This window comes from Chenopodium quinoa, unplaced genomic scaffold (assembly GCF_001683475.1).
Source record: "Chenopodium quinoa cultivar QQ74 unplaced genomic scaffold, ASM168347v1, whole genome shotgun sequence".
Lineage (NCBI taxonomy): Eukaryota > Viridiplantae > Streptophyta > Magnoliopsida > Caryophyllales > Amaranthaceae > Chenopodium > Chenopodium quinoa.
This window is the reverse complement of record NW_018744633.1, coordinates 5,934,374-5,992,782: the sequence shown is the minus strand read 5'-3', so window position 1 is coordinate 5,992,782 and position 58,409 is coordinate 5,934,374. Positions and strand designations below refer to the sequence as shown.

Genomic DNA, 58,409 nt, shown 5'->3' with positions numbered 1-58,409 from the left:
TCGAATCAGTTACTGATGGTTTCAGCAAGAGTAGGATCATAAGCCAAGGAGCATCATCAAGTGTTTGTAAGGGAACTCATTTCCATGAACAAAATGTTACAAAGATTTAATGATGTATTGATAATTTTATATATAGATACTAAATTTCCACAAGACAACAATACTGAAAAATATGGATATATATATACAGATTTCCAAAAAAAAAAAACCAGTTTTCATTATGTCAACATGTCATAATTTCACAAAACAACAGTTGCTAGTAATCATCAATCAATATCAATAATTCAATAATTATATACTAAAAGACACACCATCAATGACACTTGTCATCTCCTGGTGTGTCCTTAGTTTTTTTTTAATTAAAAAAATCTAATTAGGAAACAAATATTTTACATAAATAAAAGAAAATAATTTAATGTATCCTTCCACAAAATATATTATACCTTATTTATTTATTTTTGAGAGAATATATTATACCATATAATTATGTTAAAAAAAAAAAAAATCAAATTCTTACATAATTTGTGACATAAATAGTATTATGTACTACTCTATCATTATTACAACAAAGATATTTTTTATAAGATTTTGGGAAATTCCCATTGGTACACCTGTGGTATTGACTTTTATCAATGGTACACCCGTGTTTTTATTATTTATCAACGGTACACTTGTCGTTTGGACTTTTCTCACTAATACACCTATTCCGTTTGAAAAGTTAAAAAACCGTTAAAAGCTTTTCAGCCACCCTCTCCCCACCCTACTGCCACCCGTCCCCCACCCCTGCTCCCCTTCGCCACCAGTCCCTCCTTCCCCACCCAGCCGGCGGCCAGCGCCCAGAGCCGACGACCCCACCCACACCCCCCTTTCCCCCACCAAGGCAACCCACCACCCTCTTTTTCCCCCTTTTTGTTTCCCGAACCCCATCGCAAAACCACCCCTAAACGTCGTCCTCCCCTCGAAACCGCCCCCCTCCTATTCATCTCCCCCCAGAAACCGCTCCTCCCCCGGAAACCCCCCCTTAATCGACCTCTTAAGGACTCTAACCCCCTAACCTTCCCTTAATTCGTCGGCGGTTTTAGGGTTTCAATTAGGTGGTGGTTTAGGGTTAGGACCCATAGGGGGTCAATTAAGGGAGGGGGAAAGGTGAGGGGAGGTTTCCGGGGGAGGGGGGAGAGGAAGGGGGCGTTTTCGACGGGAGAACGGTGGTTAGGGGTGGTTTTGGGATTGGGGTCGGGAAACGAAAAGGGGGAAATGGAAGGTGGTAGGCTGCCTTAATGGGGGAAAGGAGGGCGTAGGTGGGGTGGTCGGCGCCGGGCGACCCTCTAGGCGTCGGCCGCTGGCTGGGGGGGAGGGGGACCGATGGTGACGGGGAGGAGGGGGTGGCAATGGGGTGGGCAGGGAGGCTGGGTTATTTTATTTTTTTTAAGATTTTAGAATAATTTAGATTTTAAAAAAAAAATAAAAATTTTTTTACGGTTTTTTAACTTTTCAAACGGAATAGGTGTATTAGTGAGAAAAGTCCAAACGACAAGTGTACCGTTGATAAATAATAAAAACACGAGTGTACCATTGATAAAAGTCAATACCACAGGTGTACCAATGGGAATTTCCCTAAGATTTTTGTATTAATTATTTGTGGAAAGCTTGCTAAGAAATATATATAAAAAATAAAAAATAAAAAAATTAAGTCAATTTATTAGTGAAAAAAGTACTGCATAAGTGATAATGAATAATAGTGTGTAAAAAAAATCCATTTGTGGGTAAAACACATATTGTTAAGATATTCATTTGTTTAACAAGAAAAAAATGATATTAATTTGTTAGTGAAATATACTCTATATAAATGAGTTAATATCACAAGTAGGGCTGTGCACAATAGGTTAATCGTACCGTTTAGCCTTAACAGTACGGTTAACCGTTATGTCGGTTACTTAAAATTTCGAATCGTAACGTAGCGGTTAACCGTTCCTTAACGGTACGGTTACAGGTTAACCATTAACCGTTTAATAAATTTTAAACCCTGCATTACTTCCAATAGTTCCAAACATCCAACTCTAATACAAACTTAAAAATAAAGTAATAAACAATAAAATTCATGTTCTAATTAAGATTACAAATCCACAAACCAAATACATTACAAAGTTTTATATTAATTCGTAGCCAATTTCCCCAAATTGATTTGTACACTAATTCAAAAAAAAAAAAATGCATAAATCAAACAGAGAGAAAGAATACCTGATAGATCTGATGTTCTAGTGAGTCAGTGAAGGCTCCGGTGAGTCGGTGAAGGCTCCGGTGAAATCTGAACTCAGTAAGTGAGGTGAAGTGAGGGACTGAAAGAAGTGAAGGGTGGAGGCTAAAGAAGTGAATTGGGAAATAAGAGTTTTTTTAGGGTTACATTATATATTTTCCCTATATAAATTAAAAAATATATATATTTATTTATTTTAACGGGTTAACCGTTTACTAAAACTTCTAACCGTAACCGTAACCGTTAATCGCTATATTTAGCGGTACGGTTAACCGTAACCGTTTAATTTTAACGGTTCGGTAAATTAACCGTTTAAATGAGCCGGTTACACCGGTTAACGGTTCCAGTAAACGGTTACGGTTTTTTTCACACCCCTAATCACAAGAGAGTACTGAACTTTGGCAAATGTATCAGATAAGGTACTAAAGTTTCATTTGTATCACTTTGAGTACTGAAACAGGTAAACTCTCCCTTTTACCTAATATTACCGGTTAACATTGTAAAAAAAATAAAAGAAAACAAAATCTTTTTAATTTCTCTCTCTTTAACCACTTAACATTGTAAATAAAATAGAATAAAATAAATGAAATCTTTTTAATTTCTCTCTCTTCCAACTTCTGGGTTTTCATCTTCATTCATCATCAACTTCAAATCCACTCTCCTTTATATAAAATTAAAAAGTCGGCCTCCCCCACTGTAGAACAACGCCACCCTACTGACCGTGTACACCGCCGCCGCTTCTACTCCTCTCCTCTTTCTAATTATATTTTACGAGTTTTAGGGTTTTGGGCTGATTGGGAATGACTGGGGTGAGTTTCGGTGGTTAGGGTTGGGTTTTGGGTAGATATGGGGTGAAATTTTGGTGGTTATGGTTGGAATTTGAGGTGGGTATGTTTTTTTTTTTTTTTTTGTTTTTGTTTTTGTTTTTGTTTTTGTTTTTGTTTCGTGGTTGTTTTTGTATTTTTAGGAAATAAAGGGGGGGAGATAAAGGGGTCAAGGGTAGGGGAGGGCCGGGGGTTGTACGTAGTTCATGCGGTGAGTGGGGGTGGGGCGGGGTAGGGCTGGTTTGCAATGGGCATATTTTTAGATTTTTTTTTCTTTGTAATCTGGTTTATTTTCAGATCTAATGTTTTATTTTGTGGGTAATTTCTTGTTAATTTTCGAATCTAATGTTTTCAATTTTAGATCATTGTGGGTGGTTGTGAGATTATGAAGTATGGTATTAGGAATGGCTTGTCCATCATTAAAGGACAGAAAGAGAAAGTTGAACGAGTTGGGTTCATGTCCAGGTGTGAGGTTTTTTTATTTTTTATTTTTATTATTATTATTTTCAGAAATAAAAAATTATTTTTTTAAGGAAATTGTATTTAATCGGTTACAATCAGTGGCAAACGGAAAGTTTACCTACAGTCAAGGTTATAGTACTCTATTTGATACAAATGAAAGTTCAGTACCTTAATTGATATATTTGCCAAAGTTTAGTACCTTGTTGTGTATATAACTCCTATATAAATATACATATATGCGTATTTTATATATCTATTTTGCTAATAATAGACTCTTTCATAATAATTTCATTTTACGATGTAGACAATTCATTTTTTATTAAATATTATATTAATTAAATATTAGTTATTTGAAAATAATCGTGCTTGGCACGGAAACCTAACCTAATTGAAAACAAGTCAAACCCAATTAATAACACAATTACAAATAAGAAGTAATCCTTCGTTTCAGTTTTTTTAAAAACAAAAAACCAAAAACAAGAAACAAGAAAAAGGTGTTTTCACTTTTCTGTTGTCAGTTTTCAAAATTAGCATGATTTTAATAAGTTTGACTATTTTTTTTATTCATTACATTACATACTTCCTCCGTTTTTTTATACATTGCACCACTTGCCTTTTAAGGAAGTATCACAAATATTGCACCATTTCTATTTTAGGAAAAGAAATACTTGTGTTCACACTACAAATATCAAATATACCGTTACTTTTCAACACTTAATTTTTTTTATGTATACAATCACATGGGCAATCTTGTATTTTTACCTTTCTCTCTCATCCTTTTTTCCACTACCAAAAATCTTGTGTCAACCTCCTATGGTGCAATAAAAAAAGAACGGAGAAAGTATATCATACACTTTTAAAATACAAAAAATCAAAAAACTGAAAACCGTAACAATGCCAAACGAATCCTGAAGGCCTCAACCCATTGGAATTTAGATTAGATCAAATATAAACCCTATATTGTGAAATTGATATGATGATAACAGCAACAAACAACTTAACTTAGAAGCTGCTTCAATGGGGGATACAAGAATTAGATTCAACCGAGAACGTTGAGTGCGCTTCAATGGAGAATTAGGACTCTAAGAGAGGTAGGAATTTTTTTTGACAATTTTACCCTTACTACATAGGGGGAAATGACCGGTTTACCCTCATATAAACGACATTGCTTAATATGAATGAATTCCTTGATTCAATCAAACACTTGCCATAATTTCAAACTATGAAATCCTTCAAAACCCCCCTCACTTCGCTCTTCTTCTTCTTCCTCCTCTCTTTCTTTCTCATTTTTACCTCTGTTTCCTCCTGGAAAAAGGATGAATTTCGCAATTGCAATCAAACCCCATTTTGCAATCGAGCTCGTTCTCGAAAACCCAATTCCTGTTCTCTAATCGCTGTTGATGTCCAAATTTCTGATGGCGATCTTGTCGCTAAGTTAATCCCTAAAAACCCACCTCTGATTGATCATAATTCCACTGATTCTTCGAATCAGGAAAATGGGGTTGAAGATCTTGTCCAAAACCCCTTGATTTTGAGGTTTTCAGCTTACCAAGATGGGATTTTGAGGGTTAAGATTGATGAAGATCAAACCCTAAACCCTCCCAAGAAGCGTTTTGAAGTTCCGAGTGTGATTGAGAGTGATTTTCTGGAGAAAAAGCTCTGGTTACAGCGGTTTTCTGAGGAGAAGATTGATGGAGATTCTGGGGTTTCTTCAATTGTTGTTTATTTGGCTGATGGATATGAAGCCGTGCTTCGAAGGGACCCGTTCGAGGTCTTTGTGAGAGACAAAAATGGAGGTAACCGTGTCATTTCTATTAATTCGCACGGGTTGTTTGATTTTGAGCAATTGAGGGTGAAAAAAAATGAAGGGGATAATTGGGAAGAGAATTTTAGGAGTCATACTGATACAAGACCTTATGGTCCTCAATCTATTAGTTTTGATGTTTCATTTTATGATGCTGCTTTTGTTTATGGTATTCCTGAACATGCTACTAGTCTTGCACTTAAGCCTACTAGAGGCCCTGGTATTGAATTTTCTGAACCTTATAGGCTTTTCAATTTGGATGTGTTTGAGTATCTTCATGAGTCGCCTTTCGGGTTGTATGGATCGATACCGTTCATGCTTGCTCATGGTAAGGCCCGGGGAACTTCTGGGTTCTTTTGGTTGAATGCTGCTGAAATGCAGATTGATGTTCTTGGGGACGGTTGGGATGCTGGGGAATCCAGGCTTTCGTTGCCCTCGGAGCAGAAGAGGATTGATACATTGTGGATGAGTGAGGCTGGTATTATTGATGCATTTTTCTTTGTGGGTCCTGGGCCAAAGGATGTAGTTAGGCAGTATGTGTCTGTTACGGGGATGCCTGCAATGCCGCAGCATTTTGCTACAGCTTATCACCAATGTAGGTGGAACTATAGGGACGAGGAGGATGTTTATCATGTTGACTCGAAGTTTGATGAGTATGATATTCCGTATGATGTTTTGTGGCTTGATATTGAACATACTGATGGAAAGAAGTACTTTACGTGGGATAGGATGCTTTTCCCAAATCCAGAAGAGATGCAGAACAAGTTGGCTGGCAAGGGGAGGCGTATGGTTACTATTGTTGACCCACACATAAAGCGGGACGAATCCTACCATATTCACAAAGAAGCCTCAGAGAAAGGGCATTATGTTAAGGATGCAACTGGCAAGGATTATGATGGGTGGTGCTGGCCTGGTTCCTCCTCATACCTGGATATGTTGAGTCCTGAGGTTAGGGAATGGTGGGCAGAAAAATTCTCCTACAAGAACTATGTTGGATCTACACCCTCATTATATATTTGGAATGACATGAATGAGCCATCTGTGTTCAATGGACCCGAGGTATCTTTTTGTTTTATTCATCCTCTTACAATCATATACTTTTTCACTTCTTTAACGTGTCGTGTTATTAAGTTTTTTATTCGTGTTATTTGAATCTTGTAGAGGTTTATTTATGATGTTGAGGGGAAATATGAGGATGGGATTGAGGATAGAAATATAGAATATTGTGTGTTTAGATTCCCATGTTTGTTTGATGAGATGGAAATGTGCTGAGAACGGGAATTAAGAAATAAAAATCATGATACTCAACAAATCTTCACTGAATACCATAGGCCATAGCATATGAAATAATGACTCATCATAGAATGATAAGTTTAAGGGAGGGTTTTTATTCTTATACTTTTGAAAAGAAGTAAGGAGGGAGGGTAATAGTATTAGATTATTAATGAAGGGACATGTTGGTAAACCAGCTAAATGCTTCGAAGCTATTTTATGATGAGTCAAAGGAATTAAAATTGTTTTAGTGATTTCCATTTGAGGGATTCTTATGTCTATTTTTTTAATTCAATGATAAAGTTTTCCCCTTTAGCAAATGTTTGTGTTTTTTTAAACCAAAATTGAAACCCTTGTTGTGGTGGAAGTGTGGAACATGACTATGCTAGATTAGGTCAGTTTTTTTAACCCAACTGACCTTTTAACCTGTGTGTGGGTTTTCAGAAGTAGAATTAAGGAAAACAAAAATATGTTTTTCTTAAAAAATAAAGATAAATCATATACTACCCCTAATATTTCTGTTTGTCCCATATGGAATATTTTGCATGAAGAGAAAGAAGCTTTGACTATGATTATTCAGCGATACATGATAGAAGAAAAAACAGTGGGGTTTTATTAGATTGTTTTAGATGTTTAGTTTCACAAAATTAATTTATAATTATAATTACATCTAATTATGTTTCTCAAAGATAGGCATTGAAAACTTGCAAAAAGCCAAGTGGGACAAAATTAAGGAATGGTGGGAGTACTTTTCTTATGAGAATATGAAGAGTTTGGGAGAGGAAGGGGTGAATGTTGATGTATGCTTGTAAAAGATTTTAAGCTATGGGGAATCTTAAAGAAACTTCATTAAATACACTCTCTTTGTGGACAAACAGTACATATATACCTGTATTTTTTTTTTTAAAAAAAGGAATTATAAAAGGAAAGGAATAGTATACACTTGGCGGCTTGGCGCTATTGGTTTGAGTTGTTAGTTATTAGTTATATAGTTATATGTAGATTAGATTACTGGTATTTTGGTAGATATTCCTCTAACTGCCTCTTCCTATTTAAACCTTCATGCAATCACATTTTCATGCTACAATTTGCTGCTTGCATCCTTTTTTTTTTTTTTTTTTTTTTTTTTTTTGAGTTGAAGTTCTATGTGGATCTTGTCATTGTAATTGTAATTATTATCTTGAATTAGGATATGGCCTTTACTTGTTTGATTTCAGCCTTAAATTTACATTCTTGAAAAATTCTTCTTTATTTCTTCTTTGAACAAGAAATCGTACTATTATGGCTTTAAATGAATAATTAATGTTGTTCGTAGAATATGTGACATTATATTTGGATTTGTTTTTCTCCCTCTGGGTATTCCTTTGAGGCAGCATGATGCCATGATATGGTCCCATGTATGATCTTTCATAATAGTTCGGTTGTGGATTTTAATTTTTCATTTTATTTGATGATGAAACAACCAGGTTACAATGCCTAGAGATGCACTGCATGTTGGAGGTGTTGAACACAGGGAGCTACATAATGCATATGGCTATTATTTCCACATGGGCACAGCTGGTGGACTTGTGAAGCGAGGTGAGGGTAAGGATAGACCCTTTGTATTGTCAAGAGCATTCTTTGCTGGCAGTCAAAGATACGGAGCTGTTTGGACTGGAGATAATACAGCTGAATGGGAGCAGCTAAGGGTTTCAGTTCCGATGGTTTTGGCCATGGGACTGACAGGAATAACTTTTTCTGGTAATCTAGGCTCCTTTCATCTCAAAAGTCACATTTTAATCATATACAGTTTCTCTCAGTCAAAACTCTTTTTTTTATAGGTGCTGATATTGGTGGGTTCTTTGGTAACCCTGAACCTGAGTTGCTGGTGCGCTGGTATCAATTGGGTGCTTATTATCCTTTCTTCCGTGGGCATGCCCATCATGACACAAAAAGAAGGGAACCGTGGTTGTTTGGGTAAATATTTTTCTGTTGGGCCCTCAAAGTGTTGTCCCATACTTCATGTTTCATATATAGAGCCCACTATTGTTCAACATGCGATTGTATCATTCTGTCTGGATTACTTTGTAGTAATACGTCTTCATGCCTAAATTGATCACTTTGTTTGTTTGTTGATAAGACCGTATTAAAAAATGATTCTTAGGTTCTATCTTCTACAATATTTCTTTTCTTGTCACATAAAAGTTTGTATAAAATCAGAAAAGTTCAGAGAATATTAAATTTTCAACCTGATAAATGTTGGTTATTTTTAACATGATTATTGTTCAAAAACATATCATTAAATCACATCATTTTGTTGGTTCTTGGTTGCTGTTGTAGTAATCGTATGTTGCTGTCTTCTTCATTCTCCATCTTGATTATTTGATAAATTTTGGTTTCATTCTAAATTATCTTTATTCTTAGGGCGTTCACAGTAAAGGAAAACTAATCTTATTGAAAATTTCATAAACTTGTGTCCTTTGAAACTATTATTAATCGCCTGAATTAGTTAGGATATTATATTTTTGATTTGTTAAATCTTTTCACTTAATTTTTTCATGTTAATGTCATGTTTGTCTGTTTATAATAATTTGGACTTTGGTATACTTACTGTCTTTCAGACTCTCACATTTATGAAATGATGAAGTGATCATATTGTGTTCTTTGATATTTCTATCTGCCAAAGGTCATTACTTTCTTATAAAGTTATGATGCATCAATAGCCTAGGCAGCAGGGTTTTTAAATTTTAACTTTTTTTTAATTTTTTATTTTTAATTTTATATTATATTATATTATATTATATTATATTATATTATATTATATTATATTATATTATATTATATTATATTATATTATATTATATTATATTATATTATATTATATTATATTATATTATATTATATTATATTATATTATATTATATTATATTATATTATATTATATTATATTATATTATATTATATTATATTATATTATATTATATTATATTATATTATATTATATTATATTATATTATATTATATTATATTATATTATATTATATTATATTATATTATATTATATTATATTATATTATATTATATTATATTATATTATATTATATTATATTATATTATATTATATTATATTATATTATATTATATTATATTATATTATATTATATTATATTATATTATATTATATTATATTATATTATATTATATTATATTATATTATATTATATTATATTATATTATATTATATATTATATTATATTATGTGGGTTGTTTGTGAGAGGTGGCTTTGGCTGCCTCTGGCAAGATGTACTTTCACTAGAAAATGGTGGTAGTAGACAGTAATAGCTAGTAGTGATCCGTTAGTGTTGGGGTTGTGGATGGTGTTGTAGCCATAATTGTCAAGAGAGTGTGGGAATATAACTGATTTTACTCATATCCATCCTGTAATGTTTATCAGTCTGATAACACTGTTTATTTAGGGTGAACTAGCAAATGGTTGTTGCATGTTTAAATACACATTTATAATGGGGTAAGGAATCTAGAAGATGCACTGGTTAGGAAGAGTGAAATTCTGGTGTTTATCAAGGGATTCAAGATTCCGATTCCAAACCATCAGGGTTGGAGGGGAAAACCAATCTGAAGATTTTACTGGAGTGTAAATTCTTAATACAAGTATTCTGTTGTTTCGTTTCTCATTCTAACTTTGTTCCATTAATATTGCAAACATCTAGACTTTTACAAACACCCCTTTGACCATCCATTGTGATTATACTACTTTCAAAATATCAGCTTTTTATAATTTATTCTTATGTAATAAATAACATTAATGGTTAAATTGGTGCCTTAGAAAGCATGAAGCTCTACATTTGTATGATAGAGGAAGTATATGAGGAGAGCACATGATTGTTGCTGGCTTAAGTTATAACACGTATATCCTCTGAATGCTAAAGTACTAAGGATTTTTTGCCTTTAATATGAAGGATGTACATGCTTATACTATTTATAGTCTGCTATGGAACTTGGAATAGGACTAACAATACCTTGCTCTTATTATTCCTGTTTATTGAGTACTCAAGAGGAATTTTGAACATTCTATTCGTTAAAATTGTCTGGTAACTTATTGTTGCTTCTTTAAAGTCTCTCTGAGCAAGCCCTTGAAAATTTTCTCTTTATTGCAGAGAGCGTAACACAGAGCGCATGAGGGATGCAATTCGCATTCGTTATATGTTGCTCCCATATTTTTACACATTATTTAGAGAGTCAAACACAACAGGTGCTCCAGTTATGCGTCCTCTGTGGATGGAATTCCCTTCTGATGAAGCTACCTTCAACAATGATGAGGCCTTTATGGTTGGCAACAGTATTTTGGTGCAAGGAGTGTACTCTGAGGTTTGTTTTTGTTACTTCACTATAGTGATCTTCTGTTTTTATTCTTTATCTCCTTTTATGTTTTTGTCTTGTGATTAGTATCATAATGCCTCTTTATGTTATCTAACCAGCAAACTAAGCATGAATCAGTGTATCTTCCTGGAGATCAATACTGGTATGATATGATAACAGGAGCCGCGTACATGGGAGGTGTGATCCATAAATTGGAAGTGTCTGATGATGGTGTTCCAGCTTTCCAAAGAGCAGGTACCATCATCCCCAGGAAGGACCGTTATCGCCGAAGTTCCACGCAGATGGTGAATGATCCATATACATTGGTATGCATCTTGTGCCTAACTTGAATTTCATTCTGAAGTTTTAGGTCTGCTTGTTGGCATCATAGAAGTACCTATCCTTATTTATTCTCTTTTGACATCACTTTGATTATTTCTCTTTCTATTTTGGAATGCTTCAGATAATTCTTGGGTGCTTTTATTTTCTTGTCAGTTAACACATAATTCCAGTGGTTCACTATTGTGTTAATCTGCAACACAGCTGACATAGAAAGGCTTTTCTTGTGCTCCGAAATTGATGTAGCTGTTGGTGGGGTTGTGAGAAGATTTTTTAAATAATAAAATTGGACATGTAGATAATTTATTAAATTTTCATCATGTATCCTTTATTGTTTCAGCATGCAATCATATTGTTGTGCTGTTATTTTTTTCCCCTCTGATTTAGCTTTTAACCATTAACACTCTTTATGTATTTATGTGTTTGGTTGGTGTTTAACTTGGATGTCTTAGCAAAATGGCAAAAATAGATGTGGACGAGTCCATCGTGTCATGCTTGTAATTTTAAAGTCATAGTATTATCTATGTTGATAAAGAAATATAGTATAGTTGAATTTGGTTGGGTTCGTTCGACTAATTTTGGCATTTGAATATTATTGTATTAGTAATGAACATTAAAGTCTAAATGAGGGTCAAATTAACATTGTTATTTGTGGATACTGAGTTGACATTCTGCAAACTATGAATCTACGATCCTTTATTATTTTTTGCAAGCAAGAAACATACTTTTTGTGATGCATCACTTCTTTTCTCCTTACACTTAGAATAGCTAGGAGAAAACTGAGATTACAAGTTGTGTTTTTCTACTGTAACTTATAATTAGATGGTTTTGAATAAAGTCCTTAAATCTCCTGTAAAAAAATATTGGTTGCTATTTATGCTCCTTGTAATATTGTTATCTCTATTTCTGGTACTTGTTTCAGGTAATAGCTCTCAATAGTTCTCAATCAGCTGAAGGAGAACTTTATGTCGACGATGGCAAGAGTTTTGAATTTCAGCGTGGTGCTTATATTCATCGCCGGTTCATTTTTACTGATGGCAAGCTTACTTCTTTAAACTTGGCACCCTCAAGCAATGATGGAAGATTATTTTCAACAGAATGTGTAATTGAAAGGATTATACTTTTGGGGCACAAATCTCAACCAAAAAGTGCCCTCATTGAGCCTTCAAACAAGGAAGCTGAAATCGAGATGGGGCCACTTTGGATTCAACGGTCTCAGTCGACTTCTGTTCTGACAATTCGCAAACCTAATGTGCGTATATCTGATGACTGGACTATACAAATCCTGTGAACTCTTGTGAACCTTCGCGTATGGTGAAGCACCGTCTGGGACTTCACTTGTGATGTAAGCTTGGCTCGTTGTACAAAAGTAGAAAGATTATGAGGCACCATTCTAAAGATTATACAAGTGAGCTACATCTTTTTAGGCTTGACGTGCTGAAACAGTGAAAGAGCCATACCTTTTGGAGCCACGCCGCCAATGGTATGCTTAGTTTAAAACTTCTGTTCTTTACACTTGTAGGACAATTTTGTATTGCAATGGCAAAAGATAACTTATCTGAATATTTGATTCGGTATGTATTGATTAGCTTTGCCATATAAACAGTCATCCATGTCATACCTCATTTTTGAAGTTTGACACAAAATCAAAAGGATTTTACCTTATTTTTCAAGCTTGAAAAGAACTCTGAGTTTCTATCATGGTAATACTAATATCTAAGGTTATACATAGAGCTGTCAAAAGTTGACCCGACCCGAAATACTGACTCAAACCCGACTATTAACCGACCCATCTGAACCCGAAAAAATGGTGACCCAACCTGAAACCAACCCTAGACCCGAGTTGACCCGAGTATGTGACACCTGAACCCGAACATGAACTGACCTGGAGATGACCCGACTCGAATGTAAACCGTAAATTATTGACTAGAACCGAACCCGACTTCAACCGAAATTGACCCAAACCCTTTTTAACCCGTCAAAACCCGAATGTAACCCGACTTGTTACTAACCTGACCTGAACTTAACCTGACCTGTTCTTAACCCGACCCGAATTTAACCCAACTTGTTGCGAACCCGACTCGAAATCAACCCGACTTGTTATTGACCTGACCCAAATTCAACCCGACCCGAATTACCATACCTATTACTAATTCGACCCAAAAATTCAACCCTATCTGTTAGTAACCCGACTCAAAATCAACACGACTTGTTATTATCCCGACCTAAATTCAACCTAAATTGTTCTTGACCCGATTTCAAATCACCTTAAATGCAATTTAGACAACCTTATTATTGTTGATCAAAGCATTTTGTCTAGGGAGACCAAGTCGGTCCACTCCAGCAAAAGATTGGAGCATCATCTTCAAATTTAAGAGTTATATATATATATATATATATATATATATATATATATATATATATATATATATATATATATGGTGAGAATTGATTAGGGGATTTTTATCCGCCAATCGCCGTTTGACAAGTGGACCAACCAGGTTCCGCCATGTGTCCTTCACGTGGGCCAATAGGAGCCTGCCACGTGTCAGTTGCAGATATGTCCTCTACGGACCAGTTGAGACACGCCACGTGTCCACCCATGCCAAATGGGAAAACCGGCCACCAAGGCCCAATCCTGTTTTGAGGCCCAGTCAGCCCTAGGTTTACCCTAAACCTAGAAACTGGCACGCTTCTCGAGACTATAAATACCTCTCTTAATCCTCATTAAGAGGGGGGAGAGACTCGAATAACACACGGATTATACATTAAACACTCTCGCCTAGAGAGACTAAACCACTTTAATTTCCGCACTTATTACTCCTAATACTAGTACTAACTTGACCGTTGGAGGCGGAGCTCCTTCCACAAGGAGTCTTCGTTGTTTTGCAGGTACAGGCGTCCGGTTCCAGTCTTGGTGTTGTAACTCTCCCGCAAGACATCAGAAAACCCCGAAACAAGAATAGGTTCATATGTGAGAATTCATACTTATATGAGAATTGATTTTAAATTTAGAACATGTGAGTAAAAGTTTAGAACATACGAATAAAAATTTAGAACATGTGTCTGAAATTAAAATTTAGAACATCTGAGTAATAATTTAGAACATCTATGTGAGTAATATGTTTAGAACATTTGATTTAAGAATAGAACAAGTGATTAAAATTTATAAAATATGCTTTATGAAATTTTAAACATATGAGTAAAATTTAGAACATCTGATTTAAGATTATGAACATGTGAATAAAAATTTAGAACAAACTGATATAAAATATAGAAAGTGTGAGTAAAAAATTTAGAACATATGAGTAAAAAAAATAGAACATACGCTTTAAAATCTGGAACATATAATTAAAAATCTTAGAACACACATTTTAAAATTTAGAACATATAAGTTAAAATTTTGGAACAAGTTATTTAAAATTTATGATATTAAACTTAACTAATTTATGGTTTAGAACATGTGAGTACTAAATTAGAACATTTGATTTAATTTAGAACACCTAAGGAAAAGTTTAGAACATTAGATTTAAAATTTAGAACATACGACTAAAAATTTAGAACATATAGAGTGTTCTCACATAAGAAAAATTCTCACGAGAGCCTCCTCCTATATATATATATATATATATATATATGTATATATATATATATATATATATATATTTGTTGTATGGTCAAAGGAGATAATTATCTTCCTAAATTATAAACTATAGTTCCTTAGTATCTTGCCATATATATTATAGTCAAAGGAAATAATTAGCTTGATTTAAATGATAATTATCTTTTTATAGTTAGTTGAACCCGAATAAGACCTAACTTGAAAATGACCCGACCTGATTGTAACCTGCAAATTATTGACTTGAACATAACCCGACTTGACTCCGAGAATGACCTGACTTGGAAATGACCCAACCCGATTATAACTCGCAAATTATTGACTTGAACCGAATCCGACTTGAACCTGAGAATGACACGACTTGAAAATGACCCGACCTGATTACAACCCGCAAATTATTGACTTGAATCGAAACTGACTCAAACCCAAGAATGACCCGACCTAATTCTAACCCGCAAATTATTGACTTGAATCGAACCCGACTCGAACCCGAGAATTACCCTAACCAGTTTAACCCGGAAAACCTGAATTAAAACTGACCTATTGTTCACCCGACCCGAATGTAACCCGACCTGTTATTAACCCGACCCAAACCCGATAAGAAGTATGACCGGACGTGACCTGACTCAAGCATGACCCAACCCAAACCTGACCCGCATAGGTTATGGAATTAATCCGAATTGACCTGACCCACTCTTACCGACCTTAACCCGATCCGTTTACCCGAATTGACAACTTTACCCAAAACCTCTAAAATTTCTCAATCGTGGATATTAGCCTTCAATTTTGGTAATTTTTGACTTTTTTTCACCCGAAAATAAAAATTGCCAAAAAGTTTACGATGGTCCCTAATACCCTTCGAGAGTCCAATTGGCCGGGTGGAACCACCTAAATTACCTTTAAACGACCAATTTAACGGTTTACAACTTGCACCGATTTCATTAACTCAAGCTTACAACGAACATTTATGACAACATATAATGATCATATATAGATCCAAACGGCATTATATGACTCCGAGATGTATCCCTTAAAATCTCAATGCTTTTCGACATCGGGCCTCGAAACATTCGAAATTTCTCAAAAACCGTGGATAATGCCTTCAATTTTTGAATTTTTTTGAATTTTTTTTTCTACCGGATATAAAAATTGCCGAAATGTTTACCATGATCCTAAATACACTCCGGGAGTCCAATTGGGTAGGTGGAACCATCCAATTTGCCTTTAAACGACCAATTTCCCGGCTTACAACTTTCACCAATTTCAATAATACAAGCTTACCACGAACATTTATGACAACAAATAATGATCATATATGGTTCCAAACGACATTATATGACCCCTAAATGTATTCGCTAGAATTTCATGACTTTTCGACATCAGGCCTCGAAGACTCCAAAAATTCTCAAAAAGCTTGGAAATAGCCTTCAATTTTTGAATTTTTTCGCTCGAAAATAAAAATTTCCGAAATGTTTACCATGTTCCCTAATACCCTCCCGGAGTCCAATTAGGTGGGTGGAACCATCCAATTTGCCTTTACATGGTGAATTTACTAGTTTACCACTTGCACCGATTTCATTAACTCAAGTCTACCACGAACATTTATGACAACATATAAATATATAATGATCATTTATGGTTTAAAACATTATTATATGACCCCGAGATGTATACCCTAAAATCTCAAAAAAATTTGACACCGGGCCCCGAAACCTCAAAAATTTCTCAAAAAACGTGGACATTAAATTTTAATATTGGAATTTTTTGTCTTTTATACGCCCGAAAATAAAAATTGTCAAAAAGTTTACCATGGTTCCTAATACCCTATGGTAGTCCAATTTGGTAGGTGGAATCATCAAATTTGCATTTAAACGGTCAATTTACCGGTTTACAACTTGCACTTATTTCATTAACTCAAGCCTACCACGAATATTTATGACAACATATAATGGTCATTTATGGTTTCAAACGTCATTATATGACCCCGAGATGTATCTAATAAAATCTCATTTCTTTTCGACACCTGGCCCCGAAACCTTCGAAATTTCTGAAAAAGCGTGGATATTAGCCTTCAATTTAGGATTTTTTAGACTTTTTTAGCCCGGAAATAAAAAATTCTGAAATGTTTACCATGGTCCCTTATACCCTTTGGGGGTCCAATTGGGTGGGTGGAACCATTCAATTTGCCTTTAAACGACCAATTTAATGCCTTACAACTTACACCGATTTCATTAACTCGAGCCTACAACGACCATTTATAACAACAAATAACGATTACATATGGTTTCAAACGACATTATATGACCCCGAAATGTATTCCCCAGAATTTCGAGACTTTTAGACACCGGGCCACGAAGACTCCAAAATTTCTCAAATAGCGTGGATATTAGTCTTTAATTTTTGAATTTTTTTGACTTTTTTCGCCCGTGAATAAAAATTTTCGAAATTTTCACCATGGTCCCTAATATCCTCAGGGAATCCAATTATGTGGGTGGAACCATCCAATTTGCCTTCAAACGGCCTATTTATCGGTTTACAACTTGCACTGATTTCATTAACTCAAGCTTACCACGAACATTTATGACAACATATAATGATCATATATGGTTCCAAACGGCATTATATGACTGTAATCATAAAATTTCAACGCTTTTCGACACCGGGCCTCAAAATCTCCAAAATTTCTCAACAAGTATGGATCTTAAACTTTAATTTTGAAATTTTTTGACTTTTTATTTACTCGAAAATAAAAATTGAAAACCATGGTCCATAATAATCTTCGGGAGGCCAATTGGATGGGTGAACCATCCAATTTGCCTTTAAACGACCAATTTACCGGTTTACATCTTGCACCGATTTCATTAACTCAAGCCTACCGTAAATATTTAAGACAACATATAATGATCATACACGGTTCCAAACGACATTATATGACCCTGAGATGTATTCCCTAAAATCTTAAAGTTTTTCGACACCGTAATCAACCTAAAAAATTTCTCAAAAAACGTGGATATAAAACTTTCAATTTCAGAATTTTTTGAATTTTTTTTTCGTCCGAAAATTAAATAAAAATTGCCGAAATTTTTACCATGGTCCCTTATATCTTCCGGGAGTCCAATTGGGAGAGTATATCCATCCAATTTGCCTTTAAATGGCCAAATTACCTGTTTACAACTTGCACCGATTTCATTAAATCAAGCCTACCACGAACATTTATGACAACATGTAATGATCATAAATATGGTTCCAAATGGCATTATATGACCTCGAGATGTATCCCCTAAAATTTCAATGCTTTTCGACACCGGGTCTCGAAACCTCCAAAATTTCTCAAAAAGCATGGATCTTACCCTTCAATTTTGGAATTTTTGACTTTTTTCGCTCGAAAATAAAAATTGCCGCAATGTTTACCATGATCCCAAATACCCTCCGGGAGTCCAATTGGTTAAGTGGAACCATCCAATTTTCCTTTAAACGGCAAATTTATCGGTTTACAACTTGCACTTATTTCATTAACTCAAGCCTACCACTAGCATCTATGACAACATATAATGAACATATATGGTTCCAAACGTTATTATATGATCCCCCAGATGTATTTCCTAAATTCTCAAGACTTTGCGACATCGGGCCCCGAAACTTCCAAAATTTCTTAAAAAGCGTGGACATTAGCTTTTAATTTTGAAAATTTTCAACTTTTTTTCGCTTGAAAATAAAAATCGCCGAAATATTTACTATAGTTCCTAATACCCTTCGAGAGTCCAATTGGGTGGATATAATCTTCCAATTTAACTTTAAACGACCTATTTACCGGTTTATAACTTGCACCGATTTCATTAACTCAAGCCTACCACGAACATTTATGACAACAAATAATGATCATATATGGGTCCGAATGACATTAAATGACCCTAATATGTATCCCCTAGAATTTCAAGACTTTTCGACACTAGGCCCCGAATCCTCCAAAATTTCTCAAAAAGCATGGATATTAGCCTTTAATTTTAAAATTTTTGACTTTTTTCGCTTGGAAATAAAAATTTCCGAAATGTTTACCATGGTCCCTAATACCATCCGAGAGTCCCATTGGGTGGGTGAAACCATCCAATTTTCCTTTAAACGACCAATTTACCGGTTTACAACTTACACCGATTTCATTAACTCAAGCCTACCAAGAACATTTATGACAACAAATAATTATCATATATGGTTCCAAACAGCATTATGTGACCCCGAGATGTATCCCCTAAAATTTCAATACTTTTCGACACCGGGTTCCGAAACCTCCCAAAATTTCTCAAAAAGCGTGGATATTAGTCTTTAATTTTGGAATTTTTTGATTTTTTTTTCGCCCGGAAATGAAAATTGCCGAAATGTTTACCATGGTTCCTAAAACCCTACAGGAGTCCAATTGGGTTGGTGGAACCATCCTATTTGCCTTTAAACGGCCAATTTAATTACCGGTTTACAACTTGCACGGATTTCATTAACTCAAGCCTACTACGAACATTTACGATAACATATAATGATCATATATGGTTCAAAATGGCATTATATGGCCCCGAGATGTATCTCCTAAAATATTAATACTTTTCTACACTAGGCCCCGAAACCTCCAAAATTTCTCAAAAAGCGTGGATATTAGCCTTTAATTTTGAAATTTTTTGATTTTTTTCGCCCAGAGATAAAAATTGCCGAAATGTTTATCATGGTCCCTTATTCCCTCCGGGAGTCCAATTGTATGGGTGGAACCATCCAATTTGCCTTTAAACAACCAATTTACCGGTTTACAACTTGCATCGGTTTTATTAATTCAAGCCTACCACGAACATTTATGACAACAAATAATGATCATATATGATTCAAAACGGCATTATATGACCCCGAGATGTATCCCACAGGATTTCAATACTTTTCGACACCGGGCCCCGAAACCTCCAAAATTACTCAAAAAGCGTGGATATTAGCCTTCAATATTAGAAATTTTTGACTTTTTTTCTCCCGGAATTGAAAATTGCCGAAATGTTTACCATGGTCCCTTATACCCTCCGGGAGTCCAATTGGGTGTGTGGAACCATTCAATTTGCTTTTAAATGACCAATTTACCGGTTTACAATTTGCACCTATTTACCGGTTTACAACGACCAACCTAATTAACTTGCACCGAACCCGACTTGAACCGAAATTGACCCAAACCCTTTTTAACCCGTCAAAACTTGAATTTAACCCGACTTGTTACTAAACTGACCTGAATTCAACCCGACCCGTTCCTAACCTGACCCGAATTTAACCGAACCTGAAATCAGATCAACCCGACTTGTTATTGACGTGACCCAAATTCAACCCGACTTGTTATTGACCTGACCCAAATTTTACCATACCTATTACTTACCCAACCCAAAAATTCAACACGATCTGTTACTAACCCGACTCGTAATTAACAAGACTTGTTATTGACCCGTCCTAAATTTAACCCAAATTGTTCCTTACCCGATTTCAAATCACCTAAAATGCAATTTAGACCACCTTATTATTATTGATCAAAGTATTTTGTCTTGGGAGACCAAGTCGGTCCAGGCAAGCAAAAGAAAGGAGCATCATCCTCAAATTTAAGAGTTAAATATAATATATATTTGTTGTATGGTCAAAGAAGATAATTATCTTCCTAAATTATATACTATAGTTCCCTAGTATATTGCATATATATTATAGTCAAAGGAAATAATTAGCTTGATAATTTAAAAATGATAATTATCTATTTATAGTTAGTTGAACCAGAATATGACCTGACTTGGAAATGACCCGACCTGATTGTAACCTGTAAATTATTGACTTTAACATAACCGACTTGAATCCGAAAATGACCCGACTTGAAAATGACCCAACCTGATTATAACCCGCAAATTATTGACTTGAACCAAACCTGACTTGAACCCGAGAATGATCCGACTTGAAAATGACCCGACTTGATTATAATCCGCAATTTATTGACTTAAAACGAACCCGAATAAAACCCAAGAATGACTCGACCTGATTCTAACCCGTAAATTATTGACTTGAACCGAACCCGAGAATTACCCTAACCCGTTTTAACCCGTGAAAACCCGATTAATTGTTCACCCGACCCCAATGTAACCCTACCTGTTATTAACCCGACCTAAATCCGACCCAAACCCGATAAGAAGTATAACCCGACTCAAACATGACCCATCCCAAACCCGACCCGCATAGGTTATGGAATTAATTTGAATTGACCCGACCCGAGTTGACCCGACCCACTCTTACCCGACCCAAACCCAACCCGTGTACCCCAATTGACAGCTCTAGTTATATATACTAGATTACCTAAAGGTCATTTGGTTTGGCTCTGGTTATATTTGTATTTCTAATCAAATCTAATCAAAGTTCTATTGTCAATCTTCAAAAAATAAGCAATTGATAATTCTATTTCAAATTAACCTATTTAGTCGGGGCAGTTTAGGGAAGGTGATTTGGATTCGGTCCAAATCAGGTTATCTAAGTTCGAGTTTGAATTACACATTGGTCTAGCCAATTGAACTGTACGAGCTTTCCGAAGCTCTACAAATAATGGTATATCAAATAATTTTTCTACAAATAAATGATAGGTAAGACAAATTCACTTGTTGGCCATATATGTAATTGTAAAGCTCAATCAACAAAATTAGCAAGTTTTTCTGTTTTGGTTACTAAAAATGAATATCTCAAAATTAATGGATCATTCATTGTTGGATATTGGAGACAAAAATTGGTTATAACATAAGCAATATAGCGTATATAATTTGTTATACTTGGTATTTGTCACTTAGACTAGCATATATAGGATTGTATATAAATAGTATTAGTAATTAGTAATAGTAATAGATCCTATAATTGAACATCACTATGATCAAATGAAGACAAAATTATGATGTAAATGTAGAAATAAATTTGTAAGCTAAAAGTATAATTTATTTTCACGTGCTCAAATAATTTAGATTTAGAAATCTTTATCATGACCTAATTTAAAGTTGACTTTCTATTAATAAATTTCCCCCACTAACTATTTTAAGAAGGAAGAGGTGAAGTGGTTATCATTGACTTTAAAATCTTTTCAAGAATAAAGAGTATGTAATTGTTGCGCACTCTGGATAGTTATATCATAAATTATAGCGATTCATGAGACCTTTAGAAGTTAAATAATATTAGGAAAAAATTATTTTCTTATAAATTTTATAACATACTTTATGTTTATTTATTGGAGTTAAAAATAATTTATTGTTAGATTTAGTTTATAATACAACGTATGCGATATCATATGACTATGAGTTACGTTATGTTTAATAGGGTAAAACTTACCTCTTGATTCTACTAATGCATGCATATATATTGACAGAAATGTCGAAGACATATATTTAGTTCTAAATTCAGATTCATTTTTTATACTACAATTAATATTTTATGAGAAATAAATTATTCAGTTCAATTTTTTTTAAAAAAGTTATTTTTCTAAAACATGACATTAAAAAATGTTTATATCTATGTTTTTATATTAAAAAACGTTCCTAAAAATGTTTATATGCCTATGACACCCTTGCCATGCTATCTTCCAACTATGAGCATATTCTAATGAAAAATGTCTATGATGAGATTTGAACTCACAACCACAAAAATTTGCATCAGAAACCTTACCATCATCTATTGATTAATCGTGTTTTTATACTCAACTCATAAATATATACTTTATATATGGATTAGAGATCTAGATCTAAACATTTAATGACTGTAATTTTTTTAAAAAACCAATTCCATTATCTGCTAATGATGCTCATCGATGAGGTAATGCATACAAGAAAAATTAAATATTGTTATAAACTAATTTTAGTTGTTTTATTATTTTGATAATAACTATGTTTTTGTTTTCATTATATTTTAAATTATATATATGAAGGACATTGCATGTTTATATAATTAGTCAATGGTTGTTCCATTAATAATTAATTCAAAGGTTTAATAAAAAACCATTATAAAGAAATAAGGGTATGTTTTCTCCGGCTTAATTTCAGTTCAGTTCAGCTCAGCTCCAATCAGTTTAGTTCCTAATTTCCTTCTCTCATAAACCATTCAGTTTGGTTTAGTTCAGTAAATCACGGCCCGAAATAATGAATAAATAAATAATAAAGCATGAACCTATCTATTTAATTATATGTGTTCAAAGTAACAACCCGATGCATCATCCAGGCCAAACACTAGTTACGTTATTAAATAGTGGATCCATGTGTGACGAAATAGAGCTTTGATTTGAAAGATTATGAAATTGAACTTTCCCTTTGATTATTAGATCGATAATACTTATGTTCCTAAATATATGTCTTGTCACCAACTTATCTTCAACTTATCTTGTTCAATAATACATAATCGTCATGTAATACATCAAACATCAATAAGTCATTGACAAATGTAATTATACATATTTATAGAGAATACCAATGCAAGAACAACAGACTCTTGATATGTGTAAATTAACCTTCAACGACAAATACTTAGCACAAGAAAAACTACTTAATTAATTATTTAAGTTACAATCTATAGGACAAACATGTTCTAAAACTTTCTATTAACATGTATTAATTCTATATCGTTAACATTTTTTAAAGATTTGATGTCACTTTTAATGATCATGAAAATCTACAGAGTTATACAATGTTCCAACTAAACTACTTCGTAGTTAGATTTCGCTTATCTTCTAAACATACCTATACAATTGTACTTATTACGTACCAACTAAGATAGTCAATAGTCGCTCTTATTCTTAAACTAATATGAGTGGATGGTACTCAAGCCGACTAAGAGAGATAGACCCACCCACCAACATTACAAGGAGGAGAAAGGTCACACACCCCTCAAAATTAAACAACCCACTATCAATGGCAGAACGTTAAGTTTATTTTCCAAAATGATGATAGTCCAACAAGTGTCTTGTCATAATAGCCTTTCTAATAAATCCCTACATACTTATTATATTAGCATAGTAATTATGTATAATTAATAAATGGATTAATAGTTTAGACCACTTAATTTAATCCTATGGTAATAGTATTAGTGGGTCATAATCAATAGAAAGATCCATTCAAAGTTCAAAGATACCAAAGGCACTAATATATTGATAAGTGCTTTTTAATAGTTGTCATAACCTATCAATCCCAAAGTCTTTGGCAACAAAGTTGTTAGCTAGAATCAGATCCTATTTGTATTAACAAATTGCTCTCTTTTATGCAATTCAATGGCTATATTATATATTCATGCCCCTTTTTTTTCATCTGCAAAATTCCTTTCTATTTCTGACCTTTCTTTGTGCTATTAGTTCCCTGGACACAACTAGCTTCTCCTTTTCCTTCTGTACAAGCCCAATAAACATTTGTTGTACAATCTTCATACTCTTTAGTCCAAGAAACACCTCAAAATCTTTACAAGCTACGTCATGTCAGTGTCATCAGCCGATATTTGGAAATTCTAAAAATGACTCGATATACATGTCTCAAGTGTGACCTAGAAAACAGTACAATTGTATGTTACCTACCCTCGAATTGGGGATGGATCGAGAAATATCAGTTTGATGGTAATAAAGTCAATATAATTTCGACAATAATTAATAACTTTGATAAGAATACACTTCTTGTTGTCCTCGAAAAAAAAGAATACACTTCTTGTAATAAATGTATCGTACCTTTGTACACCGTATCTACTGATTAGGGTATTTAATTAAAAAGTTATTCAAAAGTTTTCCACGTGGGAGTATAGTTCTTGTCAAGTGGATCAAGAGAGTGTTCACATGAAAGATCGATCCAGATAATATTGGTAAGGATGTTTACGTTCCATAAGCTTCGTTCTAATATGGACGATCTTTATAGATCAGTCTGTATAATAACTCATTCACAATCGTATCTCTCTAAATTAAGAATCATACATAGTCAGTTATGCTAGAATACAAATTTACAAATTACGGAGTACATAATTATTAAACCTTAAATTTCAATCCTAACCCAACCTTGTACTTTATAGCATAAAGGATTGCCAAAAACAATGATATCATATATGGCCAAACATTAGTACAATAAAGCAAGACAATAATGAAACATGTAGACATTATTCAACCATCTTAATGGGCATAATTCTCAAACAAAGGCATATTTGTCACAAAAATCAATTAAAATGTAAAGATACTAATCAACTCAAATAAATTAAATACAATGGTGTAAGGCAGCATTTATTCTCTTACAATAAGGATGGAGGAGAAGCATTCCACGTGAGATTACTAGACAAAAGGGATCATATAGTAGTACTATATTTTATATTGTTGTAATAATTTAAATTTAATATTATTAATATTTTAATAATGTTTTTGTTACATTTATACTCCTTTTGGACCCTATATAAACAACGTAAATCATACACAATATAGTGCAGCAATTGCCCCTCTAAACCCATCTTCACTACATACTCACTTACTCACTCTCTATTTTGTATATATTTATTTTAAGAAATCCTCAATTTTTGAGGAAAGGAGAGAAAGAAAATTCATATAATGACGGTAAGAAATTTATTATAAACATGTATTTCATTTCATTCATAACATAATTATATCTTTTTTAGTTTTACTAGTATGTGTTATGTGTTGATTTAATAAAAGGGAATTTTTTGTTTAAAAAAAATAAAAAAAAGGAAGGAATATTTTTCTTTTTATTTGGAGGAAATAAAGTTATTCAACATTTTTCTAAGTTAATATTTAGGTTTAATTTATGATAAATATGGTTGTTATAATTTTCTAACAAGACATGACTTACTATCTTTTCTAAAAATTGTTGACTAGTATGTATAATCTACATGATGAATATGACATGCATGATAAATTGGTTTATCTTCACGAATAAAGTTTGATCACATGAAATAATTGTGAGAGAAGACTTCTTATGTATGGTTGTTAAAAGCAAAATTCAGAATAATTACATTCTTTGTATTAAGTAGTGAGTAGTTAGAACAAATTCCGAAGTCAATAACAAGTGATACCGTTTTTCATGGTCCCAAATTCTTAACAATCACATTATAATAAAAAGAAGAAAAAAATGAACCCTAATAAAAGATCATCGTCTTTATGATCGTGGTAGTGGTGAAGGGCATAAACTTCGGAATTTTAAAAATGGGTAATTTAGTAAATTCAGTCACCTAACGCCTTTTTTTTGGTGGGGGTGTTTGAACTTTGAAGGGTCAAATAGAGCAATATGAATGAGATTCCTAGCTCTTTCTTGTACTTGAGCAAATCTGAACAACTTATATATATACCCCTTTACCACTTACTCTTTTTGTTCATACAAGTGTTCAACCTTAATAAGTTCCTTATACTATTAGGTTTCCTAGTGTCACATTTTAGGTTTAGGCTTTATGTAAAGTTGCCTAAATATTCTCTTGCAATCCTATAAATTCAGCTTATATAATTCATTTTATATAACCTACCAACCAAAAAAGTGTCATATAATTTTCAAGTTCACCTAGCTAGCTAATTGTTAGCTCAGCTCATCAACAATTACACATTTATTCAACTAAACATTGAATTTTATTTTATTTTCTCATTGACATTATTTCCTTTGCCTTATTTTTTGCTCTTGATTCAAGATGGGTGATGGTGCTGCCAAAATAAACAACCACCATGTCTACGACGTCTCCATAGACGTGCTAGGCCAAAAACCGTCTACATGTTTCGATGATGATGGCCGTCTCAAAAGAACAGGTACATGTCTATATAATACACTACTACAATATCGTGTTAATTATAAACTAACTCTTTATTTCACCTCAAGTATTCGTACCAAAAATTAAACTTTCGAACCTAAATATATCTTTTAAATTTAACACTTAGCTTAAATGAAGGTAACAATCAATTATGTATTAATCTCTAGAATTTTCCCTAGGAAAAAGCTCATCATTTTCATGCACTAAACATAATCTTGATTCTTAACCATTTTTAATTTTTTGTTTTTGTTAGGGACTGTTTGGACCGCTAGTGCACATATTATAACAGCAGTGATAGGTTCAGGGGTGCTCTCCTTAGCATGGGCTATAGCTCAGCTTGGCTGGATCGCCGGTCCGGCCGTGATGTTCTTGTTCTCCTTTGTTATCTACTACACTTCCACTCTTCTAGCCGATTGCTACCGTTCTGGTGACCCAATTTCGGGCAAGAGAAACTATACTTACATGGATGCTGTTAGATCTAACCTTGGTAAATATATTTAACTTTCATATGCAATAGTAAAATCATATATACTACCTCCGTTATTTTTTTAATATTTCTCTGTTGCACATAATAATTAACGGGTCAGAATTAAAATTTATACATACTAACACATGGTTTATCTATGTTTTTTTTTGTAGGAGGTGCACAGGTGAAGTTATGTGGACTAATTCAGTATGTGAACCTTTTCGGCGTTGCAATAGGATACACCATAGCAGCATCTATCAGTATGATGTGAGTTATTATGCATATTTTCATCTTGTACAATATAAAAGTTTGAGACAAGTTAAGTCTGTATACATGAGTACTAATGATTTTATTTGACAGGGCGATAAAACGATCAAACTGCTTCCATGACAGTGGAGGGAAGAACCCATGTCACATGTCGAGCAACCCTTATATGATAGCTTTTGGAATTGCAGAAATCATATTCTCTCAGATTCCTGACTTTGATCAAATTTGGTGGCTCTCAATAGTCGCGGCTGTTATGTCTTTTACTTACTCTGCCATTGGACTTGCTCTAGGAATTGTTCAAGTAGCAGGTTCATATTCCTTACAAAATCTACATTTTAAGCATTTTGGTTAAATTTTTTTGTACAAATTTAACATGTTTTGGTTTATTTTTGGGTGCAGCTAACAAGAGTTTCAAGGGTAGTTTCACTGGAATAAGTGTAGGAACAGTGACCGAAACACAGAAGATATGGAGGAGCTTCCAAGCTCTTGGTGATATCGCCTTTGCTTATTCTTTCTCAATCATTCTTATTGAGATCCAGGTACTAATTTGTGAAAATACTTGACTGTTAACTTGCTAAGGTAGTTAAATTAGTTAAGTTGGTTATTTACGCGATTTTCTGTTGAATTGATCAGGACACTGTGAGATCACCACCAGCAGAATCCAAGACAATGAAGAAAGCCTCATTCATAAGTATCGCGGTAACAACATTATTCTACATGCTCTGTGGATGTATGGGCTATGCCGCGTTTGGTGATCTTGCACCAGGAAATCTCCTTACTGGTTTCGGATTCTACAACCCCTTTTGGCTCCTAGACATCGCGAATGCAGCCATAGTAATCCACTTAGTAGGAGCATACCAAGTCTACTGTCAACCCCTCTTTGCATTCATTGAAAAATGGGCATTCCAAAGATGGCCTGACAGTGATTTCATCACCAAAGATATCAAAATTAGAATTCCGGGTTTAAGGTCTTATTACAGTCTAAACCTCTTTAGGTTGGTGTGGAGAAGTGTATTTGTGGTGTTAACCACGCTTATTTCAATGCTTCTTCCTTTCTTCAACGACATTGTAGGACTACTTGGAGCACTCGGGTTTTGGCCTTTAACCGTGTACTTCCCTATTGAGATGTACATTGCTCAAAAGAAGTTGCCAAAGTGGAGTACTAAATGGGTGTGTCTTCAAATGTTGAGCTTGGCTTGTCTAGTGATCTCGATTGCTGCTGCAGGTGGATCAATTGCCGGTGTTGCCTCTGATCTTAAGGTGTATCGTCCATTCAAAACTAGCTATTGATGCACGCGATAGATTCATTGGATCGACATAGGAGTGTAGTCGAAAGGAATTAAATTTCAATGTCCATGGAGAGTCATATATGTTGTTCATGGGTGGTACAGATGTGTTTTTATTTTTATTTCATTGTTAAGTTAATTAAGTCCTTTGTTTTTCTTTAATCACTTAATGTTGTAACAAAGTTTGCTAGTGTTCCTAAGAAATGAAGGAACCCTAGCTTGTTATGTGTAATTAGTGTTGTACCTTGTAATTAAAGAATTGAGTATCCACTCTATTCTTTTGTCAAATTAATTAGCATTGAATTTCCTTGAATATAATCCTCTTATCTAGTGTATGATGTGCTAATATAATAATCCATGGTGCAAAGTTTAATTTGATTGTGCAAAACATAGTTGTTTAAATTTTAGTTTATATAGATGTTCCTTCTACATATAATTTTGAACAAATTATATATACATTTAACCAATTAATGATGTAATTTAGCCAATTAATAATGAAAAAATACGAGGTTTTGTCGCCCATATATAACTCCATGTGTACAAATTATGATTCAGTATTGTGGGATTTACACTAATCTAAATGTACAAATAAGAATTTTTGAAAAAGAGTTATCTAGACAAGCGCAAAATGTATCTATCATTAGTTATGAGTCTTATGACATCAATTGATATGACTGACAAAAAACATTTGAATAGACATACCTTAGTCATCTATGGATAAACTAGTTGATACAGTTAAATGGATTGATTACTCACAAAATTAATTGGTCGTGGACACAATACAAATTAAACATGAGTAAAATAGCTTTTAGCCTAAACATAATCCAATTCAAATTGACCTAAATCAAAGTAATATATACCTAATGTTGGCTATTTTCTACCTCTATAGAAAATAATCAACTTGAGTACGTAATTTTTATTTATTTTTGGGTTGTATTGTACTAAAATTTATTAATTTATGTTTGTATTAGATATTAGGAATATACATAATATCATCCAAATAGCAAATAGTTTATCTATTCTATGATAATAAGGTTTCCCCAAAAAAAAAAAAAATGATAATTCGAATTTGAAAGAAGAAAGAATAATCACTCAACACCCAATAAAATTTAAAAATATTCTTCTATCTTCTATAGTTCCACTTCATTTACACGCTTTTTGGGTACTCCAAAAGCAAGGTATAGGATTATTAACATCTCGAAATTCCCACTTTAATTTACACAAATACAAAGTAATTACAATATTTTACACACAATTTTGTAATTAAATACTATTGTTAAGCCCTAATATTGTATTTAGCTAATTACAATATTTTACACACAATTTTGTAATTAAATACTATTGTTAAGCCCTAATATTGTATTTAGCTAATAACAATGTTTGTCTACTCTCTTCTTTTAGGTTGTATATAAACCTTGTGAATACAGAAATACAAACCAAGGAAAAATCAATTCATGACAATTATGTACTAGTTATTGTTATGAGTAACTTTCAAAGCTCTTCAATTTGAATTCCTTATGCCTTCAAAGTATCAAATTTCATAGGAAAACGCAAAGTATCAATTTCCATTTTAACATATGATCCTTCACTCTATACACTCACAATGTTATGTCAAAATCAATTTTTTCGAGTGGAAAAATCTCAAAGATACGAAAATTAGTAATAATGTATAAAAGGACAAAGGACTTAACTAGATGTCCTTTGCAATTCTCCTATCAACTGTCTTTAAAACTGATTCCCTTTAACAACAAACAAGTACAAGACCTAATTTTATGATGCATGGAATGAATGCAAAATTGCACACCATCAAATGTGCCCTTTTTCTACTGTATCATATAAAAAGAGTGAAATTCCTTAAAGAGTAACCAATAGTTTTGGAATCTAAATTGAGTGATTACAGAAGTTTACAATCATTATAAACAATATATTATACCATTCCACTGTTTTACTTTTATCTACATCCATCTATTGTGCTTTCATTTCTATAAGCTTTTCAGCGTTTTAAAAGCCATATATACCGGGAACTAACAACTTGCCAATTTTATTTCCAATTTTATTAGCAAATTGAGAAACGTATGTTATATATTCTAAATTCGACTTTCTTTTCAATGGTATCATAACCACTTTCGTAACGTGGTTTTCACTTAAGAAATTGTGGAAAGCGCAACAAGTTACCTTTAAATTATGCATAATCAAGTAAGAAAGTTAAATTAAGCATTTGACATATGCTTCATCATTCGGGTTTTTTTAATTCAAAGATCAATGCATTACAATCAACAATAGAATCATCTCCATAAAAATATGACGCGGCTTATACAAAATGATCTCCAATAAAATTATGTTACAATGATTGGGACAAAACTCATCCCTTACAAGATTTCGATTATCACATATCATCTCATACAAAAGTTTTTTTACCATCTTGTCTCATAAAAAATCATCATCATCAATCATCATACTATCAAAATTCACAATTCTAAACAATCATGAATTGGCATTATCAGTTTTTGAGTAATTACGTATCATCATACATTGAATACTTCATCAACAGATTAGACTATTATGAAACAAAAAGGAGCAAAAAGAATGGATACAATGCAAACGCAGCATCTCAAAACGATGACATTTGCTAATGAATAATATGACAACGATCACATGGGCAGATCACCCAAACAAATGCTATTCTATACCATCTTAGAAAAACTTCAGAACGTGTTCCAACTGTACGATCATCACTTAACAACAAACTCAGGGAGCTGCAGGGCATTGACCATTTTCAAGCATCTCATCGACCACAGAACGAAAACCCAGCTGACCAAACAGCAACTCCGTGCATTTTGACGCAGGAATCATTTTCCAGAATAGCTCAAAACTTGCATAAAGAGTGAAAATATGCAAAGCAAGACACCCTTAATATTCAGAAGGGTGAAACCTCTAATGCTCAAAATAACTCCTCCGAATTGAATTTGTTCCAAGCTTCCTATTTTCATATCATAAACAAGAACTCAGATCACTATAGCATGATCGAAGGAGTAATGAATTACTCCCCTCCAAGCGTCAGTTTAAAAATTCGTTTTAGTGTTTTAGGTTTCACATGCAAACGTTTAATAACTTTTCCAAGTTTACCCTCCTAGTAACCCCTGAAATGTGCATTGTTTCTTTCAACAAAAGCAACTTTGGTCACTTTAGTCCCAAATGCATTCCATACTGAACTCCAAGATTACACTCATTACAAATCAAGAAGAGTATTCAACAGTGTTTAAAAAATGTGGCAAGATAAAATAAAGAATTAAATTATCCCAAGCCAATATTAGGCATGATCCAAATTCACTTCTCAAAAACCCCTATTTTGTTAGAAATTCGTATTTTCCCTTACACAGCATTGCGATGAATGGTGGCCAAGAACCCCCCACCCCCAAACAAAGAAAAAAATCCTCCTTAAAAATTGCAGAATGAAGAGCCTCCGTTGGAGCTATTCTCTGATCTTTTGTTCAGTTGGAGCTCCATTATGATTATTGCTCATTTGAGTAATTTAAAAAAAAAAAATCTTGGGTGTACCAAGAAGTGCGTGATGTAAATTGCAAATGGGAGAAACTCCCTAAGGCATATGACTTTCCTGACTACTACAGAATCATTTCACCATTGAGAAGAAACTTCTCATTCTAAAATTATTTAAAGCTGGGGAAATTAACAAACTTCAATATATTGTCAATCCAATGTCTAAATTTTTTTTAAGGGGGGAAGAAAAATCAGATACCTTTAACAGATCAAACACCTTCTCAGCAACAAATTTCTGCTGTAGAGTGGCACCCTTCTGTTGCACTTTATCAGGATGAATACACAAAGTTGCCTTTCTATAAGCTTTCTTAACTGCCGCGCCAGTAATCAAATCAGTCAAGGAAACAGGTTGCCAGCCACATTCAGGCCAGAGAACCTATTCAAAATTAAGAAAACAGACGGCAATCAGCAGCTATGGTAAAATTCATCAAGCAAATAAAGGCCCAACTATACAAATATGAACACATATACAATTCCCAGACCATATTACATATTTACATTGTCATAACCGCCATCCCCAAATGTTGTGACAAACATAAGGGGTAAAAAAGCATATCCAACCAGTTTAACTCTTGGCTTCTTGAGCTAACACAAGGATGAAGAAATAAAGAAATAGCACAACTGCAAAATTAGTAAGGAAAATAAGGTAGAAGAGATCATCACAATCACCAATTAAAACCAACAGGCTAAAAATGAGCGCAGAAACATGGGGTGTCTACACAATTCCAGAAACAGAAAGTTCTGTGCGCACGACTTTTACTCTCAGAACTACTCTTAACTATAATTTACAATGATCAGGCATTTTGCCTCTTCCATTGGGATAAAATTTAGATCATATTTTCTACGATAAATATTTCTCTTGATGCAATTTTTTTAAAAAGCATAAGCCTATGAATCTCACAAGTAAATACATGAAGTGGTAACATTTTACAAATGAGGCACTACGGATCAGAAAAGTGAAGGTTTATACTCACCTCTATCCTATTTTAATTGCCGCAAACCAACTTGGCACACATTTCAAGAAAAATAACAATAAGAGAGGAAAATGGGCGTAAAATTTTACCTGGGGAGAAAAGGTTAAGTATAAAAAAGTACCAAAAATGTTAATGTTGCAATTAAATTATGACAGAATAAAATAGAAAATGTGGCAATTAATTTAGCATGGAGTAAATCATTTCTATAGAGCGGGGTAACCTGAAACAAATACTTTAATTTAGAAAATCCTTAAGACCAATATATACAATAATACCGCCATGGATCCATAAAATAGAATTAAGTATGAGATTATATCAGCTTGTAAATGATATTAATACCAACAATAAAGCAGTACTGTGTAACAAAAGTACAAATTTTTACATGTATATAAACAATATAGAAAACGAGTTGAAAATTAATATGATCAAGTAGGTAGTAGTCTACAGCCATAGGACTACACACTATATAGAGCTAACAAATCAAGCCCACAAAACAAAAGAGGAGACACATCACACCTAACAGAATTTAACACATCCACACACCAACATAAATGAAGAGGAAAACTGGAGAGAGAGAAATGAATACACGAAGCTTTTTAAAATTAACAAAAAAAGAGCTCCACATTAAAAAATAAACATAATTTTTTTTTTCATTAGTCTAGAGCATTTTTAGTTGACAAAATAATAAAATCATAAGAATTTATACGCACATATTGCATTGTTGACAGGAGAGCACGCAAATTCCCCTCTTTCCCTGCTGCCCAGCGTCGAATCTCAACATCAAGTGTTTCAGAAATCCTCTGCAAACATGTCAAACAAAACCATTCATTCAAATTAATCATTAAGATACAAATCAAGTGATTACACTTCACTTCAGCTACATAGTACACTTATTTTTTTTAATAATAAAAAAATATTATTTAATCAGAAAAGGGTAAAACAGAAGGAGAAAACTTCAAGTTAGAGCTTTTATACTTGGCTTAAACAAAAACACTAGACAAACAACAGATGTATTGATAATTCTTTACGAAGAAAAGTGACTATCTTTAGTGGCTATCCTCATGGAGCACCTTTAAAGCAACTAGTTTTAGAATTCTGAACTTTAATACTATCAATAGCTCAAAAATTCTTGCAGGGAAGAAACCTCAGAAATTTCAATGAAGATTAATCACTTAAAAGCACTCTGCATCAGAATATCAAATAATGAGTAGAGGCCCATTTAGATTCAAGTCCGTGTTTTGGCTCCAACTATTGACCAGCAAATTGGAGAAAGTCCAATCCCCAATTCCCCCCGTGAACCCATATACTTTTTGCTTCATAAATGATGCTCATAAGCTGTCATAGCAACATGTCTTCTGAATTAGGAGGCTTTCCGATGGATTGGAGGCATGGAGGAACTTAGTCACAAAAACCCAAGTGTGGTAAGGTTGAATTGGCAAAGAAAGAAAGTCCTATAGTGTACATGGACTCAAGTAGGTATACAGGGTTTGTTTTGGAAATTCGGCAGCACAGAAATGTATCAAGTTTATGGTACAAGTGGCGGAAAAGTAGCAATTTGACATGAATGCACGATCATATATGGTATGGTTAAGAACTTAAGATAGATGACCTACCTAATCTCCAAAGAGCTTTTTATGTTTTGCATCTTTAAATGGAGCTTTGATGCTTCTTATTTTCCCTTTTAATTGACTAATTACCCCGCAAGGAGGTTATGACAAAAGGATGACATGATGCCCGCACTTGATGACAACAGAGTAACAAATAAAGTTTGTGTTGTAACAGTAAAGGCCCATACTTCTCTACTGAGCCATACTTAGATATAAAGCTCCAAAATATGCCCTTTTAGCTCTATAGCCCAGATGAAGAGGACACCCATTATGACATTTAGAAAAGCAAAATTAGGCAAGCAAGTAGAAGCAACAGTTTGTGAGAGTGACTACATCGCTTCACTTGAAAATAATCTCTGTCCCGGATCCCAGACGAGACATTTTAAACGAAAGCCTCAACCCAATTTGGCCAAGGATACCCATGGTTTAATTAAAAAACAATTTCCAAAAAATGGTTGGTGAATAATATAGTTTGCTAGGAGGGGAACAATACTCCTACTAAAGCATGACAGATGGCTTTGCAGTTTGCAACGAGATGATTTCAAGGACAAAATGAGGATATAAATACTTTAGATGAGAAGAAAATGCAAGGGTTGTGAAGAGGGTATATTAACACATTGTGAACTAGTGTTAGGTATGCTCTGTCAACCATCAGAGTTCATTTAGTTTCAGATAAATTCTCAGATAACTTTGTCCAAAAAAATTAACTGGTATGAAGAAAGGACAGGCTGGAAAGCCAAATTACATAATCTTGTGAGACATGTACAAAGGACAAACTCAAAAAGAGAGTACATATCTGTCTACGTTGAACGTATGCTAATCCCCAAAAACTTAGAATAATATAAAAGAACAAGAACACCTAAAAAGAGCAGTTCAACTTACATTACGCTCAGCTTGTTCCCTTTGAACCTCAAGATCTCTGGCATTTTTCTCAGCCAATGCTTTTGCCTGAAATACAAACATCACCAGTTAAATACATATATATATATAAAGTAAAAAGGATGATCACAAGTGACCACATTAAAAGGCATGCCAGCCAAATTTTTAGCAAAGATACAAAAGAATCCAATATTCAAGCATCTCCACGAACAATATGCTAGGAACTGGGAGCAGAACAGAGCATACACAATCACACACAGAATATTAGGGAGCTCAATTGATATGATGTATTGATCAGAGTAAATAACCAATACAACTCTCCTTCTTTCGAGAGGAAGGATTCTCTCCAACAAACTTCACTCTAAACAATATTCAGCATAATTCTCCTATCACAGTAATCCTATATATAATCAGTTACTAGCATCTTCTACAGCTTAGAGGAATAACAAACTTATTTCTCAAATTTACCACATCACCCCAAACCCACATAATAAATTCATAACAGAATTCCAGCTCAGCATCGAGTAGCTGGAGGATTCCTTTTGGGCCTTCTTCGAGCATATGTGATTAAGGGACTAGTCTGACCTCTTGCACAATATGTAACTCAACATAGTTCCTCATCCTACTCTGATAGAGGAGCCAACATTTTGCTCCCTCAGATGATTTCCTCTAATAGGTGCTATTTTTAAATAGAAGAGTTGTTAACCTATTCAGATAGAAAGGGTTGCATAAATTACTATCATGCCCTTAAGTTTATTATGTACCTAAAATCCACAAAATCAGATCAAAGGTCCGACAACAATGGCAATTATTTGCTCCAGCTACATAGCATCCTTTAAAAGAAAATTGCTAAATTCCAGATGGGAAGAAGCATTACCCTTGCTATTCTACTGGCTATAATCATTCCATTAACACACCAGAAAACTAATACAAATCATCCTTTGTCCTCCGTCCCATGACACAAGTACACTTTTGGCCATCTGAGTGAAGGCTAACTCATCCCAAACAAAGATAAGCCAAAGTGCTAAGAGGAAATCCGTGACTAACCAGCCAGCAAAGAGATGATCAACCACCTACCCCTCTTATAAGCATAAGCTACGCCAGCTGGCTAAACTGTAATTCCTTCGCTTATGTATATCCTCCACAGGGATCATGTCTTTAACCATTGCCAATCAAAATAAACATGCTTTAGAGAAACTTTCACCACAAACATGACAGCTAACCTTCCTTGCATTACTACAGCTTTTCATGATAAGTCTCAAATATAATCACCTTATTTATATATTTCCTAATTATGCTCCATAAAATTAACATCCAGAGATACAATGTAATACATGAACCTGATCAAGCACAGATGTTTAAAAGATATTAATCTTTCAGGCAGCAAATTAAAATTCAGCAACTCATTTCAATGCTTATCATTCAGAAATCATTCCACTCATCACATTAGTCTTCCTATAAATTTAATCATTGACATCCACTCCTTAGGACTTGGGGGAAAAGCCACACCTTCATGACTACACACACCTACACCCACATACATTACAACACAACGTTGGTGGATTGTGGACCATCATTTACAGGCAAATGGGGTAATCTTTATATTGCTATAACTTCTAGTAAGGAATAATATATACTCCCTCCGTCCTTTTATTAAGAGCCTATTTAGGTTTTTTCAAATAAATTAAGAAAGTTGTAGATTCTTAAAACTAATAATTGGATGTACAAGAATGCATGTGAGGATACCAAATGATAGAGAGAAAGAAAAATTGGTTGAGAATTATTTATGAGAGGGAGAGAGAAAGTATTGGAAATTTATGTAAAAAGTACAAAAAAGAACAAGGAAAAAGATGACAAATCATCAACAAGAGAATAATATTGTCAGAAAGTACAACCTTTAAATAGAGATAGGCTCTTAATTTTGGTTACCTTGAAATGGAATACAGGCTCTTAATAAAAGGACGGAGGAAGTATGTTTTAGTAAACCAGCAAACCTAACACTCTTGCTACAGTCATGATTATAAATGAAATGTAATGTTAGGGAAACATAGGAATAAATTCTAAACAATCAACCTATACTCATCTCGAGCCTTGTCCATTTTGGTTTTGCTCTAATGTATGCTCCAACCTTTATATGGCAATTTTTTTTTTTTTTTATAACTTTTTTCACTAATGTCAAAGCCCACAGTCACCAACCAACCTTTTTTTTCTTCACCTCTTAAACCATTAACAAAAAGAGTCCAAAAGGATATACTTCCTCCATTTTCTTTTACTTGCAACACTTCACTAAAAAGGAAATGTCACAATACTTGCAACACACTATAAAAGGAAAGTTACTTTAGGGAAAAACTATACTATTTTCCTTATTTAAAGCACATGGCCCACTAAATTACACTCCTAACAACCACTCATCCCATTTTAAAGTGTATTATATCATGTGAACCCCACATTTCTTAAATACCGTGAAAAAGTGTGTGTTGCATCTAAACGAAAACGGAGGAAGTAATTGATTTCACAAAAAAAAAAAAAAAAAAAAAAAGGAAACTGATGCTTTCTTTGTTCTCTTCACTAGAATGTAAGGTATAGCACGTGAATCTTCTTATCCTTTTCAATTTGCGAGGCAATTCCACAAGACAATGGCTTCTAAATCTAGCAGCAATTCAACCAAAGAGTCTGTCCAAGAAAAGGATTTTCCCAAACGCATCTTACCAGTTCAATTGAAATTTCAGCTTTATACTCACATGGAGCGCTTCTTTTAACTATACTACACTACTCCCCCCACCACCCACCCACCCATCCACTCCTCCAAAATTAGAGATATAAAAATAATAATTAAAAAAAAAAGAGCGGGAGAGCGCTGAATTATCACATTCCACCATCGATGAAACAGAAATTGACTTCAAGTTCTCCATTATTTATGTAGAATCTCCCTGAACGTATATATCACACCATCATATAATGTAGTCAACGGTGTCATCAAAAATTTAGCTTCCTAAGAGATATGCACTAATAATCGATCACATCAACAAGGAGGATGAAAATAACAGAATGTATAACAAAAAGGCACATACAGCACGCTCTTGGGTCCTGTGGTGGCGATCCATTCGGGCTCTCCGCCTATCTTCGGTTTCACCATCAACTTCTTGAAAGTCGCCAGATGATGGGGGGCCTTTTGCAGGAAACAAAGACGAGAGAATCTATAAGTATCTTTGACCAGAGTAAAAGCTAGGAAGAAAATGCAGTGCTAATTGAGGAAATCAAGCATTTACATTTCATTACCTCCAAAAATTGAACTTAAATCATCAACAATATTTGTTGATGAAGATGCTTTTCTCATGTTAGAGGAGGAGTTAACAGACGCTCTGGTTGTTTCAGGTGTAGGTTTAGCCTGGAACTGTGTTTCAAATGGATCCTGGAAATAATATTAAAAGTGTACACAATAAGAAATGCCAATTGAAAGTCAAAATAAAGCCTAGTATAAATTTTAACATACCGATGAAGCAGCCCTGGGCCTTGGTGCACTGCTTGCTCCGCCCATGCTAAAGAAAGATTCAAGGTCATTTTCATTCTTCGATTGGTTTGCCCTTGCCGCACTGGCAGCTCTCTCACGTTCTTTCTCTTTTGCTTCCCTCTCACGTGCTTCTTTCTCCCTGGCTTCAGCTTTTGCCTTTTCCCTTGCATCTGCAGCAGCCTTTTCAGCTCTTTCTTTAGCCCCAGCAGCTGCCCTCTCTCGTGCTTCAGCTTGTGCTCTCTGAACTGCGACCTTTTCAGCACGTTCTCGAGCTTCAGCTTGTGCCCTCTGAACAGCAACCCTTTCAGCCCTGGTACGGGCTTCAACAGCTGCTCTTTCACGTGCCTCTTTGGCAGCCCTTTCCACAGCTTGCCTGCCAAATTCCCTTTCCTTATCAATTCTCCTTTTTTCTCTCTCTTTCTCCTCCCATTCCTTCTCAATTCGCCGCCTCTCCTCTTCCTCCATACGTCTTCTTTCTTCGTCTTCCCTTTCCTTTTGTTGCCGCTCACGCTCTTGTCGTTCTTGATGTTCCCTAAATTCTCTTTCTGGAGTATCATACATAGGATTCTCCTCTTTTTCTACTTGCACGGATTCTCTGTTTTTAGAGACCTTTGAACTTTCCCTTTCCCTTACCCCCCTTGCGTGCCTAAATTTAGCTTCGGCCCTATCCATTGCCTCCTTCATGGCTGCAGCAGATGCCGCAGCAACTGAATTTGAGTCAAAATCTTCACCAGACCGAACATCTGAGCTTGCATGAGTTGCATCTACATCACTAGCATTTCTTCCCATAGCAAAATCCTCAAGTTCATCCATAGGAGATGCAAAAGATCCACTTGCACCAGAAGGAGCTGATTTTGGACTCTGAAAATTAGGCACAGAACCAGGGAAAGATGGATAATCATTAGCTTTCTTGTGTACATTTGAAGCAGGAAAGGAACCAAACTCTCCTCTAGAAAAGCGTGCCGGTCTTGGGGGTGGAGGTCTTGAAGGAGGTGGTGCAGCTGTAGGGTGTGTAAAAAGAGGAACTTCTGATACAGAGAGCCAAATATCATCAGATGGTCCCATGTTCTCCTCAGAATTAGGAGAGGCATGTCCATGGGAGCTGGACTCCCTAAAACTAGCATTGCTATGAGCAGGAGAAGAAGCATTTGGTGCAGTCCTACTATTTTCAGCTGGCACATAAGGCATCTCAAAGACACTTGGTTCTGGAAAATCCTCCACCGACACCTTTTTCTCATAACCTCTTTCAGGACTTCTTACAGATGATTTCTGGTTTGTATCTCCAGTGACTGAACTTTGTTGTCCAGGAACTCTGGCTCGGAATGCCTCCTTTTCTTCCCCATTGATCTCTGCTGAAAATGCAGGTACAGCCTTGCCAAAGCCACCAAGGGGGTCTATATCATCAAATGCTGCCCCGCTAGAATTTTCAGCAGTTTTTTTGCCAGCGTTAAGATTACCCATCTCATCCAAAGGATCGGTAAAAATCCCAGAGGAGGAAGATACAGGAGGAGAAGTTGATTCTAGGACAACAAAAGGATCATCTACTACACTTGAGGTTTTCTTAGTAGTATCCGATGACATCCTATAAAGACAGCAAATAGGTACCACATAAATTCTATTAATATAATCTCGAAAATAAACTTGAACAAAAGATAGATGCAGCACAAGAGTCGGATAGAAAAAGAGGAAAAGAAAAGGAGAACAAAAATAAATACTCGTCACACATCTAAAATGATGTCAAAGAAATAACTTGCTACATTGTCTATTAGTTCTGAAAGTATTATCCTTAACCAAAGTTGTATTACAGCCATACCAAACCAAACAAAAGCCACAATAAAGACAAGAATTTACTGCACGAAACAAATATAGACAACAACCTTTAAAATCCCGAAAATCTGTGCCACACGATCAATCAATCATAGCCTTAATCCCATACCTGGGGTCGGCTACACGATAATTTTGAAATAAAAACAAGATACGTAGACACTGAATAAGAGTTCTTAATAATCTACAAATATGATCCAGAACTTGATAATAAAGATCCCCTTGGTGGCTTCTTTGGCACTGTAAGTTTGTTTACAAAGTTCAAAAACAAAAAAGGTCAGGTCAGAAACAAAAAAGGTCAGGTCAGAAACACACAAACCCACAGAACTGAGCAGTTAACCAAACGATCAAACCTAAAAGTAGTTCCCGACCCTTTTTGCTTACCTTTTAGGTTTCTTTACTCAACTTCCCTCCCTCCTCTCCAAAAGGATTCAATTCCACTCTGCATTTTCTTCTTCATTTAACTTTTCTTCACTTTCTCCTTAATCTTACTCTTATACATAATTTTCCTCCAGATGTTTTCTTTTCTGTACTGTCTTCTTTCTTCTTATCCCCAGTTTTCCATACAGCCTAAAGAAACTAAAAGCATCCAAAAGTGTGAAAAAAAAATAACCAGAACCATACGTTTTCAGCGAATCAATGATCATAATTATTATTAGAAGAAACTGGAACCAAAAGAGGATAAAGATAGACTTGCAATTCTCAGTGTATCTCTACTTCACAAAAATGACGACTTTTTTTCTAACCAAGAGGTCCATGAGATTCTATATCAGCAAACCATCATCACTCCAAATTGTCAAGTGTCAAGCTTCAGATTTACGATAAAAAAAAAAAAAAAAAAAGGAGCGCGTGCCACAAAAATGAACCAAAATATCTACGAAAGGGAATGCTCAATTCATCTCACTGCTTTCAACCTCTTGACCTCCTCTAATCCACCACTCCCATTAAAACTCTTGTCACAATCAACCACATTTGTAGCCAGATAACCAAGTGTACACTAATTCCATATAATTCTTCATCCATCCTTTTTCTTTCCCATACCTTTCAAGCCAGATACTCCCTCTGATCCAAAACATCAATCGTTTTATCCATTTCTTAGTGTTGGCATTAGTACTGTAAAGTGATATTTATAAAACATTGAAACTATAAAGTGACCTATAACTCTATAAGGCTATAACACTATGTTGATATCGTCAAGGGACATCAAATGTGGTAACATAATGAATCATTTTTGGACCAAATGGACTAACATCACCTATATATGACTAACAAGTATCTAAAAGTTCGGCAATACAAGCTCAAAACTACTACGCAGGAAACTAACAATAACAATGTTCATCTACTAACATACATCATTACCAACCAAATTCAAAGTTATGCATCAGCTTGCTCGAATAGCTCCAAATCAATCACGAATTCACAATAAACAAACAAACAAAAAAACAAATAAGCAAAAAGTCAGCATTATACCTGCTCGTTGAAGATGCACTCCCACCACCAAAACCTGGCAACAAATCATCAAAACCAGCATAACCCTTATCAGCCCCCTTCGAATCCGACCCAACCGACCTCGACGATAGCGGTTCCTTCTTCCCCAACCCCCCTAAAAGATCATCAAAGGCATCACCCTTCTTTGTAGAAACAGAAGCAGAAGAAGCCGAAGCAAAGATATTCTCAAACTTAGCCGAGCTCGAATCCTCATCATCGTAAACCGGCTTATCGAAAACGGGCAAAGAAGAGAACTTCGACGCTGTTTCACCACCTCCACCGCCGCCGCCGCCAAAAATCGAATCCAAATTCACCGAATTAGCATTATTAGTAGACTTTGACGAATTGCTTTTAATCCCCCCGGTAGCAAAAACATCATCTAAAATCCCAAAATCATCAGATGAGGTATTTTTCCGATTAGGGCGAAAAAGGGTATCATGATCATCAAACAAAGAAGACGAGGAATTCTTCGAATTGGAGGGATACGACGCCGTTTTTGACCCTCCGATCTCGAAATTAAAAGCAGAATTTGCAGAAGAAGAAGATGAAGAAGAATTAATGCCGGATTTAGCACCCGCCATTGGAGCAGCTTTACCTTGAGGTTTGAACCCATAATCGCTTGATAACAATCCCTGAAAATCATTCATTTCTTCTTTCCTCTCGATCTATCTTCAACTCACCACGATCTGAGGAGAGAGAATGACAGGTGAGGGGAAAATTGGGGAAAAAGTTAGGGTTAGGGAAAAGGGAAAATGGGGTTGAAGAAGATGATCATGGAAAATAATTTTGGGGAAAATTAAAAATTTCCCAGAAATTGGTTATTAGTAGTAGATCTAATCTAATGGAGTTTGAAGGAAGAAATAATGGAGGAATGTAAAAGGAAAAGAAAGAAAAGAAAAAGGTGAGAAAAAAAAAAAAAAAAAAATTGAAGTAGGAAGAAGTAGTAATCTAGTGGGAAAATTTATATTTTGGGAGGAGAGAGAAAATAAGGAAAATTGTATTCATGTATTGTGTACACGACGAGGAGGATCACTAGGATGGCTTGGGGTAAGAACATAGAAGATGGTGAAACTACCATATTTTCTCCATTTTTACCTAAAATAAAAAATAAAGTGTTTGTGTTTGTGAAAATAAGACAAATAACGAAATTACCTTTAGAAAAGTGTCAAAGGAGTTGTGGTTTGGAAGTCGATTGTTTCAATAAATAGTGTTGGTTTCAATTTAGATCTTTTATTTTGAAATAATGATTACGGAGAGCCCTTTCTACTACAAGAGGGAGGCTTGAGGGTGAAAATTAAACCCCCGTCACTCGAGGAGGGGATAATGGAGGGACTAACCATTCATCCACTTCTTGATTTTCAACTGGGTCTGTCCTGAAACTACTTTATATTCTCTAAAAGTATTCTAAAGATGAATCATTTGAGTCCCTCCCTCTCATCTTGTCTCTAATATACATACTTCTTTTAATGTGAGAATCTCGTCTAACGAATAATTAATATACTATTGCATCTTACATTAGTGCATATGTATCTTACATTCATACATACGGAGTAATAAGTAACCAACCATATAAGAACTTAAGAAGTATCATAATGCTTCATAATACTTCAGGTGACACGATGAAAGTGTTGATAGAACACAGGCACATTTTTCCCATTTGCTGGATAAGCATATTTAACTTACATACTTCTTCCTTTTTATTATGGTTTAATTATTTACTAACAATCACTTAAAGAAAATCATTAAGAGAAGATAAACAGACCACTTAATCAAAATGAACTACACATATAATGCTCTTACCTGCATTTAGATTTTTTTGATAAATTGGTCCATTTGCCAACTTTAATTGCTTCCTTAAGGTGTGTTCATAAGGTTATATTGCAAGTGCGAAAATTAAAAAGTATAGGAATTAGGTACAATCCCTTTTTTGATGAATTTCTTGTTGGCCTTCAATTTACAAGGTTAAACCAACATAATTCTCTACAAATTATGGAGTATTATGTTTTAAATATATTATATTCCGATTATAAAGTAGTTGTCTATTCTAACTCATTTTCCTAAAATATTTAAAAATCAAGGTTGACCTAGTGGTTGAAGGTCATCTTTCCACCCTTATCTTGGGGTTCGATCCTCGCCTCAAGAAAGTGGGATGCCTAATTTCCCCTCTGTTTGCAAGGGAATTTTTCTTACCTGAAAAAAAAAAAAAAAAAAAAAAAAAAAAAAAAAAAAAAAAAAAAACCTTGTCTATTCTAACCAATGCATTTTAGAAGGCTTGGGGTGTGGACTGTGCCAATGTGATCAAGCATCATTATCAAAAATTTAAACAAAGTGCAAATAAGACTCAACTGCAACTTTGCAAAATCTTCCCAAATTCTCAAGTGTACTGTTGTACAGCCAAACATTAGCCTCAAAAGAAACAGGGGGATAAGCATTGATAGAGACCAAAACAATGGAGCGTTGATCAAGAGTGGTCGATCAGATACATCCAATGAAGTTTATCTTGAATAACAGACGTATATATACAAAATACACGCAGCTCAGTCCCATGAAGCTTAGAAGAAACTTTGTTCCTGCAAATCTTCCTATATCTCATATTCTCATGCTATTAAGCAGGTCCAGGGCCAACTCGTATCCGCTTTACGTCATTTTCTGGTACACTTGCGTCACCACCATTATCTCTTGAGCCTGCAGTTGAAGCTTGCTCCTGCAGACAGCATGAAATTTGTTTTAATACCTTAGTGCAAATCTATTACATGGATGAGGGACACAGACACTAAAGCTGATCAATGGGCTGGCTCTGATGGTCCAGGCAACTTTATGGGTGTGGTCCAAAACGTCAACCTTAGTCTAACAAACAATTTTTTTACGCAAACCTATAAATCAGGCATCGATCTGGCCCGTGATCAACTCTAACAAATTTGTATTAGAAGGCTTCCACATTTACAGATAAACTTATACTGTACTTGAGGAAGCCATCTAACAGTAAAGCGTGATGTTAGAGTTCTCACTATAGCAAGATCCAAATCCCTGTCACCCTGTATATCTCCAAGAGAAAATAGGGAACCTCATTGAAAATACAAAAGAAATTCTTACATCAGGGACGACAGCATATCTTCCGGATGGTGGAACCAAAATTCTCCCTGTTAGTACAGAGTAGAGGAGTTAATTTCAAGTACCTCACGTAGTACGAATGATTACAAAAGATAACTTGGAAAGAAAAAAACCTGCTGATGGATCTGCATTTGATGCCTCGATCCTTTGACCACCAGACCCTTCCATGCTCAAGGCCTCTATCATCGTTGGAGAATTTCTGCAATTTGTAGGATATAAATCAATGACATTATAGTTTTTCTTTTGAATTTAGTCTTTAGATTGCAGATTGTCAGGTTTTCTTCCCATGCAGAAGATCATATCCAATGAAGTGAGTAGCACTATGAGAACTTCAGAAATTACCAACTCCATTTCAAAACAAAAAGCAATTTAGTGTAATAATTTAACTTTGGATACATGTCAGTCTACATTGTCAATGCAACCTTCTGCTGAAGGGCAGAAGTTAGAAGCGCAGACTGTAAAACACACATTAGTAACTAAAACACTATCAGGCAGAAAGATCATTGCAAGAAAACTGCATACAGCTTCAAAGCATAAACCACATAGTGATGATTATAATGAGTTAAAGTTAAGAAGAAAGGTCAGAAGTCAGAACTCACTACTCGCATACATGCACTGGCTGAAGAACTACCAATGATGCTAAATCATTTAATCATCCAAGATCCTCTCACCAGATTCAGATATAAATTAATTTACTACTGCCACTAGCTTAAATCATTTTTAACAAGACGTCCTTTCTAACCAAATAACTACCCATATTGTACGGTTTATCAACAGCACATCATATCCACCCTACTCAATGAACTTGCACCATAATCTTCATAGGGGTGTGAAACAATAGTATAATACCCTAAGAGGCCCAACCTTGAGAGTGGTAAGGGCAGGCCGCGTGCAATATATACAACAGCAAAGGCCAAAAAAAGTAATAAAGAAAGTAATTAAGGGATTTTTAATCATATCCCAACTTGTTTACATAAAAGAAAACAGAAAATTATATTACCTATCTGCAGAGTCCCCATGCCCAAGCTGACCATTAGTACCTCTTCCCCAAGAAAACACATTGTTCCTCTCTGTAACAGCCAATGTGTGCCTCCATCCACAGCAAATTTGCATTACTTTCTGTGATCATTTCGAAAAACAAACAAGTAGTTAATAATCAGAGTGTTCCTGAGAGGCTAAAAATGAGTTTAACTAATAGCAAATGAAGCAACAAGGATAAGGATTTGCCTGGTCTTGGGGAAACAAAACTTGCACAGGAGAGCAGCGGTCAACATTGTCACCCACACCCACCTGTCCAAACTGCACCATACGAAGCTAAGATTCAGTTCTGATTAAGCAGATGAGACTACAATAATCCTTTAAATACCAATAGAATCAACACATTGGACAACTAAAAAAATAATAATATTAAGAAAAAATCAGAAAATTGTAAAAGACGTGTGTAAAAAACTTTGTCAATTAAGTACACTTATATCAGGCAATTAACATGACTAAGCTGATTTCTTAGTGGGTATCTTTTTTTTTTCTTTTTTTTTTTTGTTTATGTGTTTAGAGAGCTACAAGGACAGGGGGCAAGAATCGATCCCAGGATCACTTGGAACCGGGAGGGAAGCTCTTACCACATGAGCTATCCCTCACTCTATCTTAGTCGGTAATTTACATGAAAGAGATTGGTATCTTAGTGGGTCAATTTTTAATCTACTTAGAGCTTGTTTTCTTCAACATATAACAGAAACTTATTACTTACTTTAGTCAGAATCAAACTAATGGCCAAGTCTCCCCTCCCTCAAAGACTCCTCCAATAACTCTAAATATAAATAAAGGGCTTAGAATAAATAAAAGTCAAAAATGAATTTCAGGCACTAATTTGTTGACCAGTTCAGAAGCAAAAGATATATGGTCTGTGTTTGCAATAAAAACTGTTGCAACAGAAATGACATACAACAAACCAGTTGACCTCTTTAAAATGCCAAATTACACATGAAGGCAACATTATATATATTATATTAATTAATCAATTCTCAATAATAAAGTTCTAACACAGACATTTCAAGTTTAGACATATTCAAATGATAAAGATAATCTATTTTAAAGCTCGGGCAGAATAATGTCAATAGCAGTCAATGAGCTCCTAAATTCAGATTTACACATAAACCATCGCACAAAGATCTACAGCGAAAGGACACTAATGCAACAAGGGATTACAAACCTTATTCCATCCCCATCCATAAAGCTTTCCTTCAGAAGTCACTGCCATGGTATGTCTCCAACCACCTGAGATCTGAATAATCAAGCAAACCCAAAAGATGCATAAGTTGACTTTGAAAAAAAAAAACTATATATCACACAATGCATACTGTAGGCAAAGACGGAGTTAGATCTAAAATGCATCAGTAGAGAGGCATAGCTCATAATGTCTGATGCAAGTTGCCACATTTTCAAGATACAAATAGCTAGACTTTACTCTGGGTCCTTCCCAATACTTCAATCAAGGCACCACTAGATGTAAACATATGACATGAATAAAGAACAAGTATCTTGAATAATATAAGTTAATAAACTCTCTTTGAAATAGCCAGAAAGGCAGAGATGCAATCTCATTACAAAGCAAGATGATAACACATGGATGACTAGAATCTTATGGTTATTGAGTAACAGGTAATCAACAAGTCTCTTGCCAAATGAAAAGAAAAGTGTTTACCATCTACTCTGCAAAACAAGTTGCGACAGCTTCCCAACCACTCAATTCTATTTCATCTTTACTTCTCATCTCATGGTTAAACATATGTTTCAAGTGCTTTTGTGGCACAAGTTTACAGGTAAAGCGGAGATAGTGTAGAGCAATGAACCTATGCATGATTGATCTACAAGTCTACTAGTCAGATACTTTATAAAAAATAAACTCCTTATACAACTATACCAGAACAATATCAGAAGGGGGGGGGTGGAAGAGGATGAGAACAGACTAGAATAGCTGTAAGGAATGATGCCCAGTGTTGTGCATCAACTCTTTAAGCAATTTTTCACATAGCTAACACTCAACCAGTCAGCCTCCGCTCCAAAACACCCAACTCAGGCCCACCCCCTATAAACACAAAAAAATACTAAAGCTAGTAATGAAAATAATGTAAAGCAGTAAATCAATACGTAACCTGAGAAATCATTTGACCACTTAGAGCTTCCAACTTATACGGAGTTAAGTGATCTTCGAAATCTCCATGCCCCAGCTGACCATATTTACTCCATCCGTAAGTATATATACTGCCAGAAGATGTAACAGTTATTGTATGCCTCCATCCGCATGCAACTTGAATCATTTTTATACCCTGCAACGTTAAATGATTTAGGGTGTCAAAGATGGTAATGACAAGAGAAAATATTTAATGTGACAAAAAATTTCAAAACGCCAGCATCGCATAAAAACACAAGGTTATCCCATCAACTGCATAGGAGCAAGTGAGCAACATAGTATCTCTATTCCGTATCAAATAAAGTTAACGTTAAAATTTCATGTTCATTCAAATGAGAAATAAAAACCATCATCCGAAGTTTGAATAACTTAGACCTCGTGTCTTAAACAGACAAGTGCCCTATTAATATATGCAAGAAAATTTCCAAAGTTAAAAAGCTGAAACTGAATACCAAAGGATAAAGATAAAGGCCAATCAGAGACTCCCACCCTCCCATTCTTTTCTGCAACACACTTAGTGCTTGTTTGGTTGACAAAAGAAAACACGGGAATTGGCAGTTCCTATTTCCTAGGAAGTAGAAGAAGATGGTGTTGTTTGGTTGGAAATAAAACTTGGAATTAGAACTTCCCAGGAAGTTCTACTATCCACAAAATAGGAGAGACGCAGACAGAAAAGGCGAGGGCTACCAGCCGCAAGCACAATCTTTTAACAGATCTAGAGAAACATAAAAGAATATTGACAGGCCTATATTATTGGTTCAAGTTTGGTCATGTAGTTAAAAAAAAAAAAAAAAAAAAAAAAAAACACACACACACACACACCCTAGGACCGGAGATATATTTAAGCCAACAAGGTGGCAACTGGCTGGAGGCAACAACTAATGGCAAACAGAGTTAGCCCCACCCATATTAAACTTCTAACCCTTCTTTGGTCATTGATTCATTAAAATGTAATGTATAAACCATTGTTTAACAATCAGGTATGAAAAATAAACTTATGACCTTGCCATCAGTAAGATAGTTATAATGAATCGCTCACTGTTTTTGTTTGACCCTGATAATATGGTCATAACTCATAATGACAAAATTGCATGTCTCTACTCTCTCAAGTCTAAAGTGATCTGCATCATCGGACAGCTATTAAAACCTTCCTAATATTAGATTCTGAAAAAAAAATTCTAAAGATAGTGTTCATCCAGTTGTTAGCAAGTAAATTCAAGAAGAATTTTAATCACCAGACAGCAAATTCAAGATAGAGTTAACATAAGACTTTTGGACAAAGGAAAAAAGGAGCACTCATTAGTTCATTCAAATATGTAGCGCTTGCAAGTCATTGAGAGACAAAAGTAAAGGTCACAAAGTTTTTAGCATACATCAATTGACGAAGATCTCTCGGGAACTAAGCGATCCTTTCTGTCACCTAACCCCAAATTTCCGTATCGACCCCATCCCCAGCCATACACCTCACCAGACTCCGTGACAGCAGCACTATGCTCAGCACCAGCAGCTACCATTTTCACAGGTATTCCCTGGAAATAAATAAAAGCTAAAAAATTCAGAAACAACAAAATAATAATGTATCTACAATTTTTCAAGTCAGAACTCAATTAATCTAAAATGTATCACAGCATGCCCTTCTAATAAATAAAACAGAAGTTCAATATATGAAAGTGCAGTTCATTGGAAAGATTATTTATACCTGGAAAGCTTGAATCTTTTGTGGGATAAGAGAATCCTCAGCAGTTCCAATACCAAGCTGGCCATTTTGGTTCCTTCCCCAACTTCAATTAATAAAAGACACAAGCAGGTGATACATTAGTCAATCACATATCCTTCATTAACAGATTTGCTCATCGGTACAAAATATCCTTAAACTCATTAGATACTAAATGCTCAAACTCGCACAAATCTCTATATATTCAAAAAAGAAAAAGATTAGGACGCCTAGGGGATCCACTATGTTTCATAAGATGTTGTAGCATGGGAATCATCACACATGTATTGAATGAAAATTTACTAAATGCAAATGACACAGCTCACATCTCTGAGTGCGGGTATGTGTGTGAGAGAGCTGCAGTAGTCCTTAGTTTGACAAATCAGCAGAAAATAAGCAACTTGACAACACCACTCTGATTGTAACAAATTATGTATCATAAATGGGAAAGAGCAATAGTTTAGTTCAAGTTTTTCTAGCACCTTGCTAACTCAATGAATTATTATTATGGGTGTGCACGTTCGAATCAAATTTTAATTCATTATGAAAGGATGAGCAAAAAGATATACACAACTAACCTTGCTACCACCCCATCCATAGTGACTGCCAAACAGTGACTGTCTCCACAAGCAATTTGCTTGATCTTTACACCATCTAATGTCTTGATTGGATGAGGAATGAACAGGTCGGTAGAATTTCCATGACCTAATCTTCCAAAATCACCCCTGAAAATATGCATCAATTTAATTCTATTCTTCCAGCAATACTTGAAATTGCAATAGGACCTAGAACCTTAAAATGGCATCAAAAACAAAAACAATATTGAGATGGCATGACCAGTGGGAGAACATACCATCCCCAACTGTAGACTTGCACACGTGGCTCAGAATATGCAAGGGTATGGTCAGCTCCGCAAGTAATGGAATTAACATCATGCCCATCCAATGCGCTTAATTGCACTGGTGAAAATCGATCTTCAGCATCTCCATGGCCTAATTGTCCATCCTCGCCTCTTCCCCAAGAGCAAACCACATTTCCAGCTGAATGTAGTACAAACCAACATACGCCACAAGTCAATAGATAAAAAAAATTCTTTTTTCTTTCTATTTTTTTGTCCTTTGGGGACTTGCTTTGACTGAATGAGGGTAATGCTAAATGCCAAGCACCAAAACTGTGCTGAACTAATACAGTGAACCAAAAGTTTAGAAGCAAACAAAACATGAGTTTATAAGAATACAAGTATGATTTACTTTTGAAAAATTCAAAGCATTAATTTTCCAATTCTTTGATGGTCATTCCTCACTAGTTGAGTTATACATTATTTCATATGAAGGTAACATAAGATGCATGTTTTTGTACAAAACCAAACCCTACTTTCAAGGCAAAGCCACAAAGGTGACTACTTTCCCCTTTCTAACTTCTATAATTTTATTACAATCTCTCAACCAGTAAGAAGTGAGGAAAGCTCAAATATAGGTAATCAAATGTGTCAAAGAGTGTGCCAACTGAAACTGAGTCCAAATTTTGAGGCTTTGAGCACAATTGTAAAGCCTAACCTCCGGTTTAAATAAGGTTGGCAATGAAAAAACAGCATCATATGAGCTCTACATAAGAAATTGATCCAGTCTAGAAAAACTGATAAAAGAGAACATATACAGACTTTAATTATTAACTAATAATTCTAGTTAGTTGAGATGTATTATCAAGAACAAACCAACAAGCATTTAAAACTGTTGGTGATCCTAAATATAAATAGGTTACCTAAACCGGAATAATCGGCACTAAAGATGATCAGACCTTGAAATAGATAAGTTAACAACCCAAACACAACCTCAGACTAGCCTGAGAAGTCTACCATCCACATTATCGAAAAACATCCCAAGTATCTTCATAAAACCCGGAAGAAGGAAAAATCCAGTGTCAATTATCAAAATGACAACAATGTATTAGGAATCTAATTAATCATACCTGAAACTTGAATCAAGGTTTCCTTCTAAATCACAAGATACCCCAACCTATGAAAATGAATCCCTCCAACCCTAAGGACACCCCATGAACCGAACACCGTCACAGGCACCACCACACACCCCCCACCAAGAACCACCTATCCACCATAAATTCCACCACCCCTTACCAAACACCACCTATCCAACACAAATTCCACTTCAACCGTCCAAGGTTCATACATAGCTATTAAAAGTATCCGGGATCAAACACTTGTACACCTGTCGGTGATGTACAATGGACCAATACAAATCTGGTTATGGCTATTCACTATTTTTTTACCAAGTCCTACTAACAATTCAGCAAGTTGCCATCTACTTGAAGTCATGAACCAAATAATTACCAATTTAGAAGAAATTGACCTAAACTAGATACAATTATACAGTATTCGAGTATATTTCAGCAAAGATTATTCCACATATAAAGCAATCAACCATTTTTTTCTATCTATCAACACAATTCTTCTTACAAAAATTAAAACTAAACAATAATCAAACAACCCCAGAAAAAATTAAGCAAAAATAGCAAAACCACAATAAACATAAAATAAAGAATCAGATTATAAAAAATGCAAAACTACCCAAATAAAAAGGGAGTACCCCAAAATTGGAGGGAAGGGTCTTACAAAGAAGAGCAACAGAGTGACTAGCACCAGCAGAAACAAGCAGAATTTGACGGAGTGTTTGAGGGGTAAACCCACTTCTGTCTTCTTTCGCCACCGCAGAAACCACCGCAGTTTGATCTTTCTCAATTGTACCCATTTCTTGATCAAGTTCAAACAATCCAAAACCCCAGAATTAAACCCCAAAAACACATGAAACAAACAAAAACAAACCCAGAAAAATCTTCAAAATTCTGGCAACTATAGAGTGTGAAGTGGAAAGATAGTAAGTGACAAAGACAGAAGAAGGGAAAAGTAAGATCAGTTAAATGGGTATTTATAGTGAAAGAGATACAGCATGTGGCTGGTTTGTGGAGTTCTACTGTTGGTCCGTTCTTCCCGTTTTGATTTTTTTTGCGAGACAATTACCGTTTAACAAGGAAGAACTTTTTAAAGACGGAAATGGAAGCGACAAATGCAGGTGAAATTGAATTGAGATTGTTGCATTCATTGCACAAAGAAAGAGAAAGTTACGGCGAATGGGTGTGGGTATGGTGGTGGCCATTAAAAATTGTGCACCACTCATTTGCTGTGAAATTAAGGGTCTGATTTTATAGTTTACTACTTCACTGTTTGATTTTTCTCACAAAGGGGTGGCAATTCGGGTCAGCAGGTCGGGTTCGGGTCAGATTTCGGGTCGATTTCGGGTTATGCTTAGAAACTATTAAAAATAGTGTAAAACTTAATATTATTACGAAATATGAAATTTGGGTCAAATCGGGTCGAATTCGGGTTGTTCAGGTTCGGTTCGGGTCGGGTTTTCGTGTCGGGTCAGGGTTTGCCAGCCCTTTAACTAATGTGTTGTCAGTTTACTACTGATTCTGAAGCTTTCAACTCGATTGGGTTATAGTCTATCTACCCATTAGCTATTATTACTTCGTAATGGGATTCATTTCGATTCAATTTTGTTGCATTTATGTGATTTAACTAAACAATGTGGAATAGTTATAGAGCAATTGTGCTCCACAAACGAGCTAGCTACATAATGTATAACTAAGCTTTGGATATGTTCTTTTCAATTTGTTTTATGGAGTAGATACTTATTACTTAATAAATTTAAATCAGATCAGATCAGACTATACCAAAAACATTTAGATCAGACCAGAATTGAACTTTTAATTACCATGTACTTATTGCTAAATATCGTTAATTGCATATTATAAAAAATTAGAAAAGTTCATAATGAGACGAATATAACAAGATCCATTTTGATGATGTTTTTCTTTACAGATTAGTATTAAAATGTGGTTAAAGTTTAGTCAAATTATTAAACCAGATCAAATCGGATTAGTTTATAAAAACTCATACGATGCACCCCAAAAGATATTTTTTCTCATTTTATTAAATAAAACAACAAAAGGTTTCGTAATGGTGACTATGGATACGGGTACAGAAACATGCAATATTAGAGCATCCTTAACAATGAACAATTAAAATTATTTGTGTTACTATTTGAATAAAATAATGTTAAAATTTTGAGGAAAAGATGAATAGCTCCATGAACAATTGTGAATGGTTTGGTTTTCCAAACCGTTTGTGAAAATTGTTGTATTACTAATGAATACTTCATCTTTTTTTTTTTTAATTGACATTTTTCTATGATCACGCTTGTCAACCGTATTTTTAACGATTAATATCTCTAATTATCAACCTTGTAAAATTATAAAAAGTGGACATTAATAAAATATACATTAAAACGATTCAAACAGATCCTACTAAATATGTTTTACCGTATTTATAAATCACAAAAGCGAGTCAAAACATGTTGTATAAAAGTCAAACGATGTTAATTAAAAAAAAAACAATAAAATATACAAAGTATGGAGTATTGAGAAAATTAAATTTCTGTACGCAATAATACTCGTAAAAGACAATTATTAGAAACTGAAAATTCAGGCAGCCAGCTGGTAAGCATAGAGTATAATGTATACATGGTTGTTTAAAAGTCAAATCTCAACAGGAAAAAGGTTTATGTGACAATGATCATGTTGAGAACGAATTTAACATTGTTAACTAGGGTTTGCATGCCCAGCATGGCAACATCACCAAGGTAAGTAAGTACTCTCTGTGTTCATAGTATATTATCAATTAACGATAATTTATGATTAAAGTTATTTAATTTTGACCCAACCATTTAACAATGGGGCAAAAAAATTAAGAACGGGGAGTACAATTGTTGGACACGGAGTACAACAAGTAATTGAAAGCCATGTCGATGCCTTATTTTCACGGTCTGGGTGTTATACTCCAACCATTTATTTTTATGTTTTTTTTACGGGTTTAAACTAATTTAGAAATAAAACTTGCTCAATAATCCTTGTCAAATTTTTAAGGTCCTGTTTGATTCACCTTAATTTTGCTGAACTGAAATTATTTTTACTGAACAGAACTTATTTTTACTGAACTGAACTTAATTTTACTGATTTTCTATTATAATTCTTCTTTAAGAAAAATAAATTTTACTGAACTGGATTTATTTTTACTGAACTGAAATTATTTTTACTGAACTGAAATTAATTTTACTGAACTAAAATTATTTTTACTTAATATTATTTTTTTAAGGTGAAGAGAACAGGGCCTGAGTGGAAACCAAGTCTACAATCTTGTCTTCCTTTTGGATCGTTAAGTTAACCTACATTAATATAATTGATTGTACGTACCTACAATCCACATCACAATTTAACAACTAACTATGACCGATACGGGCAAAGATATATAACTTTCTTTACAAAATTCATTTCCATTATCGCCCTTCGTTACCCTTTTCTCCGTACAAATTACACTAAACAATTAATTAAGATATTGATTCATCTATCACCACAATTAAACAAGAGGTAGGATAAGCTATATATATGATAATTCATAATAATAATAATAATAATAACTAGATAAAGCCCGTGCAATGCACAGTTTGTTAGTATTTTTTAAAAAAATATTTTTCATATTTATGCGATTAAAATTGTTATTATATTAGTTTTAAAATATTAGATAAAATTTCTAATCTCAAAAGATAATATTTTGTATTTAATTAATTTTAACTTTAAAATCTCATTAGTCAATTTTGCTTACGTGTCAATTGAATTATTTAATTGTAAAATAAATTAATAATCTCTTATTTAATTGGCTACAACTCAAATTTATAATCCTACATGGCGCACTAAGAAAATTAAATCCTACGTGGCTCTCTAAAATCTCGGGAAAAAACTCCCCTTTGTATATATACTAGTACGTACCCCGGGCGATGCCCCGAGTTCCCTCCGCAATATATATCTTTATGTTTTAAAAATCCTTACATTAATTCGCTACTTATAAAGACGGGTTAAAGTTGTGTTAAAAGTATTTAAAAGTTATAATTATTTATCTTATGCGTGTCACACTAATTCATATTTGTTGTTTACATGACGTGACACTTGGCGAAAAATCAAAATGCCAAGTTTTGTTTTGGTTGATTAAAGTGTATCATAAATAGTTTTGTACAACTTTATAAATTTTATGATATAAATTTAATTTAACATATTTATAAGATATATTTTTAAAGTTACAATCTACTTATTCATATGGAAAATTAAAAGTCCTATTAGAAATAAAACTATAAATAACTTTTTTATCAGAAATAAAACTCTAAATAACTTTTTTTTATCTTAAAAAAATCTATCTTAAATTCTCTTATCTAGCGTTAGAGGTATCATACTAAATCTTATATGTCGCCTATGTGGCATGACACTTGGCGAAAAGTTAAAGCGCCAAATGTCGCTGTCTCGTGAGTTGGCTAAAAGTTTAGCTTTTGTGCCCGTGCGATATCCGGGTTATTTATTAAATTTAAAGATATATTTTAATCTATATGTCAAATTTTAAAACATATCATTGATACAAAATTAGTTAGGAATTGACGTGTTTTTGTGACGATTTAAACTTGTAGACATGTAATGACAAATAATAATAATATTGGTGAAATTTTTTTTTTTTTTGACCTTGTCTGAAATGACTCGTGACCCGACCTGATTGACAGGTCTACACACAGTAATAAAATTATATTAGATTGTGAAGTATATTATTTTAATTGATTAGAATATATTATAAATCATGGATGTGGTACATTTTGAACTAATTCCTTTGCTCCAAAAAAATATTATGATACAAAAAATAAATTTATATGATAATTTATGACAGTAATAATCTATTTTTTTTAATAAAATTATAATTCAATTTGTACATATGAAATATTGGTACTTTATCAAAAATAAAACTCTAAATTAACAATTTTATCCTAAAATTCTATCCAAATTTGATTGAAAATAAAATTCTAAACTATTTTTTTTATCCTACAAATTGAATTCTATATAATTATATCCTACGTGGCACGACACTTGGCGAAAAGTTGGAACGCTAAGTGTCGCTATCTCGTCGCCTGGCTAAAAGTTTAGCTTTATATTTTCTATCCAAATTTGTTTGAAAATAAATTTCTAAACTACCTTTTTTATCCTAGAAATTGAATTCTATATAATTCTATCCTACGTGGCACGACACTTTGCGAAAAGTTGGAACGCCAAGTGTCGTTGTCTCGTCGCCTGGCTAAAAGTTTAGCTTTATATATTAGTTATATGATATGATATTAGATTTGTAATATGATTTGTCGGAGTTATCCAGCTAGGTCCTTCGATCGACCTTCACATGGGCCATTGCATAAAAGTCAAGGACTTTGTAAAATTATCGTATGATATTGCATTTTCACGTTGAAAATTGGTATAGAAAAAACAACCTAACCTTTTTCAGTCACTCATGCATATAATTGCGAACTACAGTAGTACGTACAAGTCACTGCCCTCTTTTTCGATCGTTCTTTTTTTTCTTCTTTTGGTGTTTTTTGTGTGTGAAGTTAAGTAGACTTGCAGCTTCATCAGTAAGCTAAGCAGGAATATTAATTGTGTTATTTCATACGGAGTATGTGATAGATCATAGATGCATCATGCATCAATAATGCATGTAGAGTAATGTTGCAATAAAGGTTTCAAATGTACCATACATGTTAAAGTAATGCATGAGAAATTAATCAATAATTGTTGAAGAATAAAACCTCTCAAGTGTCAGTGTGTCACTACATGTAAGTGTCCCACATTGGTTGAAGAAGAACGAATTAAACACTTTATAAGGCTAA

At 34.3% G+C, this 58,409-nt stretch overlaps 4 protein-coding genes across 5 annotated transcripts; 2 read left to right on the top strand and 2 right to left on the bottom strand.

Annotated features, from left to right (window-relative positions):
• The first annotated feature begins 4,464 nt into the window (after window positions 1-4,464).
• Window positions 4,465-12,984, top strand: LOC110701302 (probable glucan 1,3-alpha-glucosidase). Its single transcript, XM_021878932.1, has 6 exons — window positions 4,465-6,403; window positions 8,083-8,356; window positions 8,437-8,572; window positions 10,771-10,981; window positions 11,092-11,298; window positions 12,234-12,984. Exons 1-6 carry the CDS (start codon window positions 4,763-4,765, stop codon window positions 12,600-12,602), a joined length of 2,838 nt encoding a protein of 945 aa, XP_021734624.1. The 5' UTR covers window positions 4,465-4,762; the 3' UTR covers window positions 12,603-12,984.
• A 12,403-nt stretch (window positions 12,985-25,387) lies between these two features.
• On the top strand, window positions 25,388-29,068 carry LOC110701301 (amino acid permease 4-like). Its single transcript, XM_021878931.1, has 7 exons — window positions 25,388-25,518; window positions 26,598-26,712; window positions 26,968-27,201; window positions 27,354-27,447; window positions 27,541-27,755; window positions 27,847-27,986; window positions 28,081-29,068. The coding sequence occupies exons 1-7, from the start codon at window positions 25,513-25,515 to the stop codon at window positions 28,735-28,737; spliced, it is 1,461 nt and encodes a 486-aa protein (XP_021734623.1). The 5' UTR covers window positions 25,388-25,512; the 3' UTR covers window positions 28,738-29,068.
• Window positions 29,069-31,047: 1,979 nt separating this feature from the next.
• LOC110701300 (auxilin-related protein 2-like) lies at window positions 31,048-43,547 on the bottom strand. Of its 2 annotated transcripts, none has more exons than XM_021878930.1 (8): window positions 42,557-43,547; window positions 39,245-40,844; window positions 39,031-39,145; window positions 38,823-38,920; window positions 35,755-35,820; window positions 33,976-34,065; window positions 32,491-32,667; window positions 31,048-31,713 (listed from the first exon to the last, which is right to left on the bottom strand). In XM_021878930.1, the coding sequence occupies exons 1-8, from the start codon at window positions 43,219-43,221 to the stop codon at window positions 31,675-31,677; spliced, it is 2,850 nt and encodes a 949-aa protein (XP_021734622.1). In that variant the 5' UTR covers window positions 43,222-43,547; the 3' UTR covers window positions 31,048-31,674. The 2 variants fall into 2 exon arrangements, with proteins under 2 accessions (XP_021734622.1, XP_021734621.1); XM_021878929.1 differs by having other exon boundaries at window positions 39,031-39,163; window positions 42,557-43,539.
• Window positions 43,548-44,892: 1,345 nt separating this feature from the next.
• LOC110701299 (ultraviolet-B receptor UVR8-like) lies at window positions 44,893-53,750 on the bottom strand. The gene is made up of 12 exons (XM_021878928.1): window positions 53,219-53,750; window positions 51,443-51,629; window positions 51,168-51,314; window positions 50,575-50,656; window positions 50,249-50,404; window positions 48,838-49,011; window positions 47,895-47,966; window positions 46,913-46,984; window positions 46,686-46,804; window positions 45,799-45,884; window positions 45,668-45,714; window positions 44,893-45,278 (listed from the first exon to the last, which is right to left on the bottom strand). Exons 1-12 carry the CDS (start codon window positions 53,352-53,354, stop codon window positions 45,180-45,182), a joined length of 1,377 nt encoding a protein of 458 aa, XP_021734620.1. The 5' UTR covers window positions 53,355-53,750; the 3' UTR covers window positions 44,893-45,179.
• Between the last annotated feature and the right edge of the window lie 4,659 nt (window positions 53,751-58,409).

Coding starts and splice junctions, on each gene's coding strand:
- LOC110701300 (XM_021878929.1), bottom strand. CDS start 43,221: ATGAATGATTTTCAGGGATTGTTATCAAGCGATTATGGGTTCAAACCT. Junction 32,668..33,975: donor TCCTGTCAACAATGCAATAT/GTGCGTATAAAT, acceptor AATTTTGAATAG/GTTCTCTGGCCTGAATGTGG. Junction 31,714..32,490: donor AGGTGTTTGATCTGTTAAAG/GTATCTGATTTT, acceptor ATATGAAAATAG/GAAGCTTGGAACAAATTCAA.
- LOC110701299 (XM_021878928.1), bottom strand. CDS start 53,354: ATGGGTACAATTGAGAAAGATCAAACTGCGGTGGTTTCTGCGGTGGCG. Junction 51,315..51,442: donor CAAGTCTACAGTTGGGGATG/GTATGTTCTCCC, acceptor GCATATTTTCAG/GGGTGATTTTGGAAGATTAG. Junction 50,657..51,167: donor ATGGATGGGGTGGTAGCAAG/GTTAGTTGTGTA, acceptor TATTAATTGAAG/TTGGGGAAGGAACCAAAATG.
- LOC110701301 (XM_021878931.1), top strand. Junction 26,713..26,967: donor TGGCCGTCTCAAAAGAACAG/GTACATGTCTAT, acceptor TGTTTTTGTTAG/GGACTGTTTGGACCGCTAGT. Junction 27,987..28,080: donor TCATTCTTATTGAGATCCAG/GTACTAATTTGT, acceptor TGAATTGATCAG/GACACTGTGAGATCACCACC.
- LOC110701302 (XM_021878932.1), top strand. CDS start 4,763: ATGAAATCCTTCAAAACCCCCCTCACTTCGCTCTTCTTCTTCTTCCTC. Junction 8,573..10,770: donor AGGGAACCGTGGTTGTTTGG/GTAAATATTTTT, acceptor TCTTTATTGCAG/AGAGCGTAACACAGAGCGCA. Junction 10,982..11,091: donor TGCAAGGAGTGTACTCTGAG/GTTTGTTTTTGT, acceptor TTATCTAACCAG/CAAACTAAGCATGAATCAGT.